Here is a 72,089-nt window from a genome sequence, read left to right on the forward strand (position 1 = left end):
TCTCAGTTTAAAAAACAACAAATAATTAAAGAAGGAAGTTGAACACAGAAGGATTTGGAAGCAAGAATTAATTGCAAGCACATATATTTTTATAAAAATGCTGCCAAATTTAATTGAGTATTGGCAATAAAATAATACAAAAGTAGCCTTTTTGTTTGAAAAGATAGAATTCTTTAGGCTTAAATAGAATATATTTGGTTTTGTGGTTAATAGCTTCCAAACCAGTGAAAGAAAATAAACAATAATTTAAAAACTGCATTTCATATGAAGTTTAAGGTGGTTTTTTCCAGTTCTAGCAAAAACAACAAAGCTGGCGGCATCATGCTACCTGATTTCAAACTATACTAAAAGGCTACAGTAATCAAAACAGCATGGTAAGTGGTACCAAAACAGGGATATAGACCAATGGAGCAGAACAGAGACCTTGGAAGTAACACCACACATCTACAACCATCAGATCTTTGACAAACCTGACAAAAACAAGCAGTGAGGAAAAGATTCCCTGTTTAATAAATGGTGCTAGGAAAACTGGCTAGCCGTGTGCAGAAAGCTGAAACTGCACCCCTTCCTTATACCTTACACAGAAATTAACTCCAGATGGATTAAAGATTAAACAAAAGACCTATCACCATAAAAACCCTAGAAGAAAACCTAGGCAATAGCATTCAGGACATAGGCATAGGCAAGGACTTCATGACTAAAACACCAAAAGCAACGGCAGCAAAAGCCAAAATAGACAAATGGGATCTAATTAAACTTAAGAACTTCTGTACCACAAAAGAAACAATCATTAGAGTGAACCGGCAACCAACAAAATGGGAAAAGAATTTTGCAAGCTACCCATGTGACAAAGGGCTAATATTCAGAATCTACAAAGAACTAAAACAAATTTACAAGAAAAAAAAAAAAAACATCAAAAAGTGGGCAAAGGATATGAACAGACACTTTTCAAAAGAAGACATTCATGTGGCCAAAAAACATGAAAAAATGCTCATCATCACTGGTCACTAGAGAAATGCTAATCAAAACCTCTTTGAGATACCATCTCAGTCCATTTAGAATGGTGATCATTAAAAATTATGGAGACAACAGATGCTGGAGAGGATGTGGAGAAATAGAAATGCTTTTGCACTGTTGGTGGGAGTAGAAATTAGTTCAATCACTGTGTTGTGGAAGACAGTGTGGCAATTCCTCAAGGATCTAGAAATAGAAATTCCATTTGACCAAGCAATCCCATTACTTGGTATGTACCCACAGGATTATAAATCTTTCTATTATAAAGACTCATGCACACCTATGTTCATTGAGGCACTGTTTACAATAGCAAAGACTTGGAAACAACCCATATGCCCTTCAATGATAGACTGGTCAAAGAAAATGTGCACATGTACACTATGGAATACTATGCAGCCACAAAAATGGATGAGTTCATGTGCTTTTCAGGGACATGGATGAATCTGGAAACCATCATGCTCGGCAAACAGAAAACCAAACTTCACATATTCTCACTTATAAGTGGGTGCTGAACAATGAGAACACATGGACACAGAGAGAGGAGCATCACACACTGGGGTCTCTTGGGGGTTGGGGGGGTTGGGAAGGGATAGCAGGGGTTGGGGAGATTGGGGAGGGATATTAGGAGAAATACCTAATGCAGGTGATGGGGAGATGGATGCAGCAAACCACCATGGCATGTGTATACCTTGCTACCAATCCTGCAAGATCTGCACATGTACCCCAGAACTTAAAGTATAATAAAAAAAATACATTTCACAGAAGTTATATGGAGGAAAAGGCAAGAAAGAAAAATAATACTAATTAAAAATGTTAAACACGACAATAAAATGTGCATTCCATGAAGGCAGGCATGTCTGTCCATTTTTTTTGCTGCTTTATCTCTGGTACCCATAATTTACTCGGCACAGAATACAGTCTGAGTAAATATTTTGGAATAAAATATGTCTAGTTAAATAACTACTCTTAATAAATATATTAAGTTTAAAAAATCAGATAGGATTAAAATTATACAAAGAAAATCTTGCTTCCGTACTGATCTAAAAGAGAATACTTTATAATTTTTTTAAAAATTATGAGTAGGGGAGAAGAAATGTAAAAAGAAATGTTAACCAAAATAAACCAGATGTAGTAAATTAATATTAATATTATTTGAGAGGAGAATCATTATTAGGGATAAAGAATATAGTAGGCACCAAAGTGTGCCCTTCAGGTCCCTTGTGTGAACACATAAAGTTCCCATTTCCCACAGGGACCCTGATGAAGCTTTAAAATTCATCTTTATGTAATATTACATGCTACAGACATATGATTACATGTGCACAGGGTGTTTCCAGATCAGAGACACATTTCTTATTAATTACCTCAGAAGAAGAATAAGTATATTACTTTCTTACCCCACACCTTACCCTTAGGATAATGTGATAAAAGGCAGATGAAAAACCTGCCTGTATGAGTAGCCAGACACTGCATAGGCAAGGGAAAGAGAAATTACATAAGCAGGGAACAGAGAAAAATGTTTATATTTATATATATCACAGTGACAACCCTGTCCCTCCTCTGCAGAAAGGATTTTTTAAAAAAATTGCTCCTTTGAAGTGGAATAGGAAGTATCTATGGGTTCTCACCTTAATATTTTAAATATAAATACCTTTTTTTTTCCAAGAACCAGATAACCTCTGGTGTCTCCAGACCTAGAAATGTTTTCTGCTATGAGCTTCATATATTCTGATATGTAAATATCTAGAGAGATAATGTTCCAGTCTTCCTGGCACCCTGGGACTTAACCAAGTACCTAGTCTGAATTGTAACCATTTGACTTTCTGGATCAGAGTAACTAACTAAAAAAATGCCTACAGATCTATTTCTCATGGTACCTAAAGAGTAATATAATTCTACAGGAAATGAAAAGGTAAAACCTCTGTCTTATAAAAATAGCCTTATTACAGACAGGAATTTTAAAAATTACAAGAAAAATAGTATAAGTAACATTTTGCAAATTTTTCTGAAAATTATTACTAAAATGTATTTTTAAAACTAAATAAATAACTGAATATATCCACAATCATAAAATAAAATTGAACTGGCAGTTGATTTCTACCTCTGCCTTAATGAAAAAGACACCAGAGCCAGAAAGGTTTATAGGTAAATGTAATCAAATATTCAAGTGACTGATAGTTCTTACAGAATACAAATTATTATTTTATTTTATTTATTATTTATTTATTTGAGATGGAGTTTTACTCTATCACCTAGGCTGGAGTGCAGCGGTGTGGTCTCGGCTCACTGCAACCTCCTCTTCCCAGGTTCCTACCACAGCCTCCGAAGTGGCTGGGATTACAGGCACCTGCCACCATGCCTGGCTAATTTTTGTTTTTAGTGGAGACCAGGTTTCACCATATAGGCTGGGCTGGTCTCAAGCTCCTGACCTCAAGTGATCCACCTGCTCAGCCTACCAAAGTCCTGGTACTAGAGGCATGAGCCACTGTGCCTAATCCTACAATACAAATTATTTCAAAGAATATAAAAGAGAGAAAACGATTCAATTCATTTTATGAAACTAATACAATGTTGGTAACAAACAATAAAATAATAGTATCAAAGTAAGCACATAGCATAGAAGCAAAGATCTTAAATTATTACGCAATTTAATCCATGGATGTGTGTACACAAGCATAATGGTCAAAACGGTTTCTCTTGGAAACATAAGGATGTGCTAATGTCAGAAAATATTAGCTAGGCAAGGTGATGCATTCCTATAGTTTTTGTGACTTGGAAGACTGAAATGAAAGGACTGTTTAGTCTAGGAATTCAAGTCCAGTCTGGGCAACACCACAATATCCTATCTTTAATTACTTTTTTAAGAAAATCTAATTGTCTCAGTCCATGTGTACCATTATAACAAACTATCATAGACTGGATGGCTTACAATAAACTTATGTATCACAGCAATGGAGGCTAGAAAGTCCAAGATCAAGGTGCCAGCACAATTTTGTGTCCAATAAGGGCTCATTTTACGGTTCATAAATGGCCATCTTTTCACTGTATCCTCACATGGCAGAAGGGCTAAAGGTCTCCATTGAGTCTCTTTTATAAGGACACTAATCCCGTTCAAAAGGGCTGTATCTTTTTTTTTAATTGCATTTTAGATTTTGGGGTACACGTGAAGAACAAGCAAGATTGTTGCATAGGTACACACATGGCAGTGTGATTTGCTGCCTTCCTCCCCATCACCTATATCTGGCATTTCTCCCCATGCTATCTCACCCCAACTCCCCACCCCCCGCTGTCCCTCCCCTATTTCCCCCCAACAGACCCAGTGTGTGATGCTCCCCTCTCTGTGTCCATGTGCTCTCATTGTTCAACACCCACCTATGAGTGACAACATGCAGTGTTTGATTTTCTGATCTTGTGTCAGTTTGCTGAGAATGATGGTTTCCAGCTTCATCCATGTCCCTACAAAGGACACGTACTCATCATTTTTGATAGGCTGCATAGTATTCCATGGTGTATATGTGTCACATTTTCCTTGTCCAGTCTATCATCGATGGGCATTTGGGTTGGTTCCAGGTCTTTGTTATTGTAAACAGTGCTGCAATGAACATTCATGTGCATGTGTCCTTATAGTAGAACAATTTATAATCCTTTGGATATATACCCCGTAATGGGATTGCTTGGTCAAATGGAATTTCTATTTCTAGGTCCTTGAAGAATCGCCACACTGTCTTCCACAATGGTTGAAATAATTTACACTCCCACCAATAGAGTAAATGCATTTCTATTTCTCCACATCCTCTCCAGCATCTGTTGTCTCTAGATTTTTTAATGATCACCATTCTAACTGGCGTGAGATGGTATCTCAATGTAGTTTTGATTTGCATTTCTCTAATGACTAGTGATGATGAGCATTTTTTCATATGTTTGTTGGCCTCATGTATGTCTTCTTTTGCAAAGTGTCAGTTCACATCCTTCGGCCACTTTTGAATAGGCTTTTTTCTTGTAAATCTGTTTTAGTTCTTTGTAAATCCTGGATATCAGCCCTTTGTCAGATGGGTAGATTGCAAAACTTTTTTCCCATTCTGTTGGTTGCTGATTCACTCTAATGACTGTTTCTTTTGCTCTGCAGAAGCTGTGGAGTTTGATTAGGTCCCATTTGTCTATTTTGGCTTTTGTTGCCAAAGCTTTTGGTGTTTTGGTCATGAAATCCTTGCCTATGCCTATGTCCTGAATGGTTTTGCCTAGATTTTCTTCTAGGGTTTTTATGGGGTTAGGTCTTATGTTTAGGTCTTTAATCCATCTGGAGTTAATTTTAGTGTAAGGTGTCAGGAAGGGGTCCAGATTCTGCTTCTGAACATGGCTAGCCAGTATTCCCAACACCATTTATTAAACAGGGACTCCTTTCCCTATTGCTTGTTTTTGTCAGGTTTGTCAAAGATCGGATGGTTGTAGATGTGTTGTGTTGCCTCGGAGGCCTCTGTTCTGTTCCATTGGTCTATATTTCTGTTTTGGTACCAGTACCATGCTGTTTTGATTACTGTAGCCTTGTAGTATAGTTTCAAGTCCGGTAGTGTGATGCCTCCCACTTTGTTCTTTTTGCTTAGAATTGACTTGGCTATGCAGGGTCTCTTTTGGTTCCATATGAAGTTCAAGGTGGTTTTTTCCAGTTCTGTGAAGAAGGTCATTGGTAGCCTGATGGGAAGAGCGTTGAATCTGCAAATTACTTTGGGCAGTATGGCCATTTTCACAATATTGATTCTTCCTAACCATGAACATGGAATGTTTCTTCATCTGTTTGTGCCCTCCCTTATTTCGTTGAGCAGTGGCTTGTAGTTCTCCTTGAAGAGGTCCTTTACGTGCCTTGTTAGTTGTATTCCTAGGTATTTTATTCTCTTTGTGGCAATTGTGAATGGCAGCTCGTTCTTGATTTGGCTCTCTTTAAGTCTGTTATTGGTGTATAGGAATGCTTATGATTTTTGCACATTGATTTTGTATCCTGAGACTTTGCCCAAGTTGCTTATCAGTTTCAGGAGATTTTGGGCTGAGACAATGAGGTCTTCTAGATATACAATCATGTCATCTGCAAATAGAGACAATTTGACTTCCTCCTTTCCTAATTGAATATCCTTTATTTCTTTTTCTTACCTGATTGCTCTGACTAGAGCTTCCAGTGCTATATTGAATAGGAGTGGTGAGAGAGGGCATCCTTGTCTAGTGCCAGATTTCAAAGGGAATGCTTCCAGTTTTTGCCCATTTAGTATGATATTGGCTGTTGGTTTGTCCTAAATAGCTTTTGTTATTTTGAGATACGTTCCATCACTACCCAGTTTATTGAGGGTTTTTAGCATAAAGGGCTGTTAAATTTTGTCAAAGGCTGCATCTTAACGACCTAACCACCCCCCAAAAGCCCTCCACTTCATACTATCATTTTTGGGGTTGATTTCAACATATGAACAAACATTGAAACCATAGTATTAACTATGAAATTTATCAAATTGGTAAAGAAAAACAATATTGAAAGATGGAGAAAAATGATTCAATATGTGTTTAACTGATACATAAATTAGTAATGAACTAGGAATAGATTAATATTTTTCTCAATCTGAAAAAAGATATTTATTTTAAAAACCTATGAAAATACATATTTAATTGCAAAATACTAGAAATATGTCTACTTTATTGAGAAACAAACAAATATTTCTTCTGTGACTTCTAGTACTTAACAATGTACTGGGAGCTGAAAATGAAATATTATTAAAAAATAATTAAGATATAATTACAATGGAAAAAAAAACAAAGAAAGAAACAAAATTGTCATTGCTGATGGTGAATTTCTTCATAATGAAATCAAGAGGATCTATAGATAAATGAAACTGATAAGAATGTCCAGCAAGGTTTCTAAACACATCAACATAAGATAACTAAGAGTGCTCCTACATATCAGCAATAATCAATAAATTCTAATGGAAAGGAAATGATACAATGCTATAATCATTTATGGTGTAACTTTCATAGAATAAATATAAAAAAATAGAAAATACTTTTAAAGAGAAAATATATATTGTTTTCAAAGAATGTAAAAATTTAAACATATGGAGAGTAAACTATACTCATGTAAAAAAGCTCAATATTATAAAATAAAAATTATTCTCCAAATTTATCTGTAAATTTAACACCATTTTAATCAAAACCCTGTAAGGAATTTTTGGGTACTAGATAGATTCTAAAATTCATATAGAGGACTAAAATTCAAGAAAAATCACAAAAATAATTATAGTTAAAAAAACAATAATAGAAAAGTTGTTCTACTAGACATCAAGACATAGGACACAGTTATCTTAGTATAAATGCTGATCAACAAAAAGAACACTTCCAGCTCAAAAATGGTGGCATAGAAGCAAATTGATTTCACTCCTCTCCACAGAAACACAAAAACAAACATACAATGCTTATCTTATTACCATTAGTAGCCCAGAACTCAAATATGAGCCAGAGAAGTAAAAAGGCTCTGAGGAGGTGATAAGAGTATTGGATTTCCACATTTACAATGTCCCTCTCCCCATTCTGCTGGTCACCAAGTATGCTAAAAAAAAAATGCCCCCGACTCACAGTCCTATACTGAAAGAAGTTAAATTGATGAGACAATCAGTTTCTCCACCATCTTGATTCCTCTGGCAGAAAACCTGCCCCTGCCTGAACCCATGTGGACCAACATGAGTACCTGAAGGGGAGAGTATCACTGAGGGCAGTCAAAGACAAAGTTGGGGGCATGGAACGTGGGCAGGGATGGGGTGGGTATACCATTCCCAATCCTGCAAATTCTGATCTGTAATTTGCCAGAGGAGACACCAAATCAAGCTAGCAATTCAGCAGCACCACACCATAGGAGGTTTATTCCACAGGTTCCATGGGCATTAACCCCCAACCACTCTTCCCATATCCTCAGGATATTCCCTTTGAAGCTTCCCTCATTCAGGTAGAGCAGCACTCACACTCTGATCTTTTACTAGAACTGAAAATAACCTGGACTTGGTGTACCACCTAGAGCTGGAAAGCTGGCAGAAAGCTAGCAGCAAAGAACCTCTAAGCAAATATATTCACTAAACACCAAAGCAAGCCAGACAGAAAATACAACCTAACAAGACTGAACCATACAAAAATAGAAAACTTCAATATGTCAGTAATAGTGACAGAAAAAAAAAAAACTTAATAAAAAGTCTACCATTAAAGATAGGCCCAGGACCTCATGGATTCACTGCTGAAGTCTACTAAATACATAAAGAAGAACCAATACCAATTCTACTCAAACTTTTCAAAAAATTAAAGAGAAGGGAACATTTCCAACCTCTTTCTACGAGGCCAGCATTATATTGACATCCAAACTAGACAAGAAAACAACAGCAAAAAATATTACAGGCCAATATACCTGATGTAGATAGATGCAAAAATCTTCAACAAAATAATAATAACCTGAATTCACAATGATAATGTGGGATTAATCCCAGAGATGAAAGAGTGGTTTAACATGTGCAAATCAATAAACATGATATATCACATTAACAAAACCTAGAAAACATACATATGGTTAATTCAATACATGCTAAAAAAGCATTTGGCAAGATTTAACCTCAATTTATAGTAGAACTCCTCATTAAACTGGTTATAAAAGGAATATACATCAAAATAATGAAGGCCATGCATAAAAAACCCACAGCTAACATAATTCTGAACCAGGAAATTTGAAGTCCTTTCCTTTAAAATATAGAAAAAGACACAGGATGCTCATTTTTACCACTGCTATTGATGAGTACCAGATTTCCCAGTCAGAACAATTAGGCAAGAGAAAAAAATGAACGACATTCAAACTGAAAAAAAAAAAAGTTAAATTAGCCTTGTTAGCTAATGGCATGATCTTATCCTTAGAAAAATCTAAAGAGTCTACCAAAACACTATTAGAACTGATAAATTCAGTAAAGCTGCAGAAAAGAAAATTGACATCCAAAAATCTGTAGCATTCCTGTATACCAACAACAAACAATCCAAAAAAAAAAAAAAAAAAAATCATGAAAGCAATCCCATTTGCAATAGCTACAAAGAATGTAAAATACAAAGGGGTCAATGTAGCTGAAGATTTAAACAAGAAAAGCTATAAAACACCGAGGAACAAAATAAAGAAGACCTCAAAATGGGAAGATTTCCCATGCATGTGGATTGGAAGATTCAATATTGTTTAAATAAGCATACTGACCAAAGCAATCTACAGAATCAATGCAATCCCTATCAAAACACTAATAATCTTCTTCATTAGGATAGAAAATGAATCCTAAAATGTATATAGAACCACAGAAGACCCAGAATAGACAAAAAAATGCTGAGCAAAAACAATGAAGCTAGAGTCATCAGAATACCTGATTTCAAAATTTACTACAAAGCTACAGAAACCAAATCAGCATGATACTAGCCTAAAAAGAGACACATGGACCAATGGAAGACATAAGAGAGCCCAGATATAAATCCTCACACTTACACCCAACTCATCTTCAACAAAGATGCTAAAAATATTCAACAGGGAAAGGATGGTTTTTTTTAATAAATGGTGCTGGAAAACTGGATAACTGTGTGCAAAAGATAGAAACCAGACCTATGTCTGATGTCATACAGAAGAATCAAATGAAACCACATTAAAGACTTAAACCAAATTAAAACTTTCAGGCAAGGCCTGAAATCACAACAGTCTAGAAGAAAATATTGAAGATACACACCAGGACATTGGTCTAGTTTTTTGTGTGTAAGGCATCAAAAGCATAGGGAACAAAGGCAAAAGTAAACCAATGGGATCACGTCAAGCCAAAAAGCTTCTGCAAAGCACAGGAGACAATCAACAAAGTGAACAGACAATCCACAGAATGAAAGGAAATATTTGCAAAGTATTCATCTGACAAGGGATTAGTAACCAGAATATATAAGGAGCTCAAACAACTCACCAGCAACAACAACAATGAAAATGAGAGCGAGAGCGAGAGAGAGAGAGACAAGGATTCAATTAACATGGGCAAAATACCTGAATAGACATTTCTCAGAAGAAGACAGACATACAAATGGCCAACAGATATAAGAAAAATCACACTAAACATAACATCATCAGAAAAATAAAAGTAAAAACAAGATACCATCTAACCCCAGATAAAATGGCTTTTATGAAACAGAAAATAATAAATGACAAACGTGGAGAAACAGAAAACCTCAAACACTATAGATAGGAATGCAAATTAAGTCAGCCACAATGGAGAACAGTATGAATGCTCCTCAAGAAACTAAAAATATAACTAACTTATAATCCAGCAATTTCACTACTTGGTCTATACACAAAAGAAAGAAAATCAATACATCAAAAATATATGTGCACTCCCACATGTATTGCACATCATTCACAATAGCCAAAATATGAAATCAACCTAAGTGTTCATCAACAGATGAATGAATAAAGAAAATGTGGCATATATACACAATGGAATATTATTCAGCCATAAAATAAATGAAATTCTGTCATCTGCAGCAATGTAAGTGGAACTATAGGTCATGCCAAACACAGAAAGACAAATATCACATGTTGTCAGTTATACTTGGTTCCAAATAATTGATCTCATGAAGACAGAGAATAGATTTGTGGTTACCAGAAGAGAGGAAAGTTAATGCAAAGGATGGAATAAAGAGAAATTTATTAATGAGTAGAAATATATGATTTAATAGATGAAATAAGACCTAGTGTTAGATAAATAGGGTGACTATAGCTTAAAACAATCTATTGCTTATTTCAAAAAAGCTAGATGAGAATAAATCAAGTGTTTCTAGCAGAAAGAAAAGACACATATTTAAGGTGATGTATATCCAAAGTATACCACTTTAATCTTTAAAAATTATATGAATGTATTATCACATGTACTCTAAAAGTATGTATGTATATTACGAATCAATAAAATTTAAAGATTCAGAATTGACACCCCAGAAGAAAACCTGTGCATATTAATATATGATGTGATTGGCATTATAACTACATAAGAAAATTGGCTTCCCTTGTGATAAAAGTAGAAGTTCTTTTTCTCAGCATATCTAAAATAAAGATGCTTAGCTATATGTATGTTTAAAATATAATTTCTAAGTATTAGAAGAAAACATAAGTGATATCTTTGTAACCTCATGGTAGGAAAGAAGCTCTTAAATGTGACACAACAAAGCACATATTAGAAAATAAAAGATTGATAGAATTGACTACATCAAAATGTTAAAATAATATTAAAAAAAGAGAGAGAGTTATAAGACAAGCCGAACTTGGAAATACTATTTGTGACATTCACTTCAAAAATTTATTCAGCATCTGCAATATAAGGAAAATCAAGTTCATCAGACACAATAGAAAATGGCCATCTTGCAGAAGAGAAAATTGGAATATTTAAGAAAAAAAAACACAAAATATGTTCAACATCGCTAGCGGTCTGAGGAAAATAAACCAACACAATAATCTGTTGGATTTGAACCTCCACCCCACAAGTGTTTGTGAAAAGGTGCTTAAACGTTGGTAGCATCAGTAAAGAAGAGCAATGTAATAATAGCTCCCAATGCTAAAATAATTTACATTTTAAATAGAAGCAACTACTGTCAACTAAGCAAAATCAGGTACTTGACTGATTTAATACATTTCTGTTTGTGATTATTTCAGGTTAGAAAAAAAAAAAGAAATTAGACTGTTCAGGAATGCAAAAAGATCAGATCAACCTACAGTTTTCCTTTTATTAAAAAAAAAAATCTGAAGGAGGGACAGACCAACATGACTGAAGAGAAGTCTCCACAGATCACATCCCACTCTCCACAAGAACACCAATTTAACAACTGTCTACAGAAAAAGCACCATCAAGAGAACAAAAAACAAGGAGAGCAATCACAGTACCTAGTTTTAACATCCTATTGCTGAAAGAACTGGAAAGCGTAGGCAAAAAGAGCAAGTCTTAAATTGCCTACATTTCTCCTCACCCATCCCTAGTGCCCCATGTAGCAAAGAGAAAATCTGTGTGCTTGTGTCAGCAAGAAAAAGCAATAGTAAAACATCGCATTAAACTCAGTGGTGCCCTCTCACAGCACAAAGTAAATTCAGGCTGAATTCAGCTGACAACAGTCCATGGAGGAAAGGGGATTCAAACCAGCCATAGCCAGAGGGTAACTGTCCATCCCAGCAGCAGGAATTTGAGCCCTGGCAAGCCTTACACCACAGTCTAAAGTACTCTGGGGTCCCAGATAAACTTGAAAGGCATTCTAGGCCACAAAAATGGAAACTTCTAGGTGAGTCCTCTTGCTGAACTGTGCTCAAATCAAGTGGGCTGCTGGGGCACGTGATCTACTGAGACACTAGCCATGGAGGCTAAGGAAGTGTTTGCATTGCTCCTGCTCTAGCCGCAGGCTGTAGAGCTCCCGTATCCAAAAGAGACTTCCTTCTGCTTGAGGAGAAGAGAGAGGAAAGAGGACTTTGTTTTGTATCTTGAATCCCAGCTCAGCCGCAGTAGGACAGGGCACCAGTAAGAGTCATGAGACCCCTTTTCCGTGCCCTAGCTCCTGGATAACATTTCTAGGCTCACCCTGGGTCAGAAAAAAAACACATTGCCTAGAAGGGAAGAACCCAGTTCTGTCAGGAGACGTGCATGAGCTGCTGACTAAAAAGCCCTTTGTCCCTGAATAACCAGCAGACAGAGAAATAGAGAAAACAATGCTAAAGTATATATGGAGTCATAAAAGACCCTGAATAGCTAAAGCTATCCTAAGCAAAAAGAATCAAATTGTAGAAATTACATTACTTAACTTCAAATTATACTACAGAGGTGTAGTAACTGAGACAGCATAGTACAGGAATAAAAACGGACACACAAACCAAAAGAACAGAATACAGGACCCAGAAATAAATCCATACGCTTACAGCGAGCTCATGTTCTACTAAGAAGCCAAGAACATACAATGGGGAAAGGAGGTTCTCTTCAATAAATGGTGTTGGGAAAACTAGACATCTATACGGTAAAGAATGAAGCTAGACCACTATCTCTCACCATATACAAAAATAAAATCAACATTAACAAAAAAACTTAAATCTAAGACATAAAGGTGTAAAACTAGCACAAGAAAACATTGGGGACAATCTCCAGGACATTGGTCTGGGCAAAGATTTCTTGAGTAATATCCCACAGGCATAGGCAACCAAAGCAAAGATGGCCAAATCGAATTACAAGTTAAAAAGCTTCTGATAGCAAATGATACAATCAAGAAACTGAAGAAACAACCCACATATTAGAAGAAAATATTTTCAAACTAATCATCTGTCAAGGAATTAGTAACCAGAATATATTAGGAGCTCAAACAACTCTATAGAAAAAAATCTAATAATCCAATTATAAATAGGATGAAGATGTGAATAGACATTTCTCAAAAGAAGGCATATAAATGGCAAACATGTATGAAAAGCTGCTCAATATCATTGATCATCAAAGAAATGCAAATCAAAACTGCAATGAGATACCATCTCAACTTAGAATAGCTTTTATCCAAGTGTGAGGCAATTAAACATGGTGATGAGGATGTGGGAAAAAAGGAATCCTTGTACACTGTTGGTGGGAATATACGTTAGTAAAATTATTATGGAGAACTGTTTGGAGGTTTCTCAACAAACTAAAATTAGAGCTTCCATTAGATCCATCAATCTCACTCCTATGTATATATTCAAAGAAAGGAAAACAGTATATCAAAGAGAAATCTGCACTCTCATGTTTATTACACCTAGACTATTCACAATAGCCAAGATTTGGAAGCAACCTTAATGTCCGCCAATCTATAAATGGATAAAGGAAAAGTGGTATATATATATACAATTGAGTACTATTTCTCCTTCAAAAAGAATGATATCCTGTCATTTGCTATAACATAGTTTGAAGTGGGTGTCATGATGTTAAGTGAAACAAGTCAGACATAGAAAGACAAAATTTTCATGGTCTTAATTATTTGTGGGTGGTAAAAGTTAAATCAATTGAACTCATGGAGATGGAGAGTAGAAGGCTGGCTATCAGAGGCTGGCAATGGTCGTGGGGTGTGGGGGCGAAGTGGCAATGGTAAATGGGTACAAAAAAGAGTTAGAAATAATAAGACCTAGTGTTTTCTAGCACAATAGTCAAATGCAATTTATGGTCAAATGTAATTTAATTGTACATTTAAAAATTAAAAGTATAATTAGATTGTTTTTAATACAAAGGATAAATCCTTGAGGTGATAGATACACCATTTACCCTGATGTGATTATTATGCATTGCATTCTTGCGCCAAAATATCTCATGTAACCCATAAATATATAAACCTACTATGTACCCACAAAACTAAAAAAAATAAAAATAAATCTTAATCAAATATTAACATTTGTTAAATCTCAGTGGTAGCTATACAGGTATTGCTATCAGCACCTTATGTTTTCTTGTATACTATATGTTTAAACATCATATACATCCAAAACTACATATATACATAAAACTTGGATTCAAATGAAACTAACTGGACTTTTTGAGATGGGTGGAGAACAAAATATTCTTTGGATTAGCAGGCTCTTTCTAGGCCAAAGGTGAATTTGAGGTAAACAGCAATAATAGAATCAAACAATCTTCATATGTGTGTGTGTGTGTGTGTGACCACATTTAGAAAAGGGTTAGAGGTCTTGGGGAGAGGAATAGAAGATAATATAAACCTTAAGCAATATTCATGTGATACTTAAAAAGGATGAAAAGAAAGTTAAATGATAGTAAGAGACTCGAAGTCATAGATGAATTTTTTTTTTTTTCTAATAGACTATTGGAGGTAAAACATTGGTTTTGAAGTAATGAGGTAACAAAAGTCATCTCCTGGGAAAATCACTCTGATGGAAGTTATGGGCTGGTATAACTTAGAAAAGCCTCTTCCTATCTGCCCTCATGAAGGAAGGCAGAACACAATAGGAACTGGTATTCCTGAATTCCCTCACCTCTTTATACTCTTTTGTAGGAAAGTATTTAAGACAGGCCCTTCTCCACCCTATCTGCCACTTTTCCATCAAAAGATTTATAGAGTTTAGCAGTTTGGAGACAGTTTTCATGTATGTTATTCACTTTACCAGACAGTTCTTCTTAGGGTAGCATTTTCAATAAGGGTACATTTCTTCCTGTCCTTAAATTATAAAAAATAATTTTGCTATGAAACAGAATGTCTATTTGCTATCCAATCACTTTGTCTTACATCTCTCCTGTAAAAGCAAATGAAAGAAGGGAATGCTTTTGCATCTTTTGTGCAGGCAAATACCACCTCATATCATCTCAGTACTTTCAACATCTCAGGCTGTTACTTTCCCAGTAAAATGCAAAAAGAAAACCAGTGATGAAATGACTGTTTGTAATGTTGCATGATTCAATGGGACTTTGAATATTTCTACATAGAAAGTATTATTTCCTGTTGCTTCCTTGTGGTTAGTTGAAAACTAATTGGAGATTAAAGATTTATCCATAGCTCCATATAGAGGAGCAATTGGCATTTTTTTCCACCTGAAATTTGGAATAGTTAACAAACGTTTTCAACAAAGAACTGTATTAGGTGGCAGGGCAATTGGGGTTCATCTCTGACTCAATTTGCTACTGGTGCAAGAGACAAAGATGTCATTGTTGCTCCTCATTTTAGCTGTGGAGTTAGGATGACATTTAGCTAACAGGATTTATTATAAACTTTCAAATACTATTCAAAGGCTGTCAGTTTATGATCTTTAAAAAGTTTACATGTAGGCCGGGCGCGGTGGCTCACGCCTGTAATCCCAGCACTTTGGGAGGCCGAGGCGGGTGGATCATGAGGTCAAGAGATCGAGACCATCCTGGTCAACATGGTGAAACCCCGTCTCTACTAAAAATACAAAAAATTAGCTGGGCATGGTGGCGCGTGCCTGTAATCCCAGCTACTCAGGAGGCTGAGGCAGGAGAATTGCCTGAACCCAGGAGGCAGAGGTTGCGGTGAGCCGACATCGCGCCATTGCACTCCAGCCTGGGTAACAAGAGCGAAACTCCGTCTCAAAAAAAAAAAAAAAATCATGTTAAAACAAAAGAATACAAACACAAAATAAATTAACACAGAGAAAATAACCAGTGCGATAAATCACAAAGTCTTTGTTTTATTGCAAATGATAGGTCTCTATAATCACTTGAAATGGACTCAAACGTTTAACATCACAGTAGTATATTTATATATTTTTGCAATGTAAAATATACTCCATTGCATGCCCTTTTAATGCTGTGCCAACACATAACGTAATTGTAGAGAATAAATTTATTTTAAGAATTGATGGAAGTCATTATGTTATAGGTTAAGTGAAATGATAATGGCAGGGTATGGCAATAAAATTATCCTTGTACAAAAAGGAGAATGAAGAAAAGCACTTTATTTCTTCTTCATAAAAGCCTTCTTGCTAAAAGATAATTCCAAGATAAGCTAAACAAATATCATCCAAAGAGGTGTTATAAAAAATTACTCATGTTGATTTTTATCTCATGTCTTTTAATTCCTGTTTTGTGTTTTGTAATTCACATAAATACTGGTATGGTTATACATGTTTATAATTTATATAAAATATGTTACAAGACCATTTCAATGAATCTTATCAAATCGTATCTAAGTTAGTCTTCCAATTTGTCCCTCTGCCTCTAGTCTCACCCATAGCCCTCCATTCTTTCTTCTAAATTGTCAGCAGAGGCATCTTTCTGAAGTGCACATTTGATTTTGTTACTCTATTGCTTATAATATGTTCAAAAATTTCATGTTGCCTAAAGGGAAAAATCCACAAGAAATATCAATATCAAGACCTGGTCATTGCCTAATTCTACAGATGTATTTCTCATCATATTCCCTGGATATTTGTCATTTAAACTTTATTGAACTACTTCAAACCATATTAAGCTTTTTCACATTATACCCAACTATAACAGTAGCTTAAGTAGTTAGTTTGAACTGTCATCACAATACAATGAATATGGAATTCCAAAGTGAGGTACCATAATAAAAAGTAGATTTTCAATGAAAAAAATTAGAACGAGGTAGAGTTTGATTTTAGGTTAGATTTCTTGGAAACAGACTGCGAGATGAGAGTTTATATGCAGGAGATTTACTGGGAATGTTCTCAGAATACACACACACACACACACACACACATATATGGAAGGCAAGGTGGAGCAGAGGGAAAATTTTCATCTCCACTGCTTTACAAATCAGCCTTGGAGAATACTTCAGAAATAACTGGAGCTCGAATGTCCAGCTTTTCTGTGTTGTTCCAAATTGAAGAAAGGGGCTTTTACTTTTGAACCCTTACAGAGCCAGTCATTGTCCATAGACTTCCTGACATAGAGTGGTTGGAAATTTGGGTAAGGATGCAGTGTTCTTTGGGGTTCTCAACCATGAGTTGCCAGCAGAAGACATTCCCAACATTGGCCCTGAAGAGATCTTGGTGGATTGATATCTTACCTATTACAAAGGTCTAATCCCAAACAAAGATATTAAAAGTTTAAGTTAAGAGATATAAGGGGAGGGCTTGTGAATAATTTATGTTATTTAAAGAGAATTATTGCTGTGCTCTGAAGAAGTTTTTTTTCTTTTTTTTTTTTTTTTTTTTTGGTGGTGTGGGAGGGATATCATTTTCATCTCAAACTCAAACTTAAGAAGCTTTAATGAGTCCAATTTTAAAATCCTAAGGTGGATTTCTTGAAGTTTGAGAGACTCAGTAGACTGTGGTCTAACTTCACCCACAAAAATATGGAGGCCTAAGTCAACTTTGTTGGCCCGTAAAAACAAGACACTGCTTCATGTGGGAAGCTATGCACTCCCCTCCAGTGGTCATTCAAAGGCCCAAGACCTAAGCAAGTTTGCTAAGTAAGGTAGTACTCAAATAATTATAATGTCAAAAATACTATGCATATTGCTATAAGAAGCACTCAAGACAATTGTTAGTGGGTTGTGAAGGAAAAGGAAGAGAAAATTGCTTCTAGTTTTTTGAAAAAGTAGAGAAATGTTTTACACATTAATTAGCATTTTATGCAGTATTGAACTGTTATTAAGAGAGGGGAAAGTCTAAGAAGGAAGGCTTAAGGTGAAGTAAACAGCCTGAGGCAATGTACCACAGTTAAAAGTACCATAAAAGTAGATTATGTCAGATGATACAGCGAAATACAGTGAAATATCACTGTGGATCTGTATTAGCTTATTAGGGCTGCCATAAAAAATTACCACAAACTCAGTAGCTTAAGCAGGGCTCTGAAGACTGGAAGTCCAAGGTCAAGTGTTAGCAGGGTTGGTTTTTCTTTAGGCCTCTCTCCTGGGATTGCAGATAGCCACTCTGGCATCATATAACATTTCTTGTTTGTATGTATCCCAGATATCTCCTTAGGTGTCCAAAATTTTTCTTCTCGTAAGGACACCAATCAGATTAAATTAGGGCTCACCTTAAAGGCCTCATTTTAATTTTATCAGCTTTTTAAGAGTACTATCTCCAAATACAGTCACATTCTGAGCTACTGAGTTTTAAGCTTCAGTATATTTCTTTTGGAGAAACACAATTCAGTCCATAACAGGACCTTAGAACAATTATTATAAACTCATCCATATAAGTAAACCTGAGATAGAATCATATAATGAAAGGAAATTAAAATTTTGACATTAGAAAAGCCTTTGATGATACACAGTACATTTATTCATTAAAGATTAATAGTGTGACCTTGAAAAACTTAGGTAATTTCTTTAATCTTCTATTTCCTCAATGAATAAAATGGGTACAAAAATGTCTACTTTATTGAGTGGCTGTGAAGATTAAGTAAGATAATCATTTCTAAATAATTTACCATAGATGTTGACAGAGCAATGTATAAATCAATATAATTTATCTTATTTCCTTCTAACTTTGGCTAAAATTACATATTATCAGTGAAGTCTTAATTGACCATTCTTTTAAAAATCATAACTTTCTATTCCCCATGCTAGCATATCTTCATATACCTTCGTTTATTGTTCCTTGTGGTACCTCATGTCTAATATATATATTTTTCACTTAGTTTTCTGACTATCCCCACAACTAGAATGACAGCTAATTGCGTGTAGAAACATCATCTTTTTCCCTGCTGTATCCCCATGCCTAGAATATGTTCTAACAAATAACGTGCTCAGAAAGTATTAGTTGAATTAGTTAATTAATATGGAATACTATTTATGGAAACAATTAACACTATAGTTCAATTCATTTTATATATTAATACTTAAGAGCGTTTAACCCAGGATTTACCATTATAACAGACACACATGAAAAGGTTTTAATAAAAGTTATGATTGATAGGTAAGTAATGTTGTGAAATGACTTTACATTTCATACTAGGTAGGTATAGCATCCTTACAGGACTAGCAACAAAGCTGATTGAAGAGTACTTTTTTTTTTTTTCATTTTTATTTGACATGGAGCAGACTTGTTTTAACAGAGAAAATAAAAGAAGACAACTTGTTGAATGAACTAAAGAGGTAAACCCACAGAGAACTTGAAAATCCACATTGTACTAGACTTTCTTTGACTTTGATGACATTATTTAAAACCTTAGAGGTTTTTACATTAGAGGCAGGTGATATTTATATTGCAACTATTTGTATTCTAGCCATTTTTGTTTATATGTTAACTCAAGTAATCCTCACAACAACCCAATAACGAACAAACAATTATAATCCTCTCTTTCTAGATGAAAACACCAGAGACACCAAGTGTTAAAGGAACCCTATAAAGCCACCCATCTGGGAAGTGTTATTCATGATATGATCCTGGGTCTTCGAGAAATAGGCCATTGCTTTCTTAACTCTACAACATTGCCATTTTTAAATTAACATTCCTTTCTGAGGTTGTTGATAGTAGCCTAGAGTTATGAATTAGAATCACTTCAGGTCATTTTCTCCTCTATAACATATTCCACATAGCCTAGTACCAAATCCTGAGCATGTGTTCAGATTTTGAATAAATTATCTACATAATAAATTCTGCTAAAATACATTAATTAACACAGCTGGTGGTACTAGATAAATTTCTATTTTGTGAGTGCTTAGGGTACTTGAATGAAAGAAAATCATTGGAAGTAGATATTATTGAAAACTTTGAGGCTTCCAAAAGGCCTTTGAGAGCTCCTCAACATGTTGGAATCTGATTTCAAGCCCCAAAATGGAGGAAATCGGCCCATTGTTTTCTGAATCAGATAGCAAATTGGGGAGTAATTCCACAGTCAACAAATTTTATATCAAATATTAAACTTCAATCTGGGATTCTACATAGAATTCAAATTTCTCAACAAATATTGTTTCAATATCTGTTTCAAATGGTCATTGAGATATCTGCTACAATGCCATTCACTGTGCTGGCCATAGATAGATGCAAAAAGCTGTAAGAATAGATGCAAGTTATAAAACACAACTGTGCCTTCAAAGTGGGAATCAGTGCTAGAAGATAAAAGCACCAGCTAAAGAGGTCAACAGTGTTCCTAGTCCTGGATCCATTATTTATTGACTATTTCTGAAACTCACATGATGCTAAACTGAAAATAATAACATAAACTTCACAAGATTTTTATGAGAATTTCATAGTTTAACATAGGTAAAGTGTCCAGAATCTGACACATAGTCGATGTACAAAAGTTAAACATACTTTTATTTATGTTATTATTATTAATAGAAAGCTCGGTAGTAAAAGCAATATGCAATGCATCAAATAAAAAATGAGGAAGCACAGCTTTCATGAAAAATGCTATTGCTATATTTTTTTCCCATGGTCACACAGGGCGTTCTAATACCAAAAACACTATGAAACTCATAAAAAGTATTTTTATATCAATATTGTCCAAATTACTTTCATTAATATGTAAAAATCCTGAAATTGAGGCTGAACAATTTTGTTGTCTTTATTATAGGTAATAAAGGATAGGGTCAGAATCTTCTAATACGATGCAGTGCTCTTGTTACAACATGCATAGCTGCTGATCTCTAGATGTGTGCTCTTTTATTCTGCTACCTCTTAATAATATTAAAAGTTCATTCCAACTAGAGCAGGCAGGTGGTAGCTTATCTGCACCTGTATCGGTGTCTGTATACATATTAATATTTACATTAAGTTAAATGGAATCACATTGCATTTTTGTAAGTCAAAATTGGCTAAGTGCCAGTTATTTTGTATGATTCAACATGCACTTATATATGCAGTATAGGATATTGTTTAAAAGCGTGGGTTTTGGTATTGGACAGATGTAGATCTTTAGTTCTTTCGCATGAGTTATATAAACAATGGGAAGATCATTGTCTATTGAGAGCTTCAGAACCCTCATTGTTTTAATGGAAATATTAAAATCAATAACACTTGCTTCTTAGAGTTGTGCTTACCATACATTAAGTCTTTAGTATTATAAGTAGCAGTGATGATGTTTACCCACAGTGAAGATGGAATCATCCATACTCTAGTGAGCAGTAGTTCCTTGAATAGGCATCTGCATGAATTATAGCAAATACTGGCAACTTCTAGAAGATTAAAGTATTGTGCTGAAACCATCCTGTCAAACTCATAAGTTTAGAAATTCATATATACTTGTTGAATGGCTTTGACCAAAATGTTGGTAGTGATATGGACAATGAAATTGAGGCTGAGGTGGTCTCATACAGAGATGAAATATGGGGAACTAGAATAAAGGCGACTTTTGCTATGCTTTAGCAAAGAAACTGGTTGCATTTTACCCTTGCCCTAGAGATCTGTGAAACTTTGAACTTAAGAGAGATGCTTTAGGGTATTTGGTGAAAGAAATTTTTAAGCGGAAAGATTTCAAGATGAAGCAAAGCATAAAAATTCAAAAAGTTACAGCCTGACAATGCAATAAAAAAGAAAATTCCGAGGCCGGGCGCGGTGGCTCAAGCCTGTAATCCCAGCACTTTGGGAGGCCGAGGTGGGTGGATCAGGAGGTCAAGAGATCAAGACCATCCTGGTCAACATGGTGAAACCCCGTCTCTACTAAAACTACAAAAAATTAGCTGGGCATGGTGGCACGTGCCTGTAATCCCAGCTACTCAGGAGGCTGAGGCAGGAGAATTGCCTGAACCCAGGAGGCGGAGGTTGCGGTGAGCCGAGATCGCGCCATTGCACTCCAGCCTGGGTAACATGAGTGAAACTCCGTCTCAAAAAAAAAAAAAAAAAAAAAAAAAGAAAAGAAAAGAAAATTCCATTTTCTTGGGAGAAATTCAATCCTGCTGCAGAAATATGCATAAGTAATGAGGAGTTTAATGTTATTCACCAAGAGAATAGGAAACATGTTTTCAGGCATGCCAAAGATCGTCATGGCAGCCTTTCCCATTGCAAGCCCAGAGACCTAGGAAGGAAAAATGAATTTGTGGATCAGGCACAGGGCCACCCTGTTCTGTGCAGCCTCAAAACATGGTACTCTGCATCCCAGGTGCTTCATCTCCACCCTTGGCTAAAATGGGTATTTCCCCTGAAGCCACTAAGGCTTGGGCGCTTGCACCCTCTGAGGTGATGGCCCCAGCTATAACTAACTGCTTCAGAGGATATAAGCCCCAAGCATTGGTATCTTTCATGTGCTGTTGAGCCTGTGGTTGCACTGAAGTCAATAATTGAGGTTTGGGAGCCTCCACCTAGATTTCAGACGATGCATGAAAACACCTGGATATCCAGTTTGTTGCAGGAGCAGAGCCCTCATGGAGAACCTCTGCTAGGGCAGTGCAGAAAGAAAATGTGTGGTTGAAGTCCCCACACAGAATCCCCACTGGGGCACTACCTAGTGGAGCTGTGAGAAGAGGGCCACCATCCTCCAGACCCCAGAATGGTAGATCCGCCTACAGCTTGCACTGTCTGCATGGAAAAGCCACAGACACTCAATGTCAGCCATAAAAGCAACGAGGGGAGGAGCTGTACTCTGCAAAGCCACAGGCGCAGAACAGCTCAAGGCCATGGGACATCACCCCTTGCATCAGCATGCCCTGGATGTGAGACTTGGAGTCAAAGGAGATTATTTCTCCCATTTGGAATGGGAGCATTTGCCCAATGCCTGTACCACCATGTATCTTGTAAGTGACTAACTTGATTTTGGTTTTACAGTATTCTTAGCAGAAGGGACTTGCCTTGTCTCTGAGACTTTGGAGTTGGACTTTTGAGTTAATGATAGAATGAGCTAAGTGTTTGGGGGAGTGTTGAAAGGCATGATTGTGTTTTGAAATAGGAGAACATGAGATTTGGGAGGGGCTATGGATTAAATGATATGATTTGGCTGTGTCCCCACCCAAATTTCATCTTGAATTGTAATCCCCATAATTCCCACGTCATGTGAGGGACCACATGGGAGGTAATTGAATAATTGGGGTGGTTTTCCCCATGCTGTTCTCATGATAGTGAGTTCTCACGAGATCTTAAGGTTTTATAAGTGTCTGGCATATTTTGTTTTTGCCAGCATTCATTTTCTCTCCTGTCATCCTGTGAAAAGTTGCCTTTAGCCATGATTGTAAGTTTCCTGAGGCCTCCCCAATCCATGTGGAACAGTGAGTCCATTCAACTTCTTTTTTTTTTTTTTTTTAAATAAATTACCCAGTCATAGTTGTTTCTTTATAGCAGTGAGAGAATGAACCAGTACAAGGGTCTTTTGTGGTTAATTTGAATTTTTTTTCATTGACTCATTGGTTTTTCAGAAGCATATTGTTTAATTTCCATGTATTTAGAAAATATCTGAGGTTCTTCCTCTAAGTGATTTCTAGTTTTATACAATTGTCAAGAAAATGTGCATGATATAATAGTCATTATTTTTAATTTGATAAGACTTAAGGCTGAAAATATAATCTATCTTGGAGAATAATCTATGTCCATTTGAGAAAGAAGTTTATACTGCATATTTTTAAAAAATAATTTTAACTTTTATTTTAGATTCTGTGGGCACATGTGCATGTTTGTGACATAATATTGTGTGATGCTAAGATTTGGGTATGACTGATTCTGTTACCCATGTAGTAAGCATAGTACTCAACAGTTAGCTTTTCAGTCCTTGCCTCTCTCCCTCCATTCCCCACCTAATAGTCCCCAGTGTCTACTGTTCTCATATTTATGTCTAAGAGTATCCAATGTATAGTTCACAATTATAAGTGAGAGCATGCAGTATTCAATTTCCTGTTTCTGCATCAATTTGCTTAAGATAATGGTCTCCACATGCATTCATGGTGCTGCAAAGGACATAATTTTGTTCCTTTTTATGCCTGGAAAATATTCCATGGTGTATATGTACCACATTTTCTTTTTTCAGTCTACCATGGGTAGGCAATTAGGTTGATCCTATGACTTTGTTATTGTGAATAGTGCTGGGAGGAACATGCAAGTGCAACTGTCTTTTTGGTAGAAAAATTTATTATCTTTTGCATAAATAGCAAGAAATGTAGTTGGTGAGTCAAATGGTAGTTCTGTTTTAAATTATTTGAGAAATCTCGAAATTCCTTTTCACAATGAAATAATTTACATTACCACAAACAGTACATCAACATTTCCCTTTCTCTCTAGCCTCACTAGAATCTGTTATTTCTTGACTTGTAGTAATAGCCGTTCTGACTTGAGTGAGTTGGTAACTCATTCTGGATGAAGTTCCATATAGACTCTGGATATTAGACTTTTGTCAGATGCACAGTTGTTGAATATTCTCCCCCTTTCTGTAGGTTTTCTGTTTACTCTGTTGAAAGTTCATTTTTTTGTGTAGAAAGTCTTTGATTTAATTAGGTCACATTTATCCATTTTTGGTTTTTGTTGCTTTTGAGGATCTAGTTATACACTTGGTCCAAAGACTGATGTCCAGAATAATGCTGCCTAGGTTTTCTTCTTGTATTCTTATAGTTTGAGGTTTTATTCAGTATATTTTAATCTTTAATTTGAGTTAATCTTTATAATCGTGAATGGTGGATTCAGTCTCAGTCTTGTGCTTATGGCTAGCTATACAGCACCATTCATTAAATAATGAGTCCTTTACCCATTACTTATTCTTGTGAACACTGTCAAAGAACAGATGGCTGTAGATGTATGGCTTTATTTCTGGGTCCTCTATTCTGTTCAGCCTATGTGTCTGATTTTGAAACAGTAGTCATATTTTGGTTAATGTAGCCTTACAATGTAGTTTGAAGTCAAGTAATGTTATGACAAAGGTTTTGTTCTTTTTGGTTAAAATTTCTTTGGCTGATCGGGCTTTTTCAAGTTCCATGTATTTTTTTAAAAATTTTCTTTTTACTCTGATTTTTCTGGGTACATAGTAGGTGTATATATTTATGTGCTACACGAGGTATTTTGATAAAGGCATGAAATGTGTAATAATCACAACATGAAAAATTGGATATTCACCTACTCAAACATTTATCTTCTCTTTCAGAAACATTCCTTCATCTCTGTACTCTTTTAGCTATTTAAAATAACTCTTTTAGTTATTTAAAATAACCAATTGCACTCTTTTAGTTATTTAAAAATGTTAAATGATCTTATTATGGACTGTAGTCACTCTGTTGTGCTATCAAATAGTACATCATATTCATTTTTTCTTACATTTTTTGCGCTTATTAACCATTCTCACATCAGCTCCAGCATCCCCATTACCCTTCTAAGCCAATGGTAACTATTGTTATACGTCCTACCCTCATAATTTCTGTTGCTTTGTGTTTTAGAGCCCACAAATAACTGAGAACACACAATATTTGTCATAGTGTACCTGGCTTATATTACTTAAAATAATGATCTCCATGTCCATCCATGTTGTTAAAATGACTGGATCTTATTTGTTTATATGGCTGAGTAGCAGCACTCCATTGTGTGCATGTCCCACATTTTCTTTATCCTTTCATGTGTTGATCAACACTAGGCTGCTTCTAAATCTCAGCTGTTTTAAACAGTGCAACAACAAACATAGAAATACAGATAATTCATTAATATACTGATTTCCTATGTTTTTTCAATATGTACCCAACAGTGGGATTGCTGGATCATTTGATAGCTGAATTTTTAGTTTTTTTCATGGGCCTCCAAACTGTTCTTCATAGTGGTTGTGCTAATTTCCATCCCACCAATAGTGTGCAATGATTGCCTTTTATCTACATTCTCACCAACATTTGTTATTGCCTGTCTTTGGATAAGCTATTTTAAATTGGATAAGATGACATCTCATTGTAGTTTTGATTGACACTTCTCTGATGAGCGATGCTGTTGAGCACCTTTTCATATGCTTGTGTGTTATTTGTTTTTCTTATTTTAAAAGTTGTACATTCAAACATTTTTCCTATATTTTGTTCAGATTATTTGATTTTTCCTATTGAGTGGTTTAACCTTCTTATATCTTGTAGCTCCAAGAGTCCCCTTCCTTCCACTTGCAGAGATGAAAGGAAATAGTGGGGAACACATTGTCTTACATCTTAGATACCAGCTCAGTCAAAGCAAGATAGGGCACAGATCAAAGCTATAATTTGCCCTTTCCAGGAACTAGCATCCTGATTACATTTCTAGACATACCTTAGATCAGAAGGGAGCCTGCTGCCTTGAAGGAAAGACCCAGGAAAGCCAAAGGTATCCTGAGCATAAAGAACAAAACTGGAAGAATTACATTATCTGATTTCAAATTATACTACATATAGTAACCAAACAGCATAGCAGTGGTGGAAATAAAACAGACTAATAAAACAATGGAACATAATAAAGAACTCAGAAACAAATCCAACACCTATAGTTGGCTCATTTTCCACAAAGGTGCTATGAACCTACAGAGGGGAAAAGACAGTCTCTTTAACAAATGGTGCTGAGTATACTGGATGTATATATGTAGAAAAATGAAACTAAACTCCTATCTACTGCCATATACGGAAATTGAATCAAAATCAATTGAAGATAGACCTCAACCCATGAAACTACAAAATAAAAATATTAGGGGAATTCTCTAGGACTTTGGTCTGGACAAAATTTATTTGGTAATACACCACAAACACAGGCAACCAAAGTAAAAATGGACAAATGGAATCATATCAAGTTAAAAAGCTCTTCTGCACATCAAAGAATTCAATCAACAAAGTAAAGAGACAACACATGGAGTGGAAAAAAATATTTACCAACTGTCTGACAAGGAATTAATAACCAGAATATATAAGGAGCTCAAACAGGTCTATAGAAATAAAAATAAAATAATCCAATCAAATTACAGGGAAAATATTTGAACATACAATTTCTCAAAATAAGAAAAATAAATGACATGCAATAACAAATTCTGCTGAAGATGTGGTGAAAAGGGAACCTCATTCACTGTTGGAGGGAATGTAAATTAGTATGACCGCTCTGGAGAACAGTTTGGAGGTTCCCCAAAAAACTAAAAATAGAGCTACCAAATGATCTACCAATCCCATTGCTGGGTGTGTGTATGTATGTAAGAGTGTGTGTGTGTGTGTGTGTGTGTGTGTGTGTGCATATATATATATATATATACACACACACACACATATATATGAAATCATTATATATTGAAGAGATATCTGCACTATCATGTTTACTGCAGCACTATTCACAATAGTAAAGATTGGGAAGCAATCTAAGTATCTATAAACAGATGACTAGATAAAGAAAATTTGGTACTTATAAACAATGGAGTACTATTCAGCCATAAAAAAATGAGATCCTTTCATTGGCAACAACATAGATAGACTATGAAGTCATTATGTTTAATAAAATAAGCCAGACACGGAAAGACAAGCATTATGTATTCTCAATTATTTGTCAGAGCTAAAATTCAAACAATTGAACCCATGGATATAGAGAGTAAAACGATGATTACCAGAGACTAGAAATAGTAATCCAGGGGCTAAGATGAAAGAGAGGACTGTTGAAGGGTAAAAAATAGTGAGAAAGAAAAAATAAGATCTAGTCTTTGCTAGAACTAAATGATGACTATAATAATAATTTAATTGTTCATTTAAAAATGATTATAAGTATATAATTTGATTGCTTGAAAGACAAATGATAAATGGTTGAGGTGATGCATATGTATTTGTCCCAATGTGACTATTATGCATTGCATATTTTATCAAGATCTCTCATGTAACCCATAAACGTATGCACCTACTATGTACCTACAAAAATTAAAATTAAAAAGTATTAAGAGTGATACAAAAAGCCTTCAAAGGGTATTGGGGAAACCTCTATATACACAAATTAGAAAACCTATAAGAAAACAATAAATTCCTGAAAATGTACAATCTCCTAATATTGATCCAGAAATAAATTTAAAATCTGAGCATACCAGTAGTAAATTCTTAAATTGATGCAATAATAAAAATCTTACCAACCAGAAGCAGCCCTGGACTGGATGAATTGACAGCCAAACTCTATCAGATATATAAAGAAGACTTGGTAACATTCCTATTAAAATTATTCCAAAAAATTTAGAAGGGATTTCTCTCTAACTCATTCAATGAGGCTACCCTCATACTGATACCAAAACCTGACACACACACACACACACACACACACACACACACACACACACACACACACACACTAAAATGTAAGGGCAATATTCTTGCTGAACGTAGATGCAAAAATTCTCAACAAAGCACTAGCAAACCACATCCAGCAGCACATACAAAAGCTAATCTACCACACTCAAGTAGGCTTTGTCTCTGAGATTCAAGGCTGGTTCACATGCGGATCAGTAAATCACATACACAGAATTAAAACCAAACAATCAAAAAAAACCCACATGATTATTTGAAAAGATGCAAAAAAGGATTTTGATAAAATTAAACATTTTTTTTCATGTCCTTCAAGAAACTAGATATTGAAAGAACATGCCTCAAAATAATAAGAGCCATCTATGACAAACCCACAGCCAACATTCTACTGAATGGGCAAAAGCTGGAAACATTCTCCTTGAAAACAAGAACAAAGCAAGGATGCCCATTCTCACTACTCCTATTAAATATAGTACTGGAAGTTCTGGCCAGAGCAATCAGTCAAGAGAAATAGATAAAAGTCATCCAAATGGAAAGACAGTAAGTCAAGCTACCTCTGTTTGCAGATGATATAATTTTATACCCAAAAATTCCAGTAGTCTATACTCATAAACACCTAGATCTATAAACAATTTCAGGAAAGTTTCATGCTACAAAGTCGATCTACAAAAATCAATATCATTTTTGTAAACCAACAACATCCAAGCTATCAAATAAAAAAAAAATCTTATTTCACGATATCCAAAATATTTAAAAAAAAAAATACCCTAAGAACACAGCTTACCAGGGAGGTCAAGTATGATTACATGAGAATTACAAAGCACTGTGGAAATAAATCATACATGAAACAAACAAGTGGAAAATCATTTCATGTTTATGCATAGGAAAAATAAATACTGTCAAAATGACCATATTACCCAATGCAATTTACATATTCAATGTTATTTTATCAAACTACCAATGGCATTTTTCACAGAATAAGAAGACAACTACTCTAAAATTCACATGGAATCAAAAGAGAGACCAAATAATTAATTCAATCCTAAGCAAAAGGAACAAAGCTGAAGGCTTCACATTACCTGACTTAAAACTATACTACTTGGCTATAGTAACAAAAACAGCATGGCACTGACACAAGAATAGACACATAGACCAATGGAACTGAATAGACATCCGAGAGATAATGCCACATGCTTAAAAGCATCTGACCTTTGACAAAGTCAACAAAAACAAGAAATGGGGAAAGGTCTCCCAATTCAATAAATGGTTCAGGAGTAAGTGGCTAGCCATATGCAGAAGATTGAAATTGGACCCCTTCCTTAACACCACAAAAACAACAACAAAAAAAAAACTCAAGACAGGTTAAAAACTTAAATTTAACATTTAAAACTACATAAACCATGGGAAAACCATTCTTGACGTAAGCCCTGGAAAAAATTTTATGATGAAGACTCCAAAAGCAATTGCAACAAAAACAGAAATTGACAGTTGGGATCTAATTAAAATAAAAAGCTTCTGCACAGCAAAAGAAACTTTCACACAATAACCAGACAACCTAGAAAATGGAAGAAATTATTTGCAAAGTATGCTTCTGACAAAGACCAAATATGAAGAATCTATTAAGAAATTTAAACAAATTATCAGGTAAAAAATAGATAACCCCAATAAAAGTGGGCAAAATATGTGAATGAACATTTTCAAAAGAGGATTTACATGTGGTCATTATACATGTGAAAAAATCCTCAACATCACTAATCATTAGAGGAATACAAATCAAAGCCACAATGAAATACTGTTTCACAACAGTCAGAATGGCTATTATTAAAGCCAATAAATAAAAGATGCTGATAAGGTTGTAGAGGAAAGGAAAGGTTTATACACTGCTGGTGGAAATGTAAATTAGTTCAGCCATTGTGGAAATTAGTTTGGAGATGCCTCAAAGTGCTAAAAAAAGAACTACCATTCTACCCAGAAATCCCATTACTGGGCATAGACCAAAGGAATATATATCATACTACCATAAAGACACATGCATGCATTTGTTCATCACAGCACTATTCACCATGGAAAACACATGGAATCAACCTAAATGGCTATCAACCACAGACTGGATAAAGGAAACATGGCACATATACATCATGGTATATGCAGCCATGGAAAATGAGATCATTTCCTTTGGATTAACATGGATGGAGATGGAGACCATTATCCCAATTGATCTAATACAGTAACAGAAAATTAAATTCTGCATGTTCTAAGTGGGAACTGAATTTTGAGTACACATGAACACAAAAAAAGCAAACAATAGACACCAGGGCCTATTTGGGGGTTCAAGGTAAGAGGAGGGTGAGGATTGAAAAACTATCATCTATTGGGTACTATGCTTATTACGTGGGTGAGAAAATAATCTGTATAGGAAACTCCCATGACACACAATTTACCTATATAAAAAACCCGCACATGTACCCTAAATCTAAAATACAAGTTAAAAATATTGTATATGGTTATATTGAAGATGCTTCTTATATATTAACGAATTTGCCTAAGTGTTTGACCAATCCCCACACCAATTACCACTATTCCATCTCCAACTATTGTATGGGATTTTCAATTTTTTGAGATACACTTCCTTAATCTGGTCAAGTCAACTCACGAAACAGTATAAGTCATGAGTATATGGATAGAAACAACAAAATGCTTATTTGACTAGAAAAACAAAGGTAGTAGTTTTGTCACTTCTTGGCTGCTCAGCATCCTCCATTGATCTAACCCTTTGTTGTATCAAAGCATTGAATAATTTTTTCTCTTATCTTATAAATTCAATTTTTCAGTGAAAACATAACTTATGCATGTATAATAGAAAACCCTTGTTATGTTTATTAGCAATTTGTTCCATTTTAATGCTGAGTGCTATTTCCTATAACAGTTTAACACAGTTTCTTTATCCTTTCAGCAGCTGATGGACCCTAGGCTGTTTCTAGTTTGGGTTTATTATGAATAAAGCTGTTATCAATATTTGTGCACAAATCTTTGTTGGTGTAGCCAAAAAGATTATGCTAGGTGAAACAATTCAGACACAAAAGACTATATACTGTAAAATTTTATTTATATGTTATAGAAAAGACATAGTATAGTGACATATCTAATCAGTGCCAAAGGAACACAAAGAAATTTTAGGAGTGATAGAAATAGTATATGTCTTTATTTTGGTGGTTGCTACATGCCTATAATCATTTGCCAAAACTCATTAAATTGTGCACTTCAAGTTGGGAAAAAAAAAAAAAAGTATGTAAATTTTACCTTAATAAAACTGACCAAAAAAGAAAACAGACAATTACTAACTGGCAAAGATAGTACAGTATTAACCTATCGACTGCCCCATAATTTGCAAAAGTGGCTCTCTCACACTCATGCTAGTTTATCCTATTATACAGAGAAATGTTAGTTCCTCCTCTTCATTGCCTTAATACCTACTTCCCTTTTAGGGTTTTATTTTGTCAACTGTGAATGGAAAATAACGTGGTTGCTGAGCCATACATTTCTTTATGTCCTTTAACTACAGAAAGATGCAGCTGAAGCTTTCAAAATAGTATTTATAATGACTACATTCTAAATCAAGGATGATTCTAATTTCCAGTCCCCATCTGGCGGGACTGAAGGGGATGCTTTTTATTTCTTCACTTGCAGAGTGTTTATGGCTGTATCCACGGTGCCTATCATAGTAGGCATTCCATAAATATTTATTGACTAAGGAAAATACTGTTAAGATGTTCATTCTGTTTTAAAGTATACTATTGGGAAAAAAATGGATCTGATGAGAAAACCTCCTTAACTACAATATAGTCTATCATCACAGACTACCAGCCTCTTTAGAAATAAGAGTACATGGTGCAGTGCTCCATACAAATATTTCCACTAGGACAAAGCCACTCTTTTTCCCACTTGTTGGTGGCTGCTAATGACTCACAGCTTATGAGTCCCCTATGGAACTTGCCTTTGACCAAATGAAGCAACCCTGCCCAAAGCCATACCCCTTCCTTGGCAATAGCCTGCACTGAATGTCTGGTCAGTGTAAGGGACAAAGACCTGGCCCCCTTGCCTTAATTCAGGACAATTCTGAAGGACAATTCCATTTTCAGGGGTCCCTGTGGGATAATATGATTGTAACCACATCAAGATTTAAACTCTCTCTCTGCTCTTCCTTCTTCTCTCATTCACTTAAAGATGTCACCTTTGAGACCATTCTCCAATAAACCTACATTATACAACTATTTGTCTCCCTGAGAAACCTGACCTATAGTCTCAACTATGGGATTTTGGAGCTGGGTTATTAACTGGTTATATAGACAGGGTGATCTCTTTTTTGGTAGTAGTTGGATTACTAATAGTCACTAGAGTGATATAGAAGCACAATTATTAAAATATTCATTGGTTATAAATTGGAATGGAATAAAGGACAAAAAAGAATGTAATAGTGTACACAATATCTGAGGCCTTTACAGAGTTTTAGGAGAGTGGTAATTATAAGGTGTATGAAATCGGATGGTTTTGTGGTTATTAATCATGCACTGGAGAAAAACAAAGAAAGGCTGAGTGTAACAAATTGCCAATTTAAGGCAAAATAGAAAAATGTGAGGGATTCTTTTATATAAAAAACTTCTCATCTCCTGCAGCTTATGGACAGAAAAAGCTGAGGATGTGGCTCAGAAATTATTTATAAGGGTAGAGTAGCTCAAGAAGCTTGAATGCTTGGATGTGAGGGTGATCTGGCTGCAACTCTGTTACCTCATTGATCACCAGGGTTGATTCAGCTAACACAGCTGGCTAGGCGGGTGTCCCCTTCCTGCCCCACCACTCCATGTGCATCCCTCCTGAAGCTGCATGCTTGGTTAAAGAGGACGACCATCCCTGATACAGGAGGAAAGGACTGGTCTTTGGTCAAGGGTATATGAGTAGCTGTGCCCCTCTGTTAGAGCCTTTAAATAAGCTCTCAAGAAGCTTGAATGTTTAATCCTGATTATGTTAAAGACAGAACAATCACAGAGAAGAAAAAAAAAACTCTGAATCTTGGGATGGGAACATCTGTGTTAATATATGTGCAATTATTGATTCCCTAGATTCCCTTGAACTCACTGGGTTGGCCCAGTGGCTCACAATTCTCTGTCAAAATAGCATTCATTCTTTGCTTAAAGAAAGTGCACAGGTTTTTGCTTTGTAGGACAATTTCGTGTCACAATTAATCTCCACCCACTTTCTGGGCAACAGAAAATAACTAAGGTGAAGTCATAAAATAACTTGGCTAGGGAAAGTAGTGGGCTGGCAAAGGAGGGAAAAGGAGCATACGCTGAATGAACTGGAGAACTTAGAAGAAGGGTATCAACAGGGCTAGACCCTGGAGACGATGACTCACATGGAGGCAAAGTAAAGTTAGAAAGGGTAAGTTTATCTATATGGGATATATCTCTCAGGATTAAGGATTTAAAAACCTAGCAAAGGCCAAGGAGAAAGTGCAAAAAGTCCCTACTTGAGGTGAAGAAGAGTACTGCAAAAAGTGCATACTCCTCTAAATGCAAAACAAATACCACCGTAGATGGAAGAGGAAGGAATCCAAAAGTTTATATAGCTAGATCTGCTGGAGTGGATTTATATATAAGGCCAGAAATCTCAACAGCTCATATGCTGCAGACAAGTCCAGATGAAAATCCATTTAACAAAGGAATATGGAATACACCGGTAACAAAGGAACTGGCAATGTTGAGAAACTCAGTGTGTGGCTGTGTTACATTTATATTGCTGTGTACCAAATTACCACAAATGTATTGCTTAAAACAACATACAATTATTACATTACAGGTTTCCTGGTCAGGAGTCAATGTATAGCTTAACTGGAAGCTCTATTTCAAGAGCTCCCAAAAGGCTACAAACAAGGTGTCAGCCAATCTGTATTCCTTCCTGGGGCTCAGGGTTCTCTCTCCAAGCGTCCATGGTTATTGGCAGAATCCATTTCTTTGTAGACCTGCGAACCCTGGCTTCTTATTGTATGTTTACTGGAAATTGTCCTCAGGTCATAGAGGCTAGCCAAGGTAATATCGTGTGGCTGGCCCTATCCATAGGTGTTTTACAACATAGCTCTTTGCTTCTCTAAGCCTAGAAGGAGAAACTTTCACTCCAGTCTACTAAGACAGAGTGATACATAATGTGACCTAATCAAGAAATGACATTCCATGAGCTCTGCTATATTCTAATGGATAGAAGCAAGTGTAAGGTTCTTCCCACACTCAAGAGGGGGGGATTATGCAATGGCATGTGAAGTACTGAGTCTTAGGATTTATACACTGATTTTATTCTCTATGTCAGTGTTGAGAGTAGGAGATGATGTTATATATTTCTGTTCGCTGACAGCAAAGAGGATAAAAGGATTCAAAACAAAATAGAGATCAGGTGGCAGCAATTAAATGGTAGAAGCCCAGTAGACACAATGATCATAAAGTGCATCAAGATCAAAGCAGATCAGGTAGTCAAAGGATTCTGATCCACAGAGAGCTTTAAAGATGACTAATAGAATACAGTGTCTCTGAGGGCAAGATAAGTGGACTGTTAACAAAGGTATTGCTTAATTTTACAACGAGGATAAATCAAGAATAGATGATGAAGAAACTGAAGGTAAGTGGATGATCCTGTGAAAAATTATGGCCTCTTGCTCACATTCTGGATGATAATAAATTCACTCAAGTTCTGGATGATGGTCAATTCTCAGACCCAGAATTCACTGACTGAAAAACAGGCCAGGTTCCCATAAAGAAAGACCCTGCCAACACCATAGTAAGGGTATAAGGTGAGTAGTACCACAGTATTTCTCCAAAAGAGCCTATAACCATCCACTTGGGTAATTGCACATTGTGGAAAGTGAAATACCAGATATTTTGAGACATGGAGTCCCAGTTGGCATTGATTCTCAGAGACCTTAAATGTCATTAGGGCCTCCCTTTTAGAGTTGGTACATATAGGGAGAAAATAATAAGTGGAGTTATGGAGCATATAGAGATCACTGGGTACACAGATCTACCTCATGGTAATTATACTAGTTACTGAATGTATAATTGGAATGTCCATACTTGGGAGCTTGTAAAGACCCCACTTTGGGCTTTGGCTTGAAGGTAAAAGTTATCATTCTGCAGAAAACTGAGTGGCAGTCTCTGAAACACTCAACACCACAATTCTTTCACTGTTGGCCAACAACAACAACAACAAAAAAAAAATGGCAAAAACTAGTACCTTATCAAAAGATTTCAGGGAAACAGAGATAGTCATCCATCATTATATTTCCATCTGGTTTTGGACCCTATAAAAATAAATGTATCTTGGCAGATGAAATCGGACTATTAAAAAACTCAACCAAATAATATCCTCAATCACACCTTTTGTGCTGATGTAACAGCTTTGTCAGATCACATAATTATGGCCTCAGGCAAATTGTATTTGGCCAATGACTCAGGTAATCTGCATGGGCAAGTGGCCTAGAACCCTATGGCAAATGCCAGTTCTTGCACTAGGATTTTTCCCTCAAATCAACCCTTTGGCCAAATAATCGAGGACAACCTTGGGGGTTTACAGTAGGGTCTACTGTATGTGGGAACAACCCCCAGATGGACTGTGACTACATTACAGCTTCACACAGGGATGGCCCCTAAGACAGCAGAGAAAGAAAATCCTCTAAATCTGTAGTCAGGGGTAAAAGCAATGCACCTGCTTATTTCATGTGGAAAGAGAAATGGTCTAAAATAATTATATATAAAATAATCATTGTTTTGCTTGTTGCTCCAAGACATAGAATAAAAAAGACTGGAGGATCACAGACAAGGAGGTCTAAGGAAGAGGCTTGTGAATGAACCTATGGTAGTGTGCACACTGCGAAAACATCTGGATTACATGCTAATGCTCTCCAAGAACCATCAACCATGACAAAGGCACAAAACAAACAAATAGACAGAATTACCTGGTCAGCTGAGATTAACCAGTTTCTTTTATTGGCTACCTCAGATGGCATAAAAGGCACATAAATGAATTAGCCATGTTGATAGACATGAATGAAGGTTACTCATGGGCCTAATGGCAGGAACTCTCATTCATCAAGTCTGATACAGCTATTACCACCATCATCTACTGTTCAATATTCTATCAAGGGAGATCAAAACTAATGCTCTAATATAGCTATATTTGTTAATTAGATCCACCAGCAGCTTGATGGTGGCATACTGACTGAGATCAACATATATTCTGGATATAACTTTCCTGCTTGCAATTCTCAGGCAGCACAATTATTCAATGAATATAGAATGTTTAGCCCACTAACATTTTTTTCCTGACTCTAGGATCCTACCTCCCTTTCATTGAGAGCAGTGACTTTATAAAATTTATTATTACAAATCCTTTCTCTGCCCCTCTAAAGTATCACCTGTTGCTATTTTTACAATGCAAGATTTTCTTTCTCATTTACCCGGAATCCATTCCTTTGGAATGTAATAATCAAGAAAGAATCCCCATCTTCTGATCCCTGTGGAAGGGTAGGAGCCTAATGTCATTAAGTGACAATTAGTAAACACAGATGGCCTAACCACATTGACCAAGCTCCCCATAAACTCCCCCAGCACTTTTTCATTTGTTCAACTCCAGGGCTTAAAAGTCTTCCTATCTATTTATCTGCATGAGAGTTGTGTTTAGTTACTCTTCTCTATTGCAATAGTCTTGTCTCCTGTGGCAATGGTCTTAAATAAAATTTTTCTTGCCTATCAAAAAAAAATAATTTTTAGTCCACTAATATGTGATTCTGTACAACACAATCTTAGATCAAATGATCTATTTTATATCAAAAGAGGTGGATTATTAGGCACATGACATTGGGGTCCACTGTTTTTGTCACATACAATACCCAGAAGTGATCAGTCTGGGTATTGATCAGACTACCACTTCTTCAAATGGCAATGGAATGACTTTTTAAAGATACAGCTGAGGCTATAGCTTAGAGATAATGCTCTAAAACATTGAACATTATCACCAATATATAGAACTCATGATTCTAGGCATCAGTGGGTGACAATAGGAATGTCTCTGTTTACAATTACTTTCTGTGACCTATTTAGAAAATGTGTGTGTCCTATTCCTGCAACTTCTTTAGATTCAGTGGTTCTAGACATATTGGTTCCCAGAGAATGAATATTTTTAAAAGGGCCATAGTAAGCTGTGTTTTTGCTTCTTCTTAGCCAATGGTAAATGGAAAAGCAGAGTAGCCAAAGGATTTAAGCTTAAGAATCTTGCCAGGTGGAGTGGCTCAAGCCTGCAATCCTAGCACTTTACAAAGTTGAGGCAGGAAGATTGCTTGAGCTCAGGAGTTTGGGACCAGCTTGAGCAACACAAAGAAACTCCATCTCTACAAAAAATTAAAAGTTAGCCAGGCATGGTGGCATACATCTGTAGTCCCAGCTACTAGGGAAGCTGAGTTGGGGGAGTCATTTCAGACTGGGATGTTGATACTGCAGCGAACTGTGATTAAACCACTGTGCATTGCAGCCTGGGGAACAGAGCAAGACTCTGTCTCAAAAAAATAAAAATAAAAATTTGTGAACACAGACTCAAGTCTCAGTTAAAAAAACAAAACAAAACAAAAAACAAATCTGCATCACGGCATCACAACTCCAGGAGAGTCATCTGTCTAGAAGAGGTGATTAATGTAAGAAAATCTAGAATGGGTATTGAAGGAGGGAGATAATAAACAGCAATTTTATCTCTAAGACTAATTATGGCAGCAGGGGTTATCTACGGTCACTCAGCATTTTAAGCAAATTGGAAACGTGAAAAAGCTTTATAGGTGGGTGCCTCATGAGCTGAGCGAATAATCCAAAAAATCATCCTTTTGAAGTGTTGTCTTCTCTTATTCTACCCAACAACAATGAACAATTTCTCGATTGGATTGTGACATGATGAAAAGTGGATTTTACACAATAACCAGCAGGGACCAGCTCAGTAGTTGGACTGAGAAGAACCTTCAAATCACTTCCAAAGCCAAACTTGCACCAAAAAACGTCGTGGTCACTGTTTGGTGGTCTGCTGCTGGTCTGATCCATTACAGCTTTCTGAATCACAGTGAAACCATTACATCTGAGAAGTATGCTCAGCAAATTGATGAGATTTGCACCGAAAACTGAAACATCTGCAGCTGGCATTGGTCAACAGAAAGGGCCCAATTCTTCATGACAATGCCTGACTGCATGTCATACAATCAACACTTCAAAAGTTGAATAAATTGGGCTACGAAGTTTTGCCTCATCTGCCATATTCACCTGACCTCTCACCAGCGGACTACCACTTCTTCAAGCGTCTCAACAACTTTTGGAGTAAAAAAATGCTTCCACAACCAGCAGGATGCAAAATGCTTTCCAAGAGTTTGTTGAATCCCAAGGCATGGATTTTTATGCCGGGGGAAATAACCAAATGTATTTCTCATTGACAAAAATGTGTTGATTGTAATGGTTCTTATTTTGATGAATACAGATGTGTCTGAGCCTAGTTATGAGTTAAAATTCACAGTCCAAAACGGTGATTACTTTTGCACCAACCTAATATATACATTCTATTGGTCCTGCTTCTCTGGAGATCGTTTATTAATCCTATGTGTATATATACTACACAAACACATAAACACATACACACAATAATATATGTATATATATATTATATATACATGTATATTACATACATATATTGTATATATATATTTTATTTTCTGTAGTATATTATATTGTATATATAGCATATATATAACATACATACATTATATATAGATTGTGTGTATATATTATATATAGCATACAATATATACATATTTCATATATAACATACATGCATATGTCATATATAATATATATGCATGTATGTTATATGTATATGCACATATATAGTACAGGTTGAATATCCTTTATCTGGCTTCAAAACTGTCTTGGAATTCAGATTTGGGTTTTTGAATTTTGCATATACATAATGAAGTATTGGAGGGATGGGACCCAAGTCTCAATGTAAAATTCATTTATGTTTCATATACACCTTATTAATTGTACACATACCCTGAAGTTAATTTTAGACAGTAACTTTAATAATTTTGTTCATGAAACAAAGTTTCAACTGTGTTTTTACTTTGACTCATCAAATGAGGTTAAGTGTGAAATTTTCCACTTGTGGCATCATGTTGGTGCTCAAAAAGTTTTAGACTTTAGAGCATTTTGGGTTTCAAGTTTTTGAGTTAGGCATGCTGAACCGATAGATAGATAGACAGACAGACAGACAGATATGTACATCTATCTTTATGCAAATATGGATATAGATGTGTGTATACATACATATATGTTATGTGTGTATGTGTATATGTATGCACGTGTATAGTTATACATTCTCCCTCTATACCCTTGGGTTTTGCATCATCAGATTCAATAAACTGCAAGGTGAAAATATTTGGAAAAAAATACAAAAAAAAGCAATACAGTAAAACCAATATTTACATGACACTTATATTGTATTAGGTATAAGTAAACCAGAGATGATTTACAGTATATGAAAGGAGAGCTGGGTATGGTGGCCAATGCCTGTAATTGCAGCACTTTGGGAAGACAAGGCAGGTGGATCACTTGAGGTCAAGAGATAGAGACCACCCTGGCCAACATGGTGAAACCCTGTCTCTACTGAAAAAAAATGCAAAAATCAGCCAGGCATAGTGCTGAGCACCTGTATTCCTAGCTACTCAGAAGGCCAACAGAGGAGAATCACTTGAACCTGGGAGGCAGAGGTTACAGTGACCCAAGATCGTGCCACTGTGCTCCAGCCTGGGAGACAGCACAAGACTCCATCTCAAAAAATAATAATAAAATATACAGAAATATGTACATAGTTTATATGCAAACACTATACCCTTTTGTATAAGGGACTTGAACATCTGCAGATTTTGGTATCAGCATGGATGCTGACACCAACCCTTTGCAGATACAGATGGATGACTATATACATCTGAACAAATACTATTTGACTACTTGCGATAAAATATTCAGGTCCAGCCGGGCGCGGTGGCTCAAGCCTGTAATCCCAGCACTTTGGGAGGCCGAGGCGGGTGGATCACGAGGTCAAGAGATCGAGACCATCCTGGTCAACATGGTGAAACCCCGTCTCTACTAAAAATAAAAAAAAAAAAATTAGCTGGGCATGGTGGTGCATGCCTGTAATCCCAGCTACTCAGGAAGCTGAGGCAGAAGAATTGCCTGAACCCAGGAGGCGGAGATTGCGGTGAGCCGAGATCGCGCCATTGCACTTCAGCCTGGGTAACATGAGTGAAACTCCGTCTCAAAAAAAAAAAAAAAAAAAAAAAAAAAAATATTCAGGTCCTAGAAAAGATATAATAGTGTAACACTAATAAATAGCAATATCAAATAAATCTCAAAACCAAAAGACTTAGTAAAATATTATTCTCTTCTAACTCAAATATTAAACTTATTCCATCCAAAATTGGCAACCTTATTCGGTACCTCTAATAATAGCAGCTAGTGTTATTTAGCTTCTACTATGTCTCAAGCCTTTGGATAGGCTGCTACTTATTATAGCTTGTCCACTATGGAAGTTTCATTTTTAACTATTCCATCATGTATTTCCATCATGTATTTCTAGAAGATAAGAATTGTTTCATTAAGGAATACCACAATACCATTATCTCTCTAAAAAAGAAAAAAAAAAAAACTTTATCATCATGAAATATCACTTGATGTGCAAATTTCCCAAAGGTCATCTTTTCTTAAATGTATTTGCTTGAATCATGATCCAAATAAATTTCACATATTGATATTGCTTCATTTTATCTCTTATATCTCATTTAATAAATTAATTTACTCATTTATAGAGACATGTCTCACTGTGCTACCCAGTCTGGAGTGTAGTGAATGAACACGGCTCCCTGTAACCTTGAACTCCTGGCCTCAAGCAATCCTTCCACCTCAGCTTCCCAAGCAGTTGGGACCAGAAAAGCCTACCAACATGCCCAGATAACTTTTAATTTTTTGATAGAGATAGGGTCACACTATGTGGACAAGGCGTGTCTTTAACTCCCAGCCTCAAGTGATCCTACCACCTCAGCCTCCCAAAGTAATTGGATTACAGGCAAGAGTCACCATGACTGGCTCTTAAATCTCTTTTAATCTATAGTTTCTTCTCCATTCTTTCTCTTGTTTTCAATTTCGAAATTATTTTTGAAGAAACTTGATTGTTATCTATGGTAAAAATGACTCCTCCAAAAGATATACAAATCCTTACTCATGGAAACCTAGAATGATATCTTATATGACAATAAAGTGTTTTTGAAGATGTGATTAAATTAAGGGTATTGGAAATAAGGGATTATCCTAGATTATCTGGGCAATTTTTTTTTTTTTTTTTTTTTTAAGATGGAGTCTAGCTCTGTCACCAGGTTGGAGTGCAGTGGCACAATCGTGGTTCACTGCAACCTCCACCCTCAGGTTCAAGCAATTCTCCAGCCCCAGCCTCCTGAGTAGCAGGGACTACAGGCACATGCCACCACACTCAGCTAATTTTTGTATTTTTAGTAGAGATGGGGTTTCACTATGTTGGCCAGGATGGTCTTGATCTCTTGACCTTGTGATCTACCCACCTCGGCCTCCCAAAGTGCTGGGATTACAGGCATGAGCCACCGTACTCAATCTATCTGGGTGATCTTTAAAGGCAATTTTAAGGGTCTTTCTAGAGGCAGAGGGAAATTTCACAGAAGAGGAGGCGGCAAAGTGGCCAGAGAGGCAGGGATTGGAGTGATGTGCCAGAAGCCAAGCAATGCCAGCAGCCGCCAGAAGCTGGAAAAGGAAATGTTGCCCTGCTGATACCTTGAATTCAGCCTACTGATATTGATTTCAGACTTCTGTCCTTCAGAACAGTGAGAGAGTAAACTTCTCTTGCTTTAAGCCACCAAGCTTCTGGTAATTTGTTACAGCAGCCCTAAGAAATGAATATTTTTTTTCTGTAAAATTCCCCACAGTGTGGCTTTTGCTGATTTCAGGCCTTTGATTTCTTTTTTAATATCTTCTGCTGTCTTTTCTGCTTATTTTCTTTTCCAAAATGGTTTTGTAGGTGATTTATATACTTTTATATGGATGCATGTTATCTCTGGTTGTTTCTCTTTTTTAATTTTAGCAGGTATTTTTAATTATTGCTTTTATTGATATGTTCTCTGGGTTTGAAATATAGCTATCATTTCTATTGTAGGCACATTAGATGCATTATCTTCTGTCTTATTAACAACCTTGCATTTTAGGTAATATATTCAAAAGCAAAGAGAATATACAAATAAGTTTTGAAAGCAGAGGATAAAAATCCAACGTCTGGGTTTTATCTATAATGCTGCACTTTTATCAAGAATCTCGGATGAAACAGAGCTGAGAATTTGGTCCCCGATCCTCTCCTCCATTTCTACCATCCATTGATCTAGATTGAAACTAGGAGTTTCTGTAGGATAAATATTTATCATATAGTTATTGTAGATTACACACACACACACACACACACACACACACTAAAGATCCCTAGACTTTATTACAGTTTTGTGTTGTTGCTGCTGTTTTCAGGGCAGTCTTGACCCACTTTTGAGACACTGGCTGGCAACCCTTATCCAGACTCTCACACTTTGGATAGTATGTACCCACCCTATTTGCCTCAGGGCTAGATACCAGACAAGTAGGTACACCCTCTATGCCACCTGGTGTCTGAGAAATTATTCAAATTAACCAATCTTTAGGGAGCCTACAAAACCTAGCTAACCCCACCCTGCTTGTCATACATAAGGTGTCCCTACTGCTCCAATTGGCTGTCACCATGTCCCCAGGTGCAATCCCCTGTGTGGTACTGCCTAGTAGTACCACATGTAAGAGTTCTGCATTTCATCTATCCTAGTGTCAGTGTGTTGTGTCCCACCATCCAAAACAATGTTTAAATCTTATTGTAGAAAGAAGACTCTTCTAGCCTAGACAACATGGCAAAATCTTATCTCCACAAAAAAAATATTAAAAAGTAGCCTGGTGTGGTGGAATATGCCTGTAGTCCCAGTTACTCGGGAGTCTGAAATGGGAGGATTGCTTGAGCCTAGGAGGCAGAGGTCACAGTGACCTGAGATCCAGGTATTGTACTCCCACCTGGACAACAGAGTGGGACCTTGTCTCAAGAAAAAAAAAATACTATTTCAGCTTTATCCAGAAAAGATAAAATTAAGTCATTTTTTTGACACTTTTTTCCATTTACAATCACCCATAATTTTGCAATTGAAGTTTTTAAATCTCACGGCCTTTATTTATTTAGAGTTTTCTCTTTGCACCAAACCCCGCAGGTAGGCAGAATAAGGATTTCTGTTTCTATGGTATAACTGAGAAAACTGAACCTTCAAACCGTGAAGTGACTGGTCAAAAATCAACAGATAATAATGGAAAGGTCTATGAATTACACCCAGGTGTTGTGATTCTAAGTCACTGTTCTGTCACATTACTTTCAATAGCTGTCCACAAACCCATTCATCCATTCATTCTTCCAAAATGTATTGATTATATATTATGAACCAGCCAAAAACTATACTGTGGGTGATACAAAGATAAATCCAATACAAACCCTGCCCTTGAAAAATCACAGGAAACAGGCTTAGAAAATGAAAGAATAATACAGTGCAACAGTTTTGTTTGTTGTTTTTGTTAGAGTAAAAGCACTCAATGCTTTATGGGGGCCACAGATAAGGTCTTTATCCCAAGCCAAAGGGAAGGTTTCCATTAGCTTCAAAGACGGAACAATACATGACAGTTATATAGACGTTGGATACATCGGCAGAGAGGGCAGTATTTGATTCATTTCCCAAATGCTTGATAGGACCCATGCTAGGCACTTCACTTCAGAGTATATCAATTTCGGGAGGAGAGGAGATAGTAAACAAACATATTAATACAGCATGATAAATGTAATGAAAAGGGAATGTACATATTACAGTGGAGGCAAGAAAAGTGAATGGCAAACTCCCCTTGGAAAAGAGTAAATAATCACAGACAACCTCCTAGCATAAGTGACTAGAGTGATGTCTTAAAGAATGAATGAATAAGGGCCCACTGGCATGCCCATGGTGTTGCAGTCTCACCAATGCACCTTAATGTAGCAGTTTTTGTCTCAACTAGTACCCCAGGTTCTTTGTCCTACTTTCAAGAAAATTAAGGAACGCAGACATAAAGGTGGGGTTGGAGCAAAAGTTTAATAAGTGAAAGAGAAAAGCTCCCAGGAGTGGAGAGGGGAGTCTAAGTGGATTGCTTGGTTACAGCTGAATTTTAAAAACTTTTGTAAGAAACTCCTCTCATCTCTGTAGTAAGTATGAGTAACTTCTCTTATCAGTAAAGCTGTCTGTGCAAATCCCCTTGTCTTATGCAGCTATGGGTATGTCTCTAGCCAAGCATAAAGCTCTGTTTCTCTTTTATGTACGTTTGTTTTAGGTAAGCCCCTCCTACCTGTGTAAATTTCCACCATGTATATTCCTAAAAAGGGGAGGAAAGTTTTTCATGGCAGCTCACCAATTATACAAAGAATAAAAGCTTCTGTGCTGGACATTATTTGTTTATCTGCGTGCAGGTGCAGCCTGAGCTTTTTGCTTTTATTTTCCTCCCCAGGTTGTTTCATTTTTGCCTGTTGCTGTGGCTTTTCAGGCAGGCCACTTCTGCAGTCTGAATTTTTCCCAAATGATTTTTCCTTCCCTTCTCCCTCAATGGGAAGGAAAGCCTGGAGAAGGAAAAGGCTATTCAAAAGTAAACACAAGTATGCTTACATAAACACCAGGAACTGCTAGCCAGTGAGAATACCACACAACTCCACACGGATTAACTCTGTATAGTGCCTCACTCTTAAAATAGCCAAGTGGTACACCAAGTGCTTTTAACTCTTGGCATAGTTCTTTCACAACTTATGTGCATTACATTGAACATTTTCCATTGTAAAATTTAGCTTGATTGAAAATCCATTATTTCTGGCCTACCTATTTAGAGTCACCTGGGATTCCTCAGAAAGGCTGGTACACTTGCCATTTGGCAAGGGGCAATATAATAGCTCTTCTGCTTAGTGACATGAACACGTGGAAAGAACTGAACAAATCACATTTCAATTTTGGAAACTACAGTACAAAAGATGACTTGGAAAGCAACGGACACATTTCCAGATCACAAGCTAGGCAATTCTAATTTTGAGAGAGGTTAACAGAAGCCAAACATTCAGATCTTATTCATTTAACCACATTATCACTTCAGCTTTGTCCTCTTTAGTAGTCCTGACCTTGACTCAGTCCTTCTTACATTGGTGCACTGCCTAGCAGGACTATGGTTCATGCCAGAAATCAAATGGACCCAAAGGGAGATCCTGCCATCCCTTCTAAAATTAATTTCAGTAGTGTATGTACAATGACCATAACACTTATGCTAAGGGATGTGAATCACTTTCTTTTTTTTACATTAAGAACAGGTTTCTTCAGGCACCAGCAAAATCCCTATAGTTATGTAAATGAATGTAGGACTTCAGAAAAGGACATATTATAAAGAGAAAAGGAGACTAAGTGCATGGTACATGCAGAAATATAATGAATAAGTATGATTGAAAGTACACTTCAATGGTTTTGCCCTCTAACTACTTCAGCATCCTAATTTTCATACAGCACAGCTTCCTGTCACTAGTTCAAGAGATTTTCAAAAGCATTTTTTTTTCTTTCAAATATAAAAAAGTACCTTAATATTTGGACTTTTACATGTTAAAATTCCATTTCTGCAGTTCTCCCCACCTGAAGTTATCTCCACCACTAACAAATCTAACCAAAATGTAACCTAGTCTCAAGATCTTCCCATACTCAGCTGTGCTTCCCTAAAAATTTTTAAACATTTATCATTACTTCCACATAACAGTGTCTAAGATCATTTTGCTTCAACTTCACTGAGACTCAAATCAAGCTTCTGGTAAGCGTTACTTGACTTTAGAGTTCATGCTTACTTGTTCTTCTTGTATTTTGACAGTACCTAGTCTATGCTGTTAGTCTAAAATTTACAATACTGCATTTATAGGTTTACAAATGTGAACCCCGCAATTGGCTCATTCATTATATCAGGGAACTTGTTTGATTCATATGGCCCAGTATCTAGTACATAAGAAATCAGAAAATGAATTTGGGAAATTAAAAGACCATCAAAACACTGAAATAGAAAAACCTCTGGTAAGTGCAAACAAAATAGAAAATTCAAATATAAAAATATGGAAAAGATGATATTGCTAATAATACATATAATGGAGATGCCATTAATAATGAAGAAATTCTTGAGGGAATAAATGATTCTATAAATATATGGGAACTACCAGAACTGGCACACAATGTGGAAAATGTGGAAAGATAATATCCATTAAAGGAATAGAGAATGCTATTAAAGAAAAATCTTCTTGGAAAGGCTCCAGGCCCAGGCAGTTGGTAGCAGAATACTTTACCTCAGTGTTTTTAACTGGCGTGTGTGTGGGGAAGATGGCTGTGGCGGTAGATTCTGCCCCAGGGACAAATCTCTCAGCAATGACTCAATATTATTTTGGTTATCATAAGTGGAGTGGGGAGGATCGTTACTAACATGTCGTAGGTTAAGGCCAAGGATACTGCTCAACATCTACAGTTTACAGTTACCCAGCTGAAACTGTCAATAGTGCTGAGGTTAAGAAACTCTTCTTTATCCTTAAAAAATAATTTCTATGACATATAAAACATTTCAACACATAGGAAAATAAGAAAAGCTCCTCAAAGCAACTTCTGTAGCTAACATGATTCTGATATATAAAAATCAGACAGTTAATACCAAAAACTTACAGGCTTCTATAAACGAATCTATACTTATGTACCAAGTACAACAATAATAAAACAAATCTAGCAGTGTGTATAATATATTTAATGATTGTTTATTGTGGTAGGAACACTTAATATGACATGTATTATAACACATTTTTCAAGTGTACAATTTGGTATGGCTAACTCTAGGCACAGTATTGTATAGATCTCTAGAACTTACTCATCTTGCAGAACTGAAACTCTTACTCTCATTAAACAACAATCTTCTCCCCCATTTTTCATCCTGCAAGTGCCCAGTAACCAAAATTTTTCTCTGTGCTTCTGTGGGTTTGACTACTTTATATTCCTTGTATAAGTGAAATCATGCAGTATTTGTACTTCCGACGCTGGCTTATTTCATTTAGAATAATGTCTTCCAGACTCCTTCATGCTGTCACATATGACATGATTTCCTTCTTTTTTAAGGTTGAATAGTATCACATTGTATGTATATATGTATATATCCTATTTTCTTTATCCATTCATCCACTGATGGACACTTAGGTTATTCACATATTATGGGTATTTTAAATAATGCTGTAATATATATTGTTGTGTATATATCTCTTTGACATCCTGATTTCATTTATTTTGAATATACACTCAGAAATAGGATCACTGTATTACATGGTAGTTCTATTTTTAATTTTTTAGGAACCACTATACTGTTTTCCATAATGGCTACACCACTTTATATTCCCACTAACAGTGTACCAGGGTTCCAATTTCTCCACATCCTCTCCAATATTTGCTTTCATTTGTTTGTTTGTTTGTTTGTAATACCCGTCCTTATAGGCACAAGGTCACATCTCACTGTGGTTTTCATTTGCATAATATTTTTCAAATTCCTGAAATTCACGTATTACATAATATTTGAAATTTTATCAATATAATTAATTGTATTACTAGGAAAAAAATAAAAGATTAGACAACCTTCTTAGTAAATAAAGAAAATGTTTTTGGTCATGTTAAATTTATTCCTGACAAAATGTATAACAAATTGGAAATTAAAGGGTACCTATTTAAGATGATAAAACACATCCAATATCAAACTTCTATGTGAAATATTGTATTATAGTCAGTCCCATTAAAATGAGGAACTAAACAATTCCCCATTCCTGTTACTTACATGACGTGGTTCCCAAATGTTTGGTGTTCTAGCAGAAAGGGAAAATATATTGATTTTAATGTTTGACAGTTTGAGTTTTAACACAGACTCTGTTTTTAATATCTCTGTGAAATTACCTAATTACTTAATCTTTCTAATCCTCAGATTCCACACCTGTAATATTGGGATAGCATTAGTACATACAGCATTATTGTGAAAATGAAGTCAAGGTGAATAAACAAATGACAAATATGCCCAGAATATATGAAAGCATTTTGTGTTAGCTATTGTAATTATTATATTATTGGCAATTGTAATGAAAAATACAACTCTAGAAGATACGGTTATCATAACAGATATTAATCTATAGGTGTTTATTAATAGTAAGTTTCTCGAGTTCACTCACATTTCATTTGAGAGGATTTCATTGCACTGCACTCAGCAAATTCATCAAAGAAGCAATACCAGACAATAGTCATCTATTGGATTAATAAAAATAATTTCACTAGAAGATTTGTGCAGTGTGTTTATATTGTTACCAGTAATAAGCTTCTACTACTGTCATATAAAACCACAATGTATAATTTTGATTCTTTTTTTACATCAAATATATACAACAATTTACTTCAGGCTGGGTACTTGGTTTCCTCAGACAGAAGACAGGCTTCTCTAGACTTTCCTCACCAAAATGGAATTCTCAGAACAATATGAAATCTATGCAGAGCATGGAAAAAGGAACAAATGTGTACACATGAGGAATTGTTTGACCTCAATATGTCCCTACATATATCAATAAGCATCTGCAAACAAGAGCAAGATCAAGTGCCCTCTCAAAGCTGTGTGTGTTTGCAAGGGTGAGTGAGACAGAGACAGAGACAGAGAGAGAGAGAGATAGAGAGAAAGAGAGAAAGAGGATGAAAATACAACTTGGTAGGTTTCCAGCCCAGCCATCCTTTAACTGGTGGCCATTGAAATAATACCTTCCAGCTGGCTGAATCATTTTCTGTGAAGTCTCTTTGTATATGAGAGCATGTCTTTTGTCACTCTTTGTTAATAATACCCATGCATCTGTCCTCTAGGTAGCAGTTGTGCAAACTAATACAAAACTCAGTATCCAATACTCTGCAATAACTGGCTTACTTCCTTGCCAAGGCCACCTCGGTCATCATTCATGAGCAAAGTGATACAGATCCTGAGACCAAACTGTTCTCAAGCTAAGAAAATACAAAGAGGGTTACATCCTGATGTTATTATCTCAATTTCAAATCAACTAGGTAGTGCAAGTCCCCCTGATGTTCACCTGCTTCCTTTCCAACAGAAAATATGAAGCGGCAAAGTATAGGTGATCGGGAATGAACAATAATCTAAGACAATCATGGTAGCTCCTCACCCATTTGACAGTAATTTATGTAGAGGTTGGCATGGCCAATGAAGCATGAGAGGAGTCTGTTGATGAATAGGGTTCAGAGTGTTATAGAATTTTTTTTCTCATTTTTTTCTGAAGAGAACAGTTCAGATTCGACGTCTTTCTGCTTGCTTTTGTATGTTGTTTTTCAAAGACACAAAACTTAGAGATATGACATGTATGTTGTGACCAAAAATGTTCAGCAAAGGGAATCGCGGAGCAGAAGACCCAATCTACAGCCTTGAGAGCATTGAGATGAATTAACGTGGAGCAGCCTAACTCCAAAATTCCAGTTTGAGATTAATATGCTCTTAACCGTTTAAGCTACTTTTAGTTGGGTATTCTATTACTTGCATCCAAATTATCTGAACTAATAAGATCTAGTTTTACAATTTGGGCTCTTGTCTTATTCTAAACAAACCCCCATCTCATACATACTTAGGGATTTTGCTGCAATATGACCCATGTTAGAGTGCCCTCTTCTGCTCACTTTCAGGTATTCCAGTTCATCCAGGTGTCATTGCACTGCCATTCACTTAGGTTGCATTGATTATCTTCTCTGTGCCAGGCCTCTTTGAAAGCCTTTTTATCACAAGAATACTCAGTCTCGAACACGGACCTGCACTCTATATGCAAACCTGAAATGACACAGCTTCCTCCCAGTCTACCCTGGTTCCCACGTAAACCTTAACTACATTTCCTGCTGCTTCCGTTTAGCAATTGCATGCCTCTGCATGCAAAGGAAAAGCCCTAACCACTGCCTGCCAGGTGGTCATTGATCGTTGGTTTTCAATCTAAGGGAGCAGTTTTAAGCTTTGAATGAGCATTAAAATCATCTTGGGAGCTTAAAAATAATCCCAGTGCCCATACCATACCCAAGAACAATTAAATTAGAATCTCTGGAGTTGAGACCCAGGCATCATTATTTTTTAAAATTACTCTTATTCTCTGATTCTGTATGGGATCAACATTGAAGTATACTGATTGATTACGTGTGGAATGCATACTAAACGCACCTGGAAATCTCTTTAAACTACAATGCATCTTCCACCAAACATCCAAACATGTTGAAAACTCCTGCCTTATAGGTCTCTGTTCTCCTACCTATCCCCAAAAGCAACCAAGACAATTAGTTCTTTCACCTGCTACAATTGTTCCCCTTGAGGCCAGTAACCTGCATTGACCAGATGAGCCAGAACAATAAAAACTGAAGAGTGCTGGGTCCATCTCTGATCAGGCATGAAGCTGTCAGCACCAAATAGCTAAAAATTACTCTTAACCTAGGGAAACTCAAACTTTGCTTTAAGCAGATAGTCAAACCCAGGTTTGTTTTTTTTCGTTTGTTTTTTTTTTTTCCTACAGAGGCTCTACTCTTCTGTTTTCCAAAATCACCTGAAGATAACAATCACCTGGTATACTCATTATAAACAGACAGTAATGGTGCCTAACACACAACTACTGAAGTAGAATTGCCTGGAGAAAGAGCTGGTAATTTGTATAGTTAACAGGTTGTCCCAGGTGATTCTTAGCACGCATTTTTAAAAAATACTGCATTCCTGTATATTTTCCCAATTTTCTCTCTTCTTGTCATAGGTTTAGGCTTATTGGGGTGCAGCCAAACCCCAGAAGATAGCAATGAATTCTGAGAAGAGAAGGAGGCCATGAAAACAATCAGAAAATTAATGCCTCTGTACCAAAGCTATGATTTATGCAGTGTTCTTAGTGAAACCTATCTGAACAATAACCTCTGGCCTTATGTAGAAAAACTTCATTAATATATGTGTATCTATTCTCTTGATCTCTACCAGGCCCAATAAAATCTGACCCACTGTTGCCAGAGTGTTTCTACACACACACACACACACACACACACTTGGAAATATCCTGCCAAACCTGGGGCGCAGAGCTCGCTAGTGTGGCTTGAACACTTAAAATTAGTAGCTCCTCACACTTTCCAGACATCCTGCAGTTGAGAAAAGTCCAGTGGGTAGTTGTCACCAGTGAATTGTGAGCCACTGTTGTAACAAGCCCATGGTGGTGGAAGCAGTCCCCCAGGGCACATATAATAAGGAAGTCTGCAGAGAATTTAAAACCAACCAATTCCCACCTCATTTTGGCAATTCTATACAGTATCAGTGATATATTATTCCTTCCTTAATACAGACACACACACACATTGTATATTTTGGCAGTCTACGTTCAAAGTAATTGCTGTGGTTACCGTTGAGTTTTAATCATATATATCTAAATCTCAACCTAGCCCTTTGCTATTACTAATATTTTAAGACAGTGGTCCCCAACCTTTTTGTCACCAGGGACTGTTTTCATGGAAGTTAATTTTTTTCCCAGACTGGGGGTTGGCAGATGGTTTTGAGATGATTCAAGTGCATTACATTTATTTTGCACTTTATTTCTATTATTATCACATTGTAATAAATAATGGAATATTTATACAACTCACCATAATGTAGAATCAGTGGGATCCCTGAGCTTGTTTTCCTGCAACGAGACAGTCCCATCTGGAGGTGATGGGAGACAGTGACAGATCATCAGGCATTGGATTCTTATAAGGAGCCAGCAACCTAGATCCCTCGCATGCGCAGTTCACATTACGGTTTGCACTCCTATGAGAATCTACTGCTGCTGCTGATCTGACAGGAGGTGGTACTCAGGCAGTAATGAGAGTGATGGGGAGAGGCTGTGAATACAGGTGAAGCTTGGCTCGCTCACGTGCCACTCACCTCCTGCTATGCAGCCCAGTTCCTAACAAGCCACGAACAGATACCTGTGCGTGGCCCAGGAGTCGGGGGCCCCTGCTTTAAGAAATACTGTATTCTATATGAAAGTGAATTTTGAGAACTACCAGGTATAAAGTCAATTCCAAGACACAGACTCAGCTACACAAGTTTCCTTTAAAAGTTAAGATTGTCAGAGTTTGGAATCATTTGAGTTCCTTGGAACATAGTTCTTACCTTCAATTCCTGGGATAATACATATCTCTTCAGTTACGCAGTAGATATAAAATAAACCATGATAGCATAGCGATCGTGAAGACAAAGACTTAGACTCGCGTTACCATAAACCTTTCTTTGTTTGTAACCACTCAGCATTTTAATTTGTGTTTAAATTTTGTTTTGACTGCAGAGAAAAATGAAGGCCTCTGAAAGATATCCTAAAGAAACAAAGACATGGACGATATTGTAATTTGCAGAATTTATTTTGAAGTTGTATTTGATGAATTTCTATCAAACTTACCCTTATGTGTAATGTTTTCTAATTATTTGTAGATATGCTTCATGGAAAAGAAACATTTTAAAATTAAAGCTAATAAGTATTTTTCAATTGACTGAGTGAACATGAGTGAGATTGATTTTGATGAATCTGACAAATTAGCAGAAATATTAAAATCAGACACTAATAGCACTGATATTATTACTATGTCCTACCAACATGTAGGTATAATTTCTCCCTATTATCAAAAATAACCTTTTGATAAATATGAAATATTAATCTATTACTTATTGTTTTATTTTTTCACTAAAATATTTATTTTTAATCCTTTAGTTTTTACAGGCTTCATATGAAAATAAAAGTTAGAACTTTTCTGACCATTATTATTATTAATTTTCTCTAATGATTACTGAAAATAATTGTGTCCTATAGAGGAGGGAAGTGTTACAAAATTATCCAGTTCAGACATCGAATACACTAGGTAAACCAGTGCCGTGAGCAGAAGTAAAGTGCGTTGTCTTTTTTTGAGCTGAGAAGGTGAAAAGCCGTTCCTTCATTTTAACCCTCGGTGCTACCATAGAAGCCTCCTGTTGAGACAGCAGAGCTACAAGATGAAGAAAACCTGGGTTTCTGAGTCCTTCTTGGAAGGGAATTGGTCCAGAGAGTGGACAGACCAGCAGACCTATATGTAAATGAAAACACTCCCATGTGTTAATCCACCAAATTTCAGCATTTGTTTTTGTTACTGTACGAAAGCCTAGGTGATCCTGACTAACATGAGCTGAAGCACAGTTATCTTTTCTTCAGATAGGAGGATGCTGTCAGGCTTAGTGTGCCAAAACAAGGAGGGCAATCCAGCTTTTTTTATTTCTGGACCTTTTGATCTTTGAGCAAGTCTTGGGGAGAAAGTACTATACAAACAACATATGTTATGTAGCTATGTTTTGAGCTCAGGGACCAAAAAGCCCTTTCTCAATTTTAATCCACAATTTTGTGTTGGTCTGATACAGTAATGCCGCATTCATTCTGAGTCATTATAGAATGGGGAGTTCCACATGGGAGGTGGGACATCTAGCTCTACAGGCCAGTTTGAGAATCAGGAGACTATCATTTTGTCAATTTTTTACCTTTCACTGTCTGACTTTGAGCAAACCACTTTTTTTCCCTAAGGCTTTCCTTAAGCAGGTTTGTTGCAAACAGAAGACACATAACCTGATTAATTTAATCAACCAAAAGTGACTTATTGAGAGGATATGGCATTAACTCACAAATGAAAAAAAATTAGATAAGCAAACTTCAGGAAGGACAGGAACCAGAGTATACCTCTGGAGATTTCAGCAAAAGAAACTCATGAACTCCATCTTTAGGGAACTGCTGTCAGATGATTTAGGTCCAAACATTCTCAGTCTCTGTACAACTCTGTGCAACATTTAAATTCCTAGAATAGCGTGATCTCCTTGGCCTTGCTTAGTAGTGTGTGCTGCCTAGTGGTATGCTAGAACCTGGTTTAGTAGTCTAGCCTATTGAACCCAGGGAAACAAGGGGGAAGAAGACTTGCAGGGCAGCTACAACCAGGCCTAAGTTTCCACATTTGACAACAGAAAGTGGTTGAAGAACATTAGTGTTGAAATATAGTTGTATCTCTATATCTATCTGTCTATCTATCTATTATCTATCATCAAACAAAACCTTATATGAAAATTGTAGTCAGTGGCCTCTGAGGCCCCTCTGTAAGGAACACTTGAAAATCATTTATTGCCTAATATCTTTTCTAGTTTCATTTTAACAATTTTGATGAAAATTTTTCGAACCTTTCAAAAAGGTTAAAAAAATTTGTGGGTTTTTTGTTTAAATATGTTCAACTCTATGTTTGGAAGAATCAGTGTCATCATTGTGAACATATTGTCATGAATCATAAGAGTGGACTGTTTTGGCTTTCTCCCCTTAAGCCCAGGATGTCAACTGTCACTACTGTTGTCAGTATGCCTGACTCATATACCATCGAGGTTGCCCACAGTGTCCTGTTTCTGTAGACACACAAGCTAAGTCACAAAATTATTAGGAGTTTTAGAGAAGGGATGAAAGCAGCCTCTTGAAAAGAGTTTGTGCTTATTTTAAAAACTTAGATTTTTTTTTATGTCACTGTCATTGTATATTAACCACATGACCTTGAAGAAACCACTTCTCCTCAGCTTCAGTCTTTTGAAATGTGGATTAGATCATCTGTGTCTAGCACAGTGCCTGGTACACTGCAGCTGCCCAATGAACTGAATCTTCTAGCTTTACGAGAGCATGATTTTATCTGACAAAATGTTTATGTATTTGGTTGCAATATGTCTAAAACTGACCACACAGTTTGCTAAATTTTTAAGTTTCTATCCATGAAAGCAACTAACATTTAATGATCACATACATGATGCAATGCATTTTAAATATGCCTTCTTATTGAGTCTAACAATTCTATGAGAAAAGTGATGTCATTCACATTACAGGATAAGAGGAATAAGGCTCAGAAACCAGAGATTATTTTTACCAGGGTTAAATACTGTGGGGTAGTAAGGATGACTTGCTTTTTTTTTACTTGAAAATAGTTCACGGAAATCAAAATCATATATGTGGAAGTGGCTTTGAAAATGGAAATGAAATATAATAGAGGGTAACGTCATCATTATTATTCTTATTATATGTTGGTGTTTAAACTTAAAAAGGAAAAGTTACTGAGCAAAGGCCTAAGGGCCACCACTATAAAATAAAGAGCATAGGGCCCTGTACATATGTCAGAGATTCACAGACTCCTTTTATTTCTTTTTCTCTTTCTCTCTTTCTTTTTTCTTTCTTTCCTTTTTCTTACCCTTCCTTCCTTCCCTTCCTCCCTTCCTCTCTCTGCTTTTTCTTTTTTCCTTCCTTCCTTCTTTCCTTCCCTCCTTCCTTTCTTGCTTTCCTTCCTTTATCTTTCTGTTTTTCTGTATATTGATTGATCTACAGAAACTAAAACCTATAAGAGACACTTCTGAGATTATCGAAGACTGTGGACAAATTTTATGCAATGCATTCCCTGCATTATAATTATTCCAATCATTCACACCTAGTCCAGGAAACACCCCAAGAATACCAAGAAAATGAAAAATTACGCTCTTATCCTCTGTCTACAACCTTGTATTAGTTCATTTTATATTGCTTATTAAAGAATACCTGAAGCTGAGTAATTAATAAGGAAATGAATTTATTTATTACAGTTATGGAGGCTGAGATGTCTCAAGTCAAGGGGCCATATATGATGAGATCATTCTTCCGGGGGAGGGGACTCTGGGAAGAAACCTGAGATGGTTTCTTCACATAGAAAGGGAACTAAGTGTGCAACACGCTAGTGCAGGCCTCTCTCCTTCTTCAGATATCAGTTATCAGTTCCCCTCCTATGATAACTCATTAATTCATGAATCCATTAATCTACTAATAGATTGATTTATTCTATTAATTGATTGATTTATTCATTAGGACACAGCCTTCACAATACAATTACCTGTTAAAGGCCTCACTTCTCAACATTACCACATTGGGGCCAAGTTTCAGTGTGAGTTTTGAAGGAGAAATTGAAACCATTAACAGGCAAAAAATTAAAATTAATATTAAAATTTAAAAAAGCCTCTCACAGATACTGTAAAATTGTAACCAAATAATCAACAAACCAAATTCATTGAACTGAGTGCATTTTAAGTTTGCAATAACATCACGTTTGGCAAATGTTAATATCACAAAACTATTCCACGTTGCAATTATCTGCATATAGGTCCCAACTTAACTACTTTTGACCATCCTGACAGATCCCCCTAAAGTTCAAATGTTGGGGAATAAAAGCTGGACTATAAATCTTTGCTCCAGCAGCCAGGCTGTGTTTTTTATTTAGATTAACGCATTTCTTCACTAGTAACCTGTTTGGCATGACAATACTAGAGATAGCTTTCACTAAAGCATTTGTAAAAGCCCTATTACACCCTTTTTTAGATCATCACTGTGTAATACAGTAGCCATGAGCACTTGAAATGCAGCTAGTTCAAATTTACATGTTCTAAAATATAAATGCACATTGGAATTCAAAGACCAAGTATGAGTAAATGCAAAATCTGTCACTAACATGACTTTTTATATTAATTACATTTTGAAATGAAAATGTGTTAAAATATATTGTTAAAATTAATTCTATCCATTTCTTTTTAATATTTGATGTGACTACCAAAAATTTTAGATTTGCATATGTGGTTCACATTATCTTTCTTTTAGACAGGGCTGCTCCCAAGTAATGAATACCTACTTGCCTTACTTCTGTTTATTACTTTTGAAGGACAAATATAAATTTATCTCTATAAGAATGAAAACCCAAAGCCAAATGACAACAAAATAAACAAATACGCACATATTCCTAGTGTACATAAAACAACTTTGCAATGAAATAAACAAACCAACTAAATAGGCTGGTGGTTTTGAAAAACAAGATGTTCAACATAATATTTTGCATAATAAAAAGTGTTTATTTATCATGAACCTTTCATCAGTTTGACCTTCCTCTTAACTGTGTTCATCTATTTAAATTTAGCCAAAAGAAAGTGAAAAAATATCATTTAGCATAACTGGTATTATCCATGGAAAATTCTGTTTTAATTGTCTTTTAAGATTCTGGAATCATTCTTACCTTATTTTATAAAATGAGCACAGAACTTGATTCATATGTTGATCCTCAGAGATCATCTGGTGTCAACCTATTCATTTTTTCATGATGAGATGAAGATCTAGACAATGTAACAATTGGCTCAACATCACCTACTTAATAAATGATAACACACAATCTGAATTCAGTTCTATCACCTGTTCTGAATTTTTTCTTATTAATACAGCACACTTAAAGACTACTTCCAAGTCTTTTTTTACCATAGAAATTAAGCTCCACTGTTTTAAGATAAACATCAAACAGTTAAAAATGAACCACTAGGTAAGTTCCTCTTATAAAACTCATATAGAAAAAAGATATCCTTACTATAGAATATATGGGGAAAACAAAAAACGAGAAATTTTCACACAATTAGACATAGGCTTGGAAGTAGCATTGATAGCATTCTTTCCTGCTTATTCATAGTCTGCAGTACTAATGGGAACAATGTAAATGTAGTATGTCTGTTTTCCTTGCCTTTTAAAATTTAAATGCAGCTTTCTCCCTAAACTGCTGAGGTTGCCAAGCTGTATAACCTTTTGTGTGCCTTACAGTCAAATAAACTTTAACTTTTGCAAACATAAAAGCATGCATTGCTTCAGCTTCCAAATCATTTCAGCAGATTTGGGTTGTTTAAATCATTCATTTTAATATTTAATGCAATGCATCATGATATCTTTGGTTAGTGAATTCATGAAGTCCCTATATCCAGACATCTTAAAAATATTCAAAGTTCAAAATTTTTTCAAAAATTTATTACTTTTTCTTCTGCATAAATCAACCATTGATATTTTTATTATGAAATATTTCATGCATAAAGACAAATGCAAATAATATAGCACACAAGTATCTATCACTTAAAAATAGAAATGATAATATTTAACCATATTTACCTCAGATTTAAAAAGTATGGTAAAATTAATATAACAACATTTCTCATTTTATCCATTTTCATGTATATAATTCAGCAAGAATAACTGCATACACAATGTGGTGCAACCGTCATCACTATCTATTTCCAAAACTTTCTCATCACTCCAAACAGAAACTGTACCCACTAAACAATACCTCTCCATTTGCTCTTTTCCCAGGCTCTGAAAACCTGTAATCTACATTCTGTTATTTGTGAGCTTATCTATTCTACGTACCTCATGTAATTGGAGTCATGGAATATTTGTGTTTTTGTGTCTGGCTTATTTCATTTATCATATCTTCAAGATTCCTTCATGTTGTAGCATATATTAGAATTTAATGTCTTTTATGGCTGAAAGATATTCCATTGTATATTTATACCACTTTTGTTTACACATTTATTTGTTGATGAACATGTGAGTTATTTCCACATTCTGGCTGTTATAAATAATGCTGCAATGAAAATGAACCACTAGTTGAAAATGAACCACTAGTTAAGCTCCTCTTATAAAACTCATATTGAAAAACATATATCCTTTTTTCAAACAGATATGTATTTGTTTGAGCTCCTGTTTTCAATTAGGAGTAAAATTTGGGGTCATATGCTAATTTTATGTTTAACTTTTTGAGAAACCAACAAACTTTTCAACAGAAGCCACACTATTCTACATGCCCATTGTCAAGGTATGAGGGTTCCAATTTCTTTGTACTTTGCCAACATTAGCTTTTCTTTTTTTAAATTATAGCCATCTTAGTAGACATGGAAAGTTATATTATCATGATTTTGACTTTCATTTCCCTGATGATTATCAACGTTGAGGATCTTTCCATATGCTTATTAGACATGTGCAATAGCTTCCCTGGGGAAATGTCTATTCAAGTCCTTTACCCATTTTTAACTGAGTTGTTTGTCTTTGTATTATTGAGTTGCAGGAATTTGCCTCAGATTTTTTAAAAAATGAAATGTTGTGTGTTAAACAATGAGAAAACATGAAAACAGGGAGGGGAACATCACACACTTGTGTCTGTTGGGGCGTTGGGGGTAGGGGAGGGATAACATTAGGAGAAATACCTAACATAGGTGACGGGGGGATGGAGGCAGCAAACCACCGTGGCACATGTATACCTATGTAACAATCCTGCAAGATCTGCACATGTACCCCAGAACTTAAAGTATAATTAAAAAAATGAAATGTTGAAAGTTTAATTAAAATCCCCTTTTTATGCCTAATTTCATATTCTCATTCCCTAAACACTTCCAGAAGTGACCACTATTTTAAAATGAGTATATACTATAGCTGTTCATAAATTTATATTTTACTAAATATTGTGTTCATAACTCATGTATTTTGTTTTAGAAATTATATAAAGAAAGCTTGAATCCTTCTGTACTTTCATGAATTATTTTCTGTTTTGAGATCTGTGTTGACACATGTAGATTTATTTCCACTATTTTAACTGGCACATTATTATTAACAATTTATCAAGCCATTTTATACTAGAGGATACATAGGTAATTTTCATTATTATTATTTTGTTATTATTAATGATTTATCAAGCCATTTTATACTAGAGGATATTTAGGTAACTGTAATAATTATTATTATTTTGTTATTACTAACAATGTTGGATTAGATTTTTCTGTATGAAAATTACTAACAATGTAGAATCACGCTTTTGTGTAAAAATATATGATAATGCTAGCCAAACTGTTGTGTTTCAATCCTAGCACTTTGGTTTATCAGCTATGTTTACCTGGACAAATTATTTATTCTCTTTTTGTCTAGGTTTACTATCTGTAACATGAAGTTATCACAGTGACTATCTTATGCAATTGTTGTGAAAGCAAGTAAGATAATTCATATTAAGCACTCGGAAGAGTTATTGGCACAGAATCAGCCCTCAATATATTTGCACATGTAGAGATATTCTCTATACCTAGAAGTAGAATTGATGAGTGATATGATATGTGAATCTTCAACTTTACAAGACACTGTTATATTGCACTTAAAAGTGGTAGCATGCCAGTTTATCTTCATATGAGAAGTGTGTGAGAGATCCAATTTTTCTACTTCCACTCAAACAGTTTAAAATATAAGACCTAATTCTAGTCATGTGGTATAATTTACACTGCTTTAATTTTCCAGGCTAATCATCTCTTCATAAAATGTCAACGAATACAAAGCCCCACCCATGTTCTTGTCCCTAATGCCTAACTACATCATTTTTTATCATTTATGTATGTACTGTTTGACATTTTCTTATTCATTAGTAGAAGTTCTTTATATAATACGGTTACTAATCTTTACGGGTAATATGTTTCCATGTGTTTTTTTCCAAGTTAGTGGTTTATTATTTTGTTCATAGTGTTTTTACCTTGTTATACAAAGAGTTTATATTTTCATGTAGTCCAATTAACCAATATTTTCCTTGACATTTTGTGTTTATTCTATTTAAAAATCTTTCTTTACCCTAAGTTTATAGAGGTAATGGCTCTTATTTTTATCTAATAGCTTTGACATTTGTTTTTTTTTTTTAACATTTTTATCTTTAATACATCTGATATTTATCTGTCAGTATGCTGTGAAATAGGGATATACTTTTTCCAAATGGGAAACTAATTGCCCCAGAATCATTTATTGACTACCTTATTTCCCCCATGATTTTTATTGCCATCTGTGTCATATGCCAAGTTCCCTAATGTGCATCAGTTAGTTGCTCAGCTCTCTAATTCTGTTACTTTGGTCTGTCTACTCCTGCGTCAAAAATATATTGTCTTTATTACTACCATTTTTAATAATTTCTGATTTGTAGTTGGACTCAGTCTTCTCAAAAATTATATTGAATTTCATTATCTCTTTTTCATTTCATATTTTGATATTTGTTTAAAAAATATATTGCACTTACTATGTAACAATTTCTGTTCTATGTGATTTAAAAGCAGTAGCTCATTCATTCCTCACAATTATACTATTAGGTATTACTATGATCATCTGTACCTTATAGATGAAGAGACTGAGGCACCAGTCTCTGAATAAAAATTAAGATAATAATATCAATTCTACATTTATTAACATATAAATCCAATGCAATTTTAGTTATATTTCTAATTGGATTTTTTTTCAGCCATAACAAAAAACTTACATGAGAGACAGCACAGCATAGTGATGAAGATCACAAACTCTAGAGCCAGGCTGACTGACTTCTGTGCAGATAACTGTATCATCTGTGAATAAAAACAAACAAGTAAATCAAGTGACAAATTTTGGAGGCTGAATCATGTGAAAGGTCTTAAATGGGAAACTTCCTCACAGTATCTTCAGGGTATTAGTGAAACATATTTATGTCCTATTTTGTCAGACAGGGTAGCACTTGAAGGCATTTTGCTTTGTGTGAGAGTTGTAGTTTTTTTCCTCCAGTAGGTTCTGGGTCATATATCTTATCCATATCTGTGTTAGAGCCCTGTCTCGCTGCAGAAGCATATATAGAGCTTTGAAACTGTTATGGACCACTGCAGTATCACCTCATGTTTAATGTGAAAGTTTTAATTCTCTCCTAATTTATAGTGTCTGGAGATAATTTTCTTTTTTGAACTTACCTACACACTAAAATTTAGTCTCATATTTCTATGTGTTTCTAGTGAGAATTTGACATGTTGCTGGATATTGATTTACTAGATATTTAATCAGACAAAAACCTATAGATGTCTTATATAAAAGATTGCTTAGATATAGGGAGAATAAATAATTTTTTATAATATTTCTATATTTCATGGATATTGAACTGCTGGCCAGTGGGAATTCAAACAAGGCACGCATGCTTTTCTTATTTAGTACACTGTTTCTGGTAAAAAATTGAATTAAACCTGATACAGTTAGGCTTTGTGTCCCCACTCAAATATCATTTTGAATTACAATCCCCATAATCTCCACATCAGGGGAGAGACCAGGTGGAGGTAACTGGATCATGGAGGCAATTTCTCCCATGCTGTTCTCCTGATAGTGAGTGATTTCTCATGATGGCTTTTTAAGTGTTTGTTAGTCCCTCCTGCATTCATTCTCCTTCCTGCTGTCTTGTGAAAAAGGTGCCTTCCTTCTCCTTCACGTTTTATCATGATTATAAGTTTCCTGAGGCCTCCCCCGTCATTTGAAACTGCGAGTCAATTAAACGCCTTTTCTTTAAAAATTATCCAATCTTGGGCAGTTCTTTACAGCAGTGTGACAACCAACTCATACAGTAAATTGGTACCAGAAGTGGGGTGCTGATGTAAAGATTCCCCAGAACGTGGAAGTGAATTTAGAACGTCGTAACAGGCAGGCAGAGATTGAAACAGTTAGGAGGCCTCAGAAGAAAACAGGAAAATGTGAGAAAGTTTGAAACTTCTAAAGACTTGTTGAATGACTTTGACCAAAATGCTGATATTGATACAGACAATGAAGTCTAGCCTGAGGTGGTGTCAGAGGGAGATGAGGAACTTCTTGGGAAATGGAATAAAGATGATCCTTGCTATGCTTTAACAAAAAGACTGACAGCATTTCGCCCCTTCCCTAGAGATCAATGGAACATTTTACTTGAGTGAGAGGATTTACAGTACATGGCAGAAGAAATTTCTAAGCAGCAAAGCATTCAAGAAGATGCAGAACATAAAAGTTGGAAAAATTTGCAGCCTGATGATGCAATAAAAAAGGAAAACCTATTTTGTGGAGAGAACATCAAGCATGCTGCAGAAATTTGCATAAGTAACACAGAGCCAAATGTTAATCGCCAAGAAAATGGTGAAAATGTCTCCAGAGCATGTCAGAGTCCTGACAGCAGCCCCTCCCATCATAGGCCTGGAGGCCTAGGAGGAAAAAAATGATTTTATGGGCTTTGTATCCTAGAACCTTGCTGTTTTGTGCAGTCTTGGGACTTTGTGCCTTGCATCCAAGTCATGGCTAAAAGGGGTCAACATAAAGCTCAGGCCACTGAAAGCCCCAAGAATTGGTAGCTTACACATGATGTTCAGCCTGTGGGTACAAATAAGTCAATAATTAAGGTTTGGAAACTTCTGGCTAGATTTCAGAGGTTGTATGGAAATGCCTCAATGTCTAGACAGAAGTTTGCTACAGGGGTTGAGCCCTCATAGAGAACCTCTGCTAGGGCAGTAAAAAAGGGAAATGTGGGGTTGGACACCCCACACAGGGTCGCCACTGGGACACTGCCAAATGCAGCTGTGAGAAGAGCTGCAGAATGTGAGAAGACCCCAGAATGGTAGATCCACTGACAGCTTCCATTGTGCACCTGGAAAAGCTGCAGACACTCAATGCCAGGCATAAAAGCAGCCAGAAGGGGCATTTTATTCTGCAAAGCCACAGAGTCAGAGCTCTCCAAGGCCACAGGCTCCCACCTACTGCATCAGCATGACATGGATGTGAGACATGAGTCAAAAGAGATTATTTTGGAACTTTAAGATGTAATGACTGCCATCCGGATTTTGGACTTACATGAGACCTGTAGCCCCTTTGCTTTGGCTGATTTCTCCCTTTAGAATGAAAACATTTACCCAATGCCTGTACCTCCATTGTATCTAGGAAGTAACTAACTTGCTTTTGATTTTATAGGCTCCTAGGCAGAAGGGACTTGCCTTGTCTGAGGTAAGACTTTGGACTTGAACTTTTGGGTTAATTCTGGAATGAATTAAGACTTTGGGGAACTGTTGGGAAGGCATGATTGGTTTTGAAAGTGAAAGGGACATGAGATTTGGTAGGAGCCAGAAGTGGAATGATATGGTTAGGCTTTGTGTCCCAACCCAAACAGCACCTTGAATTATAATCCCCATAATCCCCATATGTCAAGGGGGAGACCAGGTAGAGGAAATTGGATCATGGAGGTGGTTTTCCCCATGCTTTTCTTGTGATAGCAAGTTTTCAAGCGATTTCATGGTTTTTATAAGTGTTTGGTAGTTCCTCCTGTGTGCATTTTCCTTCCTGCTATCTTAGGAAGAAGGTGTCTTGCCTCCTCTTCACCTTCCACCATGATTGTGAATTTCCTGAGGCCTCCTCAGCCATGCTGAACTGTGAATAAATTAAACTTCTTTTCTGTATAAATTATCCAGTCTTGGGCTGTTCTTTATAGCAGGGTGAAAACAGACTAACACAGAACCTTTAGTTGGGTTAACCCTCTCCGGGTCTCCAATGCCTTGAAGATGTTTTAGGTTATAATGCCTGTCAGTACATTTCAAACTGGCCTTTTGAGATCTAATCCATCTTTGTAATATTATTTTCTGAAAATTATTGAGTACTTATTGTACCCTAGTAAGTGCAGGTCAAATCCTTTAAAATATGTATGTCTTTTCATTGTCATCAAAACGTTTTAAGGTAGGCATTGTTTTGTCATTCCATATCATATATAAATAAGCTAAGTTTCAAGAAGGTTGAACCATTGACCCAATGTTATGGAAATAATACAAAATGGAGTTATACATAATAGTTGTACATAATAGTTTATCATAAGGCTTGAAGTCAGATCTGACTCTAAAATTTGTACTATTTTTAATAAATCATCTTACAATGTGAATTTTTACCTTTTTTATATTTTCCTTTTATTTATAAACCACCCAGGATCTGTCATTAGTATGTTTTTTAACTGGAGTAAGACGCCATTTTTTTCTCCATTACCTCTTTCACCAAATTCATGAAGTAATTTTATAATTGAAATTGATTAAATTCAGAAGCTACACACCTGGTGATCTTTGATATATAATTTCATCTCCCCTCCCATAAGCTAAGTGAATAGAGGTAATGCAAATAATATTTCTGGATGTCTATAATGTATAGTCAATAGTCAAGATTTTACAGTTTAATTTTATACTTAAATTCATAGTCCAGTCCTCCCAAATTACTACTGGGTTTGTTTGTGTTTGAGATCTGCCAGAATGACTCTGTGATGCTAAGGTATGAAGGCCCTGGGGAGTGGTCCTCAAAGGAAAGCTTTGCCCTTTCATTGCTGAACTAGATTCCTTCTGCAAAGTCAAACAGAAGTGCTGGAGGAAAAGAATACAGAGTAGCAAGATGAATGAAAAATACCTTTCAGTTAAGGCTTTACCTTTTCTGAAACTTCAAGTGAAATAACTTTGCATGATTTTTAGAAGTACATGACACTTAAAATGTATTTTTAATTAAGGAACAGAACTATACAAAGCAAAGGATGCCAAAATTAATTTAAGTTTTAGACAGAGAAGAGGAGGACACGTCTAATCTGAAATAATGCAAAATGAAAGAGATTACATTTTTTCAAGTGAACATTAAGAAAAATAAAATGAATTTAATCAAGAATATAGTACAATGATTTGAAGGTAAATAGACTTATAATGACTCAAATATAAATCTAAATGTAGTCTCTTGTGTATGCTATTTGTGATCTTGAGTTCGTTTTAGAAACCTCAGTTTATTCAGCTATTCTTCAATGGTATAGTAACACCAGCACCAATTGCAAAGGATTCTTATGAGGATTAAATTTCATAACATGTGCACGGTTCCTTTTTTTTAACTCCATATTGAGCAATTGATAAATGCTTTTTTATTCTCTTTTCTCCCAGTGAAAATAAGACAGCATAATATAGTTGACAGAACAACTGATTTGAATTTAGAAAAACGGGATATCTGTAAAAATGTGTAATGGCTAATTTGGCCCTTGTTCCAGATCATAAACCTAGCAAGTGTCTAAGCCATACACAGGTTTGACACAGAATCTGGGTTCTATTTTTACTCTAAACTTGCCATTTTATGGGATCCCTTGGGATTGTGACAAAAACAGAAAGGTTACCATGTGAATTCTAGCCCAGCCCCACCCCCTTCCTATCCAACAACAACAAAATGAGAAGATGAAATACTATAGAACAGATTCAATAGTAGCTTCGTATTTTTAACAGTATAATCTTTGCTATTTATTATCTGTGGTTAAGGATCATGAATATTTATCATCATTTTTATGAGCATCCATCCATACCTGGTTTCTGTTGTTCAAAGAATAGGTTACAGATACAATAATTTGAAAGTCTTCAATTACAAGATGGCAAACAAACCTTGGGGTTTTGTGGCCTGACTGTTGTACAACCACAAGCCAGTCACTTGACGATTTGATTTCTCTCGTAGTTATCTATCACTCTGAAATAAATCACCTCAAACTTTGTAGCATACTACAATTATCACCATTATTTCACACAATGGTGGGGGTTTACTGTACTCAGATAAATGGTTCTTGCTTGGGTTCTCTACACAATTGCAGTCAGATGGTGAGTGAGACTTGATTCACGCTGAAGGCTTCTTTCCTCGTATGTGAAGCAGTTAATTCAGGCTGTTGGCTGAGACCGCAGAGGCAGGTGTCAGCTGAAACACCTATAGGTGGTTTCTCCACATGGTGTAAGCTTCTTTACAGTATCTCAGCAGAGTGCCATGGATAAGCATCCTGATGGGGACAAGTACAATGTAAGAGACCACTGCGTCGAGGTTGTATTAACTATTATGGCCGTCTGCGAAACTACATTGTATCATTTCTGACATACTTTAGCAGACCCAGCAGTTACAAAAGCCCACCGAGTTTCATGGAAAAGGGTTATAGTTTTCACTTTTTTGATGGAAGAGAGGCAAGGTCCTCACTTTTGATGGAAGGGAGACAAGGTCCTCTGAATTACACTGAACCTAACAGTAAATACCACTTACACACTCACACATACATACCAGCACAAGAAGATAGTCAATTGACATGACCTGTCAATAGTTACATAGTGAACAAAAGTACCATATACCTCTATATACCTGGTTTATTTTAATGCCCTCTAGGTAATAGTAAGTTTCCAATCTTTTTGGCACATTAATTTCCAAGGTTATGCTTTATTTTTTTTCCACTGAAGGTACAAAAGCAGTGTTTACACAGATGTCTCAGAAAAAATAAAATAGTGTTCATTTGTAACTGTCAAATTAATTACAAATTATTTTTCATTCAAATGAGAACAAAAACATCTCCTAATGAGAGTTAAATTTTGTTACATAGCAAATTCATGATGAAAAGAGGCAAGAGTGGATTAAATGAACCAGGTGCCCCATTCTGACACATTTAGCAAGAAAATAGAAAAATTAGTTGACTTAATATTCTTTCTCAGGGAGAAAAACTATTTAAATCATCCAAAAATAAGTCTTATAAGTCTGTACAAAATAGAAATGATAAACGATACTTCGTGAAGGACTGATCTTTTCTTCTTATCAATATGTTTCCTTTTTATATATGATAAGAACAAAATATTCTACATTTTGATTTGAGTTCACATTTTCATGTTATACCATATAAGATAATCACTATGTTGAGTTGATATGGTTGCCTAAACTGATGTTTTCAAGTTTTTGTAAATTAAACTCATTAACCAAATCAACTGACAGTTCAGAAAATGCTAAGTGATTTTCATCAATAATTTTATTGTTGGAATTTTTTTCAGTTAGGATATACTAAATTGTACTGCAGTAAAATAAGCAATCTCACAAATATCAGCAACTTAAACTTGGAAATATTCATTTTAAATTCATATAATAAGTCTAGGGTGGGAGACCTGAGCTCTTTGTACATTTTAGTTGCTCAGAGATTCAGGCAAAGGGAATAGCCACCATCTCAAACTTAGCTGGTTGCTGTGCCAGATGGAATAAGTGGCTTTGGAGGGTCTTGTGCTTCCAAGAAAAATCAGCGTCATTGGCCAGATCAAGTTAGTCCCATCCAACTTCAACAGAGCCCGAAAATGGCTTCGTGCATTCAGAATGGGGAAGAACCCGAAATATTTGGTGAATATAATTAATGACTACCACATAATTTAATGAATAAACTCAAAGACATTAGCTTAAAGAGCTAAGAAAAATATAAAAGAGGTGAATAACTGAAGCAGAGAAGAAGGGAAGTCCTAGGTAAATTCTTTTAATGGAAGATACTCTCTCATCCAAAAACCTTTGCAGTATATGACTGGTATGTGTTCCTTATAGCTTTGGTAGGGTAGATACATTTGAAAAGCCAGTAAAGGAACTAGATAAGCATCTAAAACACAGATGGCCAGTAAGGAGTCACTCTATCCTATAGGCCCATAGGGTACCCTACTATAATAAAACTAATGCCACAATGATGTCATAATCAAGAAAAGATAAGATATTCTATTTTTATTGCAGAAGTACTTTTCAATAATTTTTTTCATATTAAATTAGTTTTGAGCCCATTATCAGATAATACTTTTTGTTTTGGACTGAAGTGCAGAGAATTGAGGTATTTTTGTTATCATTATTGGACACAGCAAGGCTCCTCTTCTGTTTTATTTATTTTTCCACCTTATCTGCACTTGTGTTTCCCATTCCCTTCATGTCATAGGGAGCCATTATAATCTGTTTTATATATCTTTTTGTTACATTACTTTATAAAATATATATATTGTTCTTTGTTCATGCATTTTGAATTTATAAAAATAATATTGTGCTATACCTCATACAATTTCTTTCTTTTTTTATTCAGTGATGTATTTTAATGAACCATCCTTGTTGCTCTATTTATACCTAGTTTAATAGCTGTAACTACTGCATAGTATTACAGGTGTTCAGGTACCACCTTTTATTTATCCACTTTCCCAGCAACAAATAGTGAGATGGCCTGCAATTCCCTACCCTCTAAAATAACACTGTGATATACATCTTTGTACATGTCTCCTTATGGACCTAAGTAAGAATTTTTTGATACACATGTACACAAACACACACACAGAGGACTGAAATTGCTAGATCAAAGGGGGTATATATGCTTAATTTGACTAATTTCAGATTTTTCTCTAAATATATATGTGTGTGTACTCACATGTATATGAAAATATACAACATATTAAAAGTAATATTTTAGAAGTAGTACAGCCTTAATGTGGGGGCTAACATCATTTTTGCCTCCATTCAAATTTCCATCTGCTTCTACAAATCACTGCTTGCATGACATTGGGAAGTTACTTAGTCTGAGTCTCAGTTTTCTCATTTGTAAAATATAATCATACCCAGCAGATAAGGTGTTTGACAGGGTTCAAAGGACTGCTTAGCAGAGTCTCTGGGCCATAATAAGTACTCAATACTAGCTATGATGATTATTATTGTTATTATTCCTACATATTGACAAAGTTCTTATTATGGTACTGATGATAATACTATGCTTCTGCTTCAACTCCAAAAACCTTATGTGATCTCCTGTCCCTGCCAGCTACACGCAAATTGGGTAATGTCAAGAATATAGAACCTCCTTCTAATACTCTGGACTATCTGGGCTTGCTTGCAGTGAGAAGGGCTTTATAGATTTGCATGCTTTTAAGTTGGGAAAATAACATATTCTATTATAGGCTTGACTGGGAAGATGTTTCCTCAACCACCTAAATGCTCTGTTATCTATGAACTTTCCTAATCTTTTACTAAAAGTACCCTAGACTAATATAATTGAAATAAAGAAAGGTCTTCTTGAGATCAAATGAAATATCACCTTGAAGCTATAAGGCTCTGTTAAAGACATTCCATTATTGGGCTGGGGTCATACTTCCTGCAGTAACAACATATTAAACAGAATCCCAGTTCCTACTCCAGCGCTAAGAACAATGAAGTTAACCAATAAATGTCAGACAACCAAATACTGATGAGTAAAGGACTGAATTCACTTCTAACAGCTCTAATGCTAAAAAGTGACTGGGTCACTGAGGACAATTCACATTCAATTGTACATATAGATCTCATATCTATTCTTTCTTATTTAAAGAATTTACTCTCAAGACCACAGAGCATGTGGCTAGGGTGCACATTTTAGAATAGTAGTTCTCCAATGGGGGTGATTTTGCTCACCAGGAATACTTAGAAATGTCTGGTGAAATATTCATTTGCCTCAGCTAGGAAGATGTCACTGGTATCTAGTGAGCAGAGGCCAGGTAGGCTGTTCAACATTCTGCAATGCACAGAACACCCTCCCCACATGAAAGAATTTTGTCACCTAAAACGTCAATCATGCCAAAGTTGAAAACCTTGGTTCTAGAGCCTAAGATTACTTGGTTTGGGTTCCAGTACTATTACTTATGATCTGTGTGACCTTAGGTGGTTGCTCAAATTTCTTTCTCTATACAATTAGGTTTATTTTTGTTGTTATTAGGAACACAAGTAATTTTTCATAACGCATTTTATATCTGGCATATTAGTGGCACTCAGTGAACACTAGCCTCTATAATTATTATTATGAAAGTAACTCAAGCATACAAATAATCTCTTGAAGTCCATTTACCACACATATTACTTTCAAGACCATTACTTTCAGTGGCAAAAACCGCAATTCCTTTTGCACCAACCTAAATGTACCAAATAGATGCATAATATGTTAACTACTATATTAGAATGATGAAAAAATATTACTCCTTTTATTAGCCTAAGTTATACATGAATGTTTTTGATGTTTACTGTTAATATTTCCAAGGATTTTTTTATTCTTGTTCTCAAAAAGCAGAAACAAGCTTAATAATGTCAAACAAAAATAAGAACAGATTAAAATATAACACAGGTGCATTGGAAAGCTTTCTAATGAAAGGATCAAAGTTATCTAGCAGTTTTCTGGGAAAACAGAATCATCTTCTTTTGTTTCACACAAATAGATACATAGAAAATGTTTTAAATGGTTAAACATATGTGCCAGTCATGTATGAATTATGTAAAGCTATGATAGAAATTTTGATATATGACAAAATATAATTCAAGCTAAAAATCATAACAAATACACAAAGATACAATACATTGATAAAAGATAAAATTGAGCAGGAAGACCATCAGGAACATTTGTGGACCTAACAATACTATATCATCATACAGTTATGGCCTTCTTATAAAGAATTATATATAAAAAGATACGGAAGTTTTAAACACCCTTTCTCAGACACTTAGAGATCAAGCAGGAAGAAAAGACAGGAAAAACAGAGATAGTGAAGTTATAAAAAATACAATTGCATTGGTTACAAAAGGCAGTATCAGTAACAATACAAGCAGCATTAATAGGAGTGCAGACTCCTGAATTCATGCTAAGCAGTAGGCAACTACATCAGGTTAGTGGGGAATATGGGTGGTATGTTCCAGACTACAGGCAAAACATCCTCCTGAAATGTGGG

This window comes from Sapajus apella, unplaced genomic scaffold, assembly GCF_009761245.1.
Source record: "Sapajus apella isolate SASKATOON/1434 unplaced genomic scaffold, GSC_monkey_1.0 scaffold93, whole genome shotgun sequence".
Lineage (NCBI taxonomy): Eukaryota > Metazoa > Chordata > Mammalia > Primates > Cebidae > Sapajus > Sapajus apella.